This window comes from Prenolepis imparis, unplaced genomic scaffold (genome assembly GCF_030444845.1).
Source record: "Prenolepis imparis isolate NDT839.2.m4 unplaced genomic scaffold, iyPreImpa1.0 SCAF_16, whole genome shotgun sequence".
In the NCBI taxonomy this organism is placed as follows: Eukaryota; Metazoa; Arthropoda; class Insecta; order Hymenoptera; family Formicidae; genus Prenolepis; species Prenolepis imparis.
The window spans coordinates 1-72089 of NW_028141174.1; the positions used below are offsets into that span (position 1 = coordinate 1).

Consider the following 72089-nt stretch of genomic DNA (forward strand, 5'->3'; position numbering starts at 1 on the left):
AATTATGCCTCCTAACTATATATGCTTAATTAATTTTTATTAATTATAAATAAAATAATTATTTTTTAAACTATAAGACTATATTCCTAAACTTGCCTAAATAAGTTTTTAATGATTGCAATATTAAAAGTTTGTTAATTATGTCTGCTAACTATACGTTAATTTTTTTAATTATAAATAAAATAATTATTTCTTAAACTATGAGACTATTACTACGTTTACGCGAGTGTTACTTCTGTAGTAACTTACTCAAATTATCGTAACTTGTATTTGAGTAAGTTACTACAGAAGTAACACTCGCGTAAACGTAGTATATATTCGTTCGTACTACGTTTACGCGAGTGTTACTTCTGTAGTAACTTACTCAAATACAAGTTACGATAATTTGAGTAAGTTACTACAGAAGTAACACTCGCGTAAACGTAGTATATATTCCTAAACTTGCCCAAATAAATTTTTAACAATTGCAATATTTAAATTTTTTAAATTATATCTGCTAACTATACGCTCAATTAATTTAAATTAATTATAAATAAAATAATTATTTCTTAACCTATATGAGACTATATTCCTAAACTTGCCCAAACAATTTTTTAACGATTGCATAATAAATAAAAATAAGAAATATTAAATTTGTGTGCTAAGTATACATATATACAGAGATCACCTACGGATACCAATCCATAGAAAATAAAATAATGGTAACAAATGTAAAAATGTTGATAGCTATGGAGCGACGACACAGTCGTACACAGCATTTTAGCTGTGTACGCTTGTGTCGACTTGTGTCGTAGTTGGAAAGCACCGAGTCGTACACTGTGTTACACAGGGCATGTTCCGATATACACTGCCAGTACTGAAAAGCTATAGTTTACGTTACGTATATTATATATTTTCAGTACTAGCAGTAATATCGGAAAATGGGGACAGTGTCGCCTGTGTACATAGCTGGAAAGCACCCACTGTCTCATCCTGCTTTCCCCTTCTCTCACCGACTCCGTTTTTCCTTTCTCCCACCAGTTCCAAGCAGGCATATGGGGTGTTTGGTTCGAACTGGATTCGAACCCGGGACCCACCGCATGTCAGCCAGATACTGAACATGCGGGGCCACTTTTCACCCCTTATAAATATTATAATAAATATTATAATTAATTTGAATTATTTGTTTTATCTGAATTTTCTCTTTCTTTACGACCTCCGCATCGATCTACTGCTCCCGAAAACCATACTCATAGAAGAATTAATTTCTTTTTCTTCTTTTGTCCCAAATTTACTTATGAGAATATCTATATCATTTGATAGAAAATAAATAATTAAATAAATATTTAAAAGTGTTAATGTGTATATATATATATATATGTGTGTGTATACACACACACACACATATTTAATTAAAGTTTAAGTTAATATTATTTTAATATAATGAATTCATGCGTACCCATAAGCAAGCTATAAATTTTCGTTTTGCTGAAATTCAATTTTTTACTTTCATTTTTTTGTCTACCAAAAGCTGTGAATAATATTTGAACATCTTTAGCCATTACGGCTGACAAAGTATTATGTATCGCCTTTTTATGTGTTGGTGTTACGTCAACATATTTCTCAAATAATGTACGCTGTAAAAATAACAAATTTATTAAGTATTATTAAATATTTTATTTATTAAATAAAATTGTAAAGTAATATAAATTTTGAAAAATTAATTACCAAAGCATTTTTTTTTCGTCAAAATCTATTGAGGCATCCAAAGCTTTAAACTCATCTAATGTACATACCGGTAATTTAATTTCAATAAATTACAAATTCAGAAGGAGGCTATATGGAGCCACGCGTGGGGTGTAGGTACGCAAATACTAAACACAAACTTGTTGAAATAACAAATTTATTAAATTTAAACGTTTCGGTCCTTTCTTTGGACCTTCTTCAGTAACTTTAATACAATAAATTATAATGGGGAATCTACATACTGACGCACGCAGCGCTAAAAGCCGTGAGCCCCCCGATCGATAACCCACTAAATAGACAAAGTGAAATAATATGTCATGAGGTACTCAAATGTGGACTCTAATGAAGAGTATAGTGAGGAATTTCCGAAAGTGGGCTCACTCTTCCTCACACATTCATCCATCACCCGTTCACACGACCGTACGCGGACGCGTCCGACGCACGAGTGAAGAAGGTTTGATGCTATTTATAAGGCGCCATACAATGGCTCATAGCCTGTTATCGATGTCAATGTCAAACACAATGTGTGGAATTTATTTCTCTCCCTCTCTCTCCCTCTTGTTTTCCTCCTTCCCCCCCTTTTATTCCTTTTTTTCCCTCTCCCCCCCTCCGTCGCTCTCCCCCTATCACTGTCCCCCTTTCCTCTCGCTTCCCCCCCTTTCCCTATCTCCCTCTCTCCAACATACAATGTATGGAATTAATGTTACGAATGATTTATGGCTCTATAAAGGAATTCGATAACAACTAAACGAAGACCATCTTTCAGGAAATTTGTGGCATATTTGTCACAACAGATATATATGCTTGACTTAGACACTCTGTGTCTTCTTGTCGGTTTAGGCCATTTATCTGGCGCCTGATAAACAGCATCTCCGATACAAGTCTCTTTCTTAGAAACGGTTCCTCATCCAAGATCTCAACGTTATCCTAATCAAATTCGTGGTTATTCAGCCTGTGGTCCGTGATCACGGACTTTTGCTGTTTCTTTTTATGTGATTTCTATGCTCTCTAATGCGTGTTCTCAACTGTCTGCTGGTCTGACCGACATAAGAGGCATTACAATTTTGACATGAGATTTGGTATACAACGTTATTATGCCAGTCTTTCTGCAGTGTGTCTTTATGCACGCGGATAAACGAGCGTAACTTATTCAAACCTGTGTAGGACATTTTTACATCTAGATCACGGACCACATGGCTAAACCGCTCGGAAAATTTAGGTATGTATGGGACATTAAAATATGCAACGCGGGCCGAATTAGTATCAGGTGTTCTGTTAGCGTCACCTGAATTATTATTTTTATTTCTCGCAAACAAAGTCCTAAGCCTTTCGTGAAGTGTTTCAAAAATCAGTTGCAATGGATACCCATTATCACGTAACACCCCAATGACCAATTCGAAGTTCTTTTGGTGATATCTTGGGTGTGATAACCAGAAAGCCCTATCTATTAGGCCAAGTATTGTGCCTCTCTTGTGGCAGAGAGGGTGACAGGAGTAATAATTCAAATATCTTCCCGAAAATGTTGGTTTATGGTACCAGTCGAATTCAACATATCCCCGGTTTAGAATGAATGTAACATCCAAAAAATCGAGTCTATTACCCCCCCCCCCTTTCCAAAGTGAACTGTAATCTATTATGACACGCGTTAAACTGTCTTAATATCTCCTGGCTCGTCCCGGGAGGGACGGCCAACGCGATATCATCAACATAGCGTACGTAGATCGGGAGTTCAAAAGGAAGGTCTCCTATCACCCTGCTCTCCAAATCGCGCATGGTTAAATCGGCTACTATGGGAGACAGCGGAGAGCCCATGGGCGCTCCGAAGGTTTGTTGATAGATTATGCCATCAAAGATGAAAAAAGTTGAGTGAAGAACAAGCCGGATTGCCCCCAAAAATTCCACGCGCGGTATCATACAGTTATTCTCTATGAAATTCCACCTCGCGGCTATGCCGTCGACTGCCAAATCCAATGGGATGTTAGTGAATAGAGAGACCACATCCAGTGAAATAAGTTCACAATTGTCACCAATGTAAGTTCCATCGAGTTTGTTGACCAGTCGAAAGCTATTCTCCACATGACTGTCCGCCGCCGGGACCGACTTGTATATGATTTTGTGGAGGAACGTCGCAAGACGGTGCAGCGGCGTGTTCAGTGAGGAGACGATGATTCGCAGGGGGCAGCCCGACTTGTGAATCTTATGGAGCCCATAGGCTCTCGGCAGTACCCCCTCCGAACAATTCAACGACCTGTATGTCGTATCGGATATGTAATCTAATTTTTTCCACCTTGTAAGCAATTCATGCAAACTGTTGATAATTCTTCTGGTGGGATCCTTCTTTACTCTAATGTAAGTATTTGTATCACCAAGGAGTACCTTCATTTTTTCCAAATAAGATGTCTTTTCTAAGGCGACCGTTATATTGCCCTTATCGGCGTACCTATACCCCACGCGTGGCTCCATATAGCCTCCTTCTGAATTTGTAATTTATCAATGCAGGGAGCCTACACTGTTGACTTATTAATTTCAATAGTCTGTTTTAAAGCAGAAATTGGATTTATTTCCTCTTTGGGCAATAAATTTTATAAAAAATTATTTTGCAATTCTTCAAATCATTTTCTTATGTCATATAAAATACTTCTTTTTATATTATTCATTTTTTTTGTATAAGAATCTTGCTCATAACAAGCATTAGCAATTACTTGAGTTAATTCTGAAAAATCATAAGAAAATCTGAATTATATTATTGTAAATTTTTTATAAATAAGCATAAAAAAATTAATCTTAAAAAGTACATATAATACCATTATTTTTTGTATCACTATTATGTGATTTTTTATTTTTTTTTACTATGTTTGAAGTTTCGGCTTCGTCAGAGAGAGAGAGAGAGAGAGAGAGAGAATCGCTTTACGTTTATTATTTTTTTTAGTTATTGAGTCTTGCGTTCCAATTAATTTTTTGGGGGAATTCGATGAAACAATAATTGATTCCAATGAACTGATTGGAAAATTGTCTATGAAATAAAAATATTAACAATAAATTTTTTAATTTATAAACAAAAATACCTATTAAATTATTGATTATTATATAAAAAAATAATTTAAAAAAATAATATTTTAATATAATTTTAATGTAGTTTTATTTTTTAATGTATTTTTTAATGTAATTTTTTATTTACGAATAATAAATACCTTCATCTGATTCTATAATTCTTCTTCTTACAATTTTTTGATTTGAAAACGTTTCAAATTCTAAATCACTGATTTTACTTGATTTTTCTGATTCTGTATCTGATAATTCTTCGGCTACATCTGATATTTCACTTGAAAGTAAAATAGTATCTTCAGAAATGCGTGCTATACGACGTTGTCATTGATCGAAATTATCTATAATATAGATAATTTTCAATGTATTTTTAATATTTCTAATACATCTCTAATATTTTTACTTTTTTTGTACTTACTGGCATCTTTTATTATTTTAACAGGATATTTTTTTCATGTTAATTCTGAAGCTTTACTCTCTTTACTCCATTCTTGGATTTTATTATAATCGGATTTAAGTGGATATTTGCAAAACCATGTGCGTTTAGGTTTTTCTAACCAATCTTTTGGTACGAGATCTATGTATATTTTTTTATCTTTACGTTGGATATTATTGAACCAGACGATTACATGCGTAATATTATCACTAAATTCGGTTCTATACAATTAATACAAATAATAAAAATTACTTTATTGTCAAAAAATGCTTTTAAAGCAATAAATATATCATCAAGAGACACGGTAGTGCCCTAGTTTGGGCGAAGCCGACCCCTCAGAAGCGAGGCACCGTGTATCTTTACGCGAATCGGACAGTTTGAGATATCATAGTCGGATATTACTCATAACGGCTGAAGCTATCGAGTTCTTACTACGTTTAATCGATAGATTGAGGTCGAATTATATAATGAAAGTGTCTTTATTTTTGCTCTACATGCTTTGTAAGCGGAAATATCATAATGCAAAGTCTAAATGTGAAAAATTTCTTGTAAAAAACGTCCACGTCGTCATCATTATCATCGTCGTTCATGCATACATAGTATATAGTATCTATACGTGTAACACACGTATACAACACATGCATACACGTATATCACACGTAAACAACGCATTCAATAGATGCATGTAGTGGTAATCTTGTACAGTTCTCACGTTTGACACAGGCGGCGTTAGTGACACGACGCGATATTAGCAGCGTGCGAGGTTATGTACACATCGATACGTGTCTTTTGATTAATATATATGGGTTAAATGTGCGATTAGCTCGCTTTTATTTATAATCAGGTAATTATTTCATCATGTCATATATTTTATAACAATTATTAGATTTTATTATTTATTCACTTCTTTATTTTATATTAACAATTATATTCTTATGAAAAAATAATAGGATGGTTGCGTAACAAAAAAATAGTTATATTATTATGAAAAAAATTTAGTATATCACATACATGTAGTATAATATGCAAAATGTATCTTGTTATTTATAATTGTTAATATAAAATAAGAAAGTGAATAAATAATATTTATAAATAATTTATATACATTTTTTATTGCGCATGCATTCATAGCACTATTATGAGTGCTATGAGCTATCAAAAATACATCTTTACGTTATTTATTATTATTAGCTTTTATTATTCGCTTCCTTATTTTATATCAATAATTATATACTTATGAAAGAAATAGTAGGATGATAGCGTAGCATGAAAGTAGTTATTATTATGAAAGAAATAGTAAAATGGTAACGTAACAAGAAAGTCATTGCAAATATCATTATATAAATATGTATTCAAGAAAGAAATAGAAGGATCTACATTTTGCAATGTATACTACATACATGTGATATGCAATACTACTTATATGTGATGTTCTATATTTCTTTCACAATAATAACTACTTTCTTGTTACGCTGCCATCCTATGCTACTATTTCTTTCATAAGTATATAATTGTTAATATAAAATAAAGAAACAGTATATTTTGCATATATGTCCGTATTCTAATGATTTAAATATGTTTTACATTACAGATACAGAATGAGGATATTGTAATCTTTTGAAATAGTACTAGAGTTGCTCAAAAATAATGCCCTACATTATTTTTTCAGAATATTTATTCAACAATTTATACACAATATACATGGTAATCTCAATCAACTTCTATTGCTTTATGCCAGTACGATACATTATATGTATTTACTTGCCTTTACTGTACCAACTTTTGTTCTTTCCACGTAACCATGTTTTCACATTTGAATCACGCCCTCTTCATCTTCCAAACCGTATTTCGCGAAGTGCATTTAATTAAGTAATTCAAAAAGTTAAATATTGGAAGCTATCGCTAAACTGTGTTAAACATATAATTTAAAGATCTCTGCGAAACAAGATTGGGAAGATGATGAGGGGATGATTGAAGCTGTGATGACATGGTTATGTAGAAAAAACAAGAGTTGATACAGTAAAGGGATACATATACTTGTATAAGGTTGCTGGTATAAGGTTATAGAAGTTGATTGAGATTATATTAAAAAATAATATATATTTAAAAAGAAGAAATATCCACGTATGTTTGAAAACATTTCAAACCTGTTTAATAAATAGTTTCTGAAAAAAATGGCATTATTTGACCACCCGGAACCAATTTAGCAGTGCCTAGTTTTTTAATTAAATTTTTTTTTTTTATTTGTATTAATTTTAATAATTTTTTTAATTTTTATACTATTCTACATGGGTTTGCAACTTAAATTTTTCACTGGTTCATTATACGACTCTATAGGTTTGCAATTTAAATTTTCCACTGGTCCAAAAGTTTCTACTTTCACTTGGCGCGCAATTTTTTTTTATATTATTACTTTTGCAGTACGATTCTACATGGGTTTGCAATGGATAATTTTTCATATGATTCTACATAGGTTTGCAATAGGTAATTTTTTATACTACAATTCTACATGGGTTTGCAGTGAGTAATTTTTCATACGATTTTACACATGGGTTTGCAATGGGTAATTTTTCACTACTGGCGTGCCCATATTAGGCGCCTTTTTTTACCTTTTTTTTAAAGGTAAGTTTTTATAGGGATATCATTCATTTTTGTATATGATTTAAATTTACTAGGGTTGCTCAAATAATGCCATTTTTTTCAGAAACTATTTATTAAACAGGTTTGAAATGTTTTTAAACATACATGGATATTTCTTCTTTTTAAATATATATTATTTTTTAATATAATCTCAATCAACTTCTATAACCTTATACCAGCACGATACAAGTATATGTATCCCTTTACTGTATCAACTCTTGTTTTTTCTACGTAACCATGTCATCACAGCTTCAATCATCCCCTCATCATCTTCCCAATCTTGTTTCGCAGAGATCTTTAAATTATATGTTTAACACAGTTTAGCGATAGCTTCCAATATTTAACTTTTTGAACCACTTAATTAAATGCACTTCGCGAAATACGGTTTGGAAGATGAAGAGAGCGTGATTCAAATGTGAAAACATGGTTACGTGGAAAGAACAAAAGTTGGTACAGTAAAGGCAAGTAAATACATATAATGTATCGTACTGGCATAAAGCAATAGAAGTTGATTGAGATTACCATGTATATTGTGTATAAATTATTGAATAAATATTCTGAAAAAATAATGTAGGGCATTACTTTTGAGCAACTCTAGTACTATTTCAAAAGATTACAATGTCCTCATTCTGTATCCGTAATGTAAAACATATTTAAATCATTAGAATACGGACATATATGCAAAATATACTGTTTCTTTATTTTATATTAACAATTATATACTTATGAAAGAAATAGTAGCATAGGATGGCAGCGTAACAAGAAAGTAGTTATTATTGTGAAAGAAATATAGAACATCACATATAAGTAGTATTGCATATCACATGTATGTAGTATACATTGCAAAATGTAGATCCTTCTATTTCTTTCTTGAATACATATTTATATAATGATATTTGCAATGACTTTCTTGTTACGTTACCATTTTACTATTTCTTTCATAATAATAACTACTTTCATGCTACTGTTACGGACTCAAGGAAGGAAGAGTCGAAAGGAAGGACGTAACCAAATTTATCTCGAACGACGGCAGACAATCCGTCTGTTCGACCTGAACGAACGTCTGGGCCCAAATAGGTCAACGACCGCAAGGTTCGCTCTTACTCTATTTAAAGGGCCGTTCGCTCGGCGGTCCCTTTTCGGCAAGAGAATTTAATCTCTTTTGCGCAGGATGGGACCTTGTACGATCTTGGTTTACGGGAATGTGTGGGAACGGGTTATAAATTAAAGAGTATTAGGCCTCATATTAAAACAATTAATTTATTTTACTCTTAAAGAACGAGAAAAGAAGAATTAAATTCATAAGAATCATATTATACTTATACATTATTATTATTATTATTATTTATTCTAATTGTGTACTTCTCTTAGTCGAGAAAAAAGAAAAGAAATAGATGCTCGTGTGTATGAGTGAGTGAATGTGTATAAATCGCAGGTGATAGATACGGAGGTCTTTAATCGGGGCAGAAAGGAGAAAGAGTTATTGTTTAAATTTTAGGGTCCCGATTGGTGGTTACAATAATTTAAACGATAATAGATATATAAAAATAGTGTCCATGTGTGTGCGTGTGAGAGAGAATGCTAGATAGGGCCGTAGCCCGAGCCACTTCTTGGCTCAGGCGTCGATTCCGACGATTTCGCGCATGCTTTGCTCCAGCTCTCGAAGTCCGCTTTCTTAAGTCGTCCACTAAGAATGACGAACGATAAGAAAAATCGATCGAGGCGATGGAGTGCAATTTCGAAATAATTCTTGGAATACTATTCTCTTTCCATTCTGTCGTTATTAATTCTATTTCTTATTCCTTGCGCTTGTAGGATTCTAGAGAGAGAGGGAGAGAGAGAGAGGGAGAGAGAGAGAGGAGAGAGAGAGAGAGAGAGAGAGAGAGAGAGAGAGAGAGAGAGAGAGAGAGACTGGATAATGTTGAGTAGGGGAAAGGTATGGGAAACGGTATCACGAATCTCGCCGTTATCACGGGAGATCCTGAGTGATTTTTGGAACGGGTGAAATCACGGATCTCGCCGTTATCACGGGAAATCCTGAGTGATTTTTCGGGATGGATGAAATCACGGATCTCGCCGTTATCACGGGAAATCTTGAGTGATTTTTGGAGATGGATGAAATCACGGATCTCGCCGTTATCACGGGAAATCCTGAGTGATTTTTCGAACGGGTGAAATCACGGATCTCACCGTTATCACGGGAAATCCTGAGTGATTTTTGGAGCGGGTGAAATCACGGATCTCGCCGTTATCACGGGAAATCCTGAGTGATTTTTGGAACGGGTGAAATCACGGATCTCACCGTTATCACGGGAAATCCTGAGTGATTTTTGGAGATGGATGAAATCACGGATCTCGCCGTTATCACGGGAAATCCTGAGTGATTTTCGGGGCAGAAGAGAGAGGGAGAAGAAGGTTTAGGGTTGGATATGATAGGACTTGCGCAAAAGGAGATAAAGAAGATGGCTTTATCTTAAATCCAAGAATTATTTTGATACGGGGTGAAAATTGTACTTTATGTTTTTCCCTTTTTATATACATATATGTGTGTCTTGACTTACTGTTAATAGAGTGCGTTGTTAATAATGGCTGCAGGGTTCTAGTCTGGTTGTGTGGTCTTCCGGACTTCCACTATGTTTTTTCACTTGCACTCTAACGAACGTCGGAATTTGAGTTGAAAGCGGATTTCGAAATTGAAAGTATATAAAAGTCCGAAGAGTCTAGATACGAGCTCGGATAGCTTATACACGGCAAACTGCGCTCGAAAGTTCGGATTAAAAAATCTACTCTCTCGAGGGATATCGCGTGTATATAAACCTTCTTGCTCCTCCTCTCCATTGGTTTATTAACATTTCCTGACGAATAGGAAATTTTTCAATGACGCCCTTTAGATCCCGGAGGCGTCTCTTTTAATTTTACAATTACTACGATTGGTTAGGGCTTTTGTTTAGAGCTCTAGGTTTCGACCAATGGAGAATTTGTTGTAGTCAAGTGAGGTTGATATTTTTATTACCCTCTCGAATTTATCTCAGGCAGATATCGCGTAACGACGATCTGTCAGGCGAGAATTGTTTAGGTTCGGTTATCGTTGTTAGTCTTTCTTCTAAATTTTTATTAGTTTCCGAGTGTTGGTTTCGTTTAGAGAACTGTCGACTATAGTTTAACTTCTTAGAATATAATGAGTTATAGTTTGAATTTTATGAGTTGATCTGTTTGCTTCTCAAGTTCTGTATTTACTCTTTACTTTTACGATGGAACTGTCTCGGAATATGTTTGTCTCGCCTGTCAGATTGTCGGTTTATCTGTGCGTCTGCGATATTTAAAATATCGCCTTGCGTTCTCCGAAAGAAAAGAATCGTGGAGTCCACAGGGCGTAACAATTTTTTACTATTATTATTAAACTATCTCTGTGTATGTTTTTCTCGCTTATCAGATCACAGTTTATTAGTGCAGCTGCAATATTTCAAATATCGCCTTGCATTCTCCGAAAGAAAAGAATCGTGGAGTCCACAGGACGTAACACTACGCTACCATCCTATTATTTCTTTCATAAGTATATAATTATTGATATAAAAAAGGAAGCGAATAATAAAAGCTAATAATAATAAATAACGTAAAGATGTATTTTTGATAGCTCATAGCACTCATAATAGTGCTATGAATGCATGCGCAATAAAAAATGTATATAAATTATTTATAAATATTATTTATTCACTTTCTTATTTTATATTAACAATTATAAATAACAAGATACATTTTGCAATATTATACTACATGAATGTGATATACTAAATTTTTTTCATAATAATATAACTATTTTTGTTACTCAATCATCCTATTATTTTTTCATAAGAATATAATTGTTAATATAAAATAAAGAAGTGAATAAATAATAAAATCTAATAATTGTTATAAAATATATGACATGATGAAATAATTACCTGATTATAAATAAAAGCGAGCTAATCGCACACTTAACCCATATATTTATCAAAAGACACGTATCGATATGTGCATAACCTCGCACGCTGCTAATATCGCGGAGTTTATTATACATAATTCCGCACGCTGCTAATATCGCGTCGTGTCACTAACGCCGCCTGTGTCAAACGTGAGAACTGTACAAGATTACCACTACATGCATCTATTGCATGCGTTGTTTACGTGTGATATACGTGTATGCATGTGTTGTATACGTGTGTTACACGTATAGATACTATATACTATGTATGCGTGAACGATGATGATAATGACGACATGGACGTTTCTTACAAGAAATTTTTCATATTTAGACTTTGCATTATGATATTTCCGCTTACAAAGCATGTAGAGCAAAAATAAAGACACTTTCATCGAATTATATAATTCGACCTCAATCTATCGATTAAACGTAGTAAGAACTCGATAGCTTCAGCCGTTATATGAGTAATATCCGACTATGATATCTCAAACTGTCCGATTCGCGTAAAGATACACGGTGCCTCGCTTCTGAGGGATCGGCTTCGCCCAAACTAGGCGCGAGACACTATCGTGTCTCTTGATACATACTTACATATAGCAGCAAATAAAAAAAGTAATTGTAATATGACATTAAGAATTTTAAAGGCTTTCGATATTAAATATATATTTGAAAATAAACTGGCTATGAGAGCCATCCGCGGATGTTGGTACGTCAGTTATAGCGAAAATTAATTTTTCATTATAACTGGATAATTGTATATGGAGCACGAATTTTTGCTTGATATGATGCCAAGACTTAATTCGGAATTATATTTCAATTCGAGATTACTAATTCCTATCTTCCCCTCTGACCCCTCTAAAGAGATGTAGGCGAGGAAAATATCAAAAAATAAAATAATAAAAAATATAATTGTAATATAAATTTACTTACAAAGAATAGGTCAAAAAAGAAAGAAGACAATTTGATCCTACTACAAAAAATGTAATGAGACATCCTGTTAATCCAAAAAAGTTATTTTATCATCTCTGCATATTAAGTTAGATTTAATTTTGTGAAAATATTGGATTAAATTAAACATATAAATGTATTTCGAAAATTGAGCATTGCAAAAAATCAAGTAAGCATATTCGCAAGCATATTTGCCTTTCTTGTACTGTAGATTATACGAAAAATCTAAAATACTCAAACAGCCACAACTTAATGAAAAAAAGTCATACGATCATAAATTCATTTGAAAGTTCTCGAATTATACTTTCAGATGTCATTGAGTTTATTTACAAAACAGTTTTCTTTTTGCCGTAAAAAAATTAAAAGTAATCAAAAACGCCCCTTTTATTCCAATTCACTCAAAATCCTGACGTGCTATGTAAATTCTGACAACACCGTGTTCAGCGCGAAAAAAATCTTCGATAAACGTACTATCGTACTTCGGAGAGAAAAAGTGGTTTTTTTATCCTACTGTGAACTTAAAACTGAATACAAAAAACAAATAAAAAATATAAAAATTATAATCGTGAAAAAAATTGCATAAATTATCATTTTTTGAGAGAAATATTCGAGAATTTTTCAAAGCGTCAACTTTATAAAAGCCTTGTAAAAATAATATTTTTTAATTTTAGGAATTTTTTAAAATTTAAATGTGGCAGTAAAACAATTCAAAAAAATTTCTTGTAAAGAAAAAACATTTTTTTCTTATTAATATATTTTTTATATCAAGAATTCATAAGCATAAAACATGTCAAAAAAATAAAATTAAAAAACGTGCTTTTTTTGCTGTGTAGATTAAAAAGGAGAGGGAGGAGGTTGGAAGTTATAAAAAACTTTTTTATTTATTTAGAAGTATTATGCAAATACTTTTCGCGCGAGAGCACTTTTTACTATTTTATTCGGCTATAACTTTTATAGTTTTGAAGACGGAAAGTCAATTTTGCGATTCTAGGATTGAGATGTGCCTTATTTACAGCATAGATCAAAGCATAATAGTCAATAATAACTGTAAAATCTGAATCATAAAGAGAAATATGAAATCGTTCATCGATTTAATCAGCAGCATCTCTAACTAGCATTTCAAGTTCAAAGCTGTGATAGTTGGCCTCAGCCTTATTAGTTGATTGATTAAAATAAGCGAGTCGAGCCCAACCATCTAAACTTTGCTTTTGTAATAGATAGATAGATAGATAGATAGATAGATAATGGGTTTATTGTACCCCTTGGGGTTTCAATTTTACATACATCCAAATAGATAGATAGATAGATAGATCTTTATTGTTTCTCCTCAGAGTTACAAAAATTTTACACTTATACTTCCTCTTCCTCTTCCTAGCGTCTATGCTTTACATATATACAGCAAAAAAAAAAAATATAAAAAAGAAAAAAAAATACAGTAAAACAAACATAAAATAAACCTAACATACAAAACAAAAAGAATTTGACACTTGTTCTACAAAAAATAAAGAAATTAAGTAATTAACAAAATTCGCCATCGCATATTTCTATTTACAGAGAAAAAATTACAAAAAACAAGAAAAAAAAAAAAAAAAAAAATTATTAAAATTATACTTTTAAGAGAGAGAAAGATATCGCTCGCTCGTTCGCTCGTTATTATTGATATCGTATACGCATACGCACGCTATTTCCCCCCTTCCCTTCCTGGACTCCCGTTTCCTTTTCTTTGCATCTTCTCACTAACCCCTCTCTTACCCCTCTCTTCCTCATCGCCTCTATCAGTTTTCCCCTATCTACCGAGTCGAAGGCCGCCTTCATATCCACAAATAGAATCATCATTTTCCCTCCCTTCCTGTTTACCTGCCTATTGATCAAATAATTCAATATGTAAATATTATCTATAGTCCCCATCCCTCTCCTGAAACCTGTCTGACTCGGTCCTTCACTTCTTCCCTCCCTATCTTCCCTTCCTTTTTTAGATCTTTGATCTCCTTCAAAATCAATCCTACTATATCCTTCTGTGCTTTTTTAGTTGTCCCTCCTTCATCCCCTTCCACCCCTAACTCCTCTCTCGATCTCTTAAGCCACCCATCTATCGCTCCTGTTGCTACCACACTACCTTTTCTCCTTGTTACTATCTGTCCTACTTTCCCTTTCGGAGTTACACTTCCCATCTCCTCCACTTTCTCTACTACCTTGCTTGTCTCCATCTCTCTTCTCCGTATACTTAATTTCCCTTATCCTTTATTAATGTCTCTCAATTTTCCCTAGCTGTTTCGTCTTCGCCTAGTTCCCATCAGATTTCGCTCCCTCCTTTCTCACTTCACACGCGCCTCTACTCTCTTCTTATTTCGTGCCGTTACCTTGCCTACCTCTCTACTTTCACTCTCTTTTTCCCTCTTACCTTTTCTCTCCTTACCCCACCCTTATTTCTTTCACTCCACACTCATCTCCACTCTCAAATCACACACCTCTTTATCTCACACACCCTCTCCAACTCTCAGATCGCCTCTCAAAACTCGCAGCTCACACACACGTGTCACTCTCCTAACCTACCGGAAACGGAAGTCTACATACATCCAAATACAATACCATATTCTTACAATCCAATACAAAATAAAAATAAAGAATATAATACAAAAACAAAAAAAAACAAAAAAAAAATAAAAAATAAAAATAGAAATAGAAATACAATATTGTCATCGCATACAAAAAGAGCTCTTAAAACTTAAACATCGCATTACAAATCTCCGCCTTACGCATCTAATCTATCTGCCTAATACACACACACACGCGCGCTATCCCTAACCTAATCTTACGCTTAACCTAAACTTAGCCTAAGTGGACCTCCGCTTCCGGTTGTATGCCTTAATGTCTGTCTCTCCTATACTCCTTCTCTCTCCCTCTCCCCCTTTCTCTTCCCTCCTCCCCCCATTTTCACCCACCCATACTTGTTCTTTTGCTCACTTTCTCTCATTCTCCCTCCCCCCTTTCGTCATGCCTTCCGCTTTCTTCCAAACTCTTTTCTTTTCCCCTATCTCCCCAACTTTCTTCCAGTTCTCTTAGCCAGTGCTCTCCCTCCCCCTCCTCCCCTAGGACTGTTCCTACCATCTCCTGCTAGCTCCCCTCTTCCCCCCAACCCATGCATTCTTCCCAGACGTGTTTCCATTTCTCCTCCTTCCCCCCGCATACTCTGCATAACTTCTTCTCCTCCTTCTCCCAATATCTACTCCCCCTCATCCCGTTCCCCAGCCTGAACCTCGCGATCCTCTGCCATCTCCCTTCCCCCCAACCCTTCTTCAAATATGCCGGAATTCTCTCTCGCTTAATCCATCTGTACCAATTATTAAATTTTGAGGACTCCATTTTTTCCCACCTCTCCTCTCTCTGTTTTTCCTTGTCTACTGTCACCGCTTCTTCCCACCTAAATTCTCCTTTTTCCCTACTTTCCTCCACTTCCCTTAGTATCATCCCTTTATCTTTAAAAAATTCTCTTCTTTCCTCCTTCCACTCAGATAAATCTATCCCTTTTTTCGCCCTACTCTTGATCTCTTCCAGGCATTTTCTCGCCAGCTGCCCACCTCTCCCCTCCTCCACCCTTCTTTCGTATCCCCACACTCTTTTACCCATTTTCGTCCTCAACTTATCTCTTTGCATTAGTGATGCATTTTGATACGAGAATCTCGAAATCTCGTCTCAGAATTTCTCGTCTCGTTAAGATAATATTTTCGAGATTATTATCTGTCATTTGTTTTTTCTCGTCTCGTCTCGTTCTCGTCTCTTCTCGGAAAAACGAGATAAATACTATTCTCGATATTAAATGTTAAGGCAAAAATTAATTAAAAAACATTTTAGAAATTAAGAAAATTAATTATGAAACAAATAATTATGAAACTAATATTTATTGTAGAACATATTATACTGTTTTGAAAATTAATACTGCACAGTAAATGTAATTCATTTTTCGATAATGTTTAACAAGCTTATCGCGAGCAGCAACAAGTGCTATTTGGATATTATATTCTATGTCTGATTGATCATGTTTTTGATTCATGTCTCCAATGGCTTGTTCAATTTTGTCAAGTAAAAGATTAAATGTCAGCACAGCTAGTGGTAGTGTCACATACTTTTCACCACTAAGAACGTCAGACAATTGTTTAAATATACGAAGGTATTTAAAAACTGCACATAATATCTGCCTATCATTTTCTGTAATAGAAAGATGTTGAATATTTGCATTATTTTCGCAAAGTAGATTAATAGCTTGTTTAATTTTTACTGCTGATTTTATCATTTCGAAAGTTGAGTTCCACCTCGTTGACACATCTAAAATCGGTGCCATAGGTTTGACATTCGTTGTCTCGCAGCAAGCATTGAGTTTATTTCGCAATTGTTCTGAATACTTTAATTTTTTAAAGAGAGTACGCAAATTCTGAAGTACACATTTCTCATTAATGCTATCATCATCGTTATCGTTATCCTCCTCAATTTCATCCTCATCAATCTCATTAAAGGAATCATTGTCTTTCTCAGTTTGCAAACCACTTTTTAACAAACGAAGCATGTCTTGAATTCCTAAGTTTGCTATGTGCGCCATACATCGAAAATGTTGGTTGATAGGATCGAACACTTCGCCATCTGCAGAATTCATTAAATGTGAGAGTTCTTCCATAAAAGTAGTATTAGCGGCAGCATTATCGACAGTTATGCCTTGAATTTTTTTACGCAATCCAAATTATTCTAGAACTCCATAAAAAAGTGTTGCTATATCTTGGCCAGTATGTTTTTCATTTGATGGGACAAAATCAATAACTAATGATCTCAAATTCCAATCATTATCAATAAAATGACCAGTTATGCCATAATAAGATTGATTAGCAATTGATGTCCATCCATCGATTGTGAATGAAACTTTCGATTGATCTTTTGATAAAATCGTAATAACTGCTTTTTGTTTTTTATAAAATTGGGATTGAACATTAGATTTAAGTTTATTTCTGCCAGGTAAAACTGTTTGTTTATTTAAAAATGTGAATAATCTCTGAGTTTCATCATCTTCAAAAAAACTTAATGGTAGATATTTTCTTGCAACCCAATCAACCAACATCTCAGAGAAGCGTTCTTGCGTGAATGGTACCTATACGTATAATATATTACATTTACTTATTTATTTATTTATATATTTAATTATTTATTTATTTATTTAATTATTTATTTATTTATTATTTTTTACTAAAAATAAGTTACTTCATTTATCGTTTAGCTTTATAATATGATCTCTGAATTTATTGCGATGGTTATAAAAGTAAAGAAAGCAAAATAAGTGTGCAAATTAGAAATTCGCACATTCCTTTCTCATCATTTTTTTAATCTCAAAAAGATTCCTCTATGAGGAAGCCAAACTATTATATGTAATAACTATGCTTTAATACAGAGCTGTCCACGTTTTGCACTTTTCGGCCGATTTCCGAGACTCACCGCCTAGCGGCCCCCACTTACGCTCGAGACCTTAGCAACGCGTGGCCCGATAACCGTAGTTGCTAAGGTCTCGAGCGTAAGTGGGGGCCGCTAGGCGGTGAGCCTCGGAAATCGGCCAAAAGTCCAAAACGTGGACAGCTCTGGTTTAATATAATAAAAATTAGTTTTCTCAGAAGAGAAAGAATATCTTACCGATGTAAGTTTTGATTTTGATCCATTATTAGCATATATAAGTTCATAAATTTGCGAATGAGCATTTAAAAGATGTTTTCTTATTCCACTTGTATTACCGTCTTTCATTTTCACTTCTTTTTTCTCTGATGTACATAATTTAGACTGCGATTTTACCTTGATTTTCTCGTTTTTCAAATAAAAATGCTTTTTCTAATAATACTTTTTTATCGCCAGTCCAATAATCTGTGGATTTGCTTTGATCAGGCGTACAGTCTCTGTCATCCTTGTCATTTTGAATTTTATTTTCCATATTTGTCATCTTTTCTATAAGCGAGTTGAAAATAATAATATTAATAATAATGATGATGTAATAATAACAGATGTTAATGTTGGCAATATTGTTATGAGTATAATAATGTAATATATAATTGATAAAGATGTTAATTATGTCTTACGTGATATTTCAGCGAGTCGTTGCTTTTTATAATAAGAATTATTATTTGTTTCATTATTACTTCTCTTCATATCCATGTTATTGTCATAAATAACGTGAAATGAACTATCTCTTTATAAAAGAACAGATGAAACGAGATAGTCGATAATCTCGAACATCTCGACATAAAATTCGAGAATATCGAGAAACGAGAATCTCGGTTCGTCGAGTCAAGAAAATTTTTTCAATCATTTGTGTTTTTCCCTCTCCTTCCATCCCCAAACCTCCACTCCATAACCTAGCACGGCCCATACCAACGCATCGAATAACCATACCCTCCTTCCCCAATCCCCTTCGAAACGTCTTTTCCCTATTCCCCAAACTTGTCCTAATATAGCCGCCCCCCTTCGCCACTCTGTCCGCGACCTGTCTGTCCTGTCTTACATTCCTCTGTATTACGTACCCTAAATACTTATACTCCTTGACCACTTCCAACACTTTCCCCTTCCATCTCCAGCTAACCTTTTTAAATCTACCTCACCCCTTCCTACATCTCATTATTTTCGACTTCGCGTTTAATTCCAATCCCTTTCCCTCCAGGTATCTTCCCAGCCTCTCCAGCATGCACCTCATTCCTCCTTCATCCTCCGCCATCAACGCCACATCGTCCGCGTATGATAAGGAGTATACCTTATCCCCTCCCAGTTTTACCCCCCCAACACCCCTTCCTCATCTCGTCCTCCAAGTCCGCCACCAATAAGTTGAAGAGTAATGGACTCAAGGGGCACCCCTGTCTCACCCCACGGCCCGTCCAGAATCTTTCCCCTATCTCTTCCTCTAGCCTCACCCTGAAACATACCTCCCTTAACACTTCCTCGCATCTCCTCACCAAACCCTCTCTCACCCCCCTTCCCCTCATTGTCGCCAATAACTTTGTCCTATCCACCGAATCAAACGCGGCCTTCAAGTCTACAAAAAATAACACTAATAACCCCCCTTTCCTGCTGATTTGCCTGTTTAAAAGATAATTTAACACGAACACATTATCCATTGTTCCCATCCCTTTCCTAAACCCCGTTTGATTCGGTGGAATTAGAGTTCTCCCTTCTATGTCTTACCTCATTCTCTCCGCCAACACTTTGGCGTATACCTTATACAGCGACGACGCCAGTGTAACCCCTCTAAATTCTGATACCTCCCTCCCTTCCCCCTTCTTTAAAATCGGTACCACCAATCCCTCGCACCACTCCCTGATCCACCCCTCTCCCATCCATATCCTGTTGCATGTGTTCCAAATCCACTCTAACTCCCCCCCCGTATTTCCAGACCTCCCCTGGTATCCCATCCACGCCTACCGCCTTATTATCTCTTATCTTCGTTATCGCCTTCTTTACCTTTTTTTTTTATGTATTCGCTGGGGAAACCTTTTATAGGTATTCATGCCTCCGGGATGAGGACATGGGTTATGTGGGACTCATTCTGCTTATCCCAGGGAGAACCGAAGTTTTCCCCGTGATAAGCCACAAAATATTACCGCACTAAAACCCCAGCGGGTGTCCTTCTCGGGCGTTGGTTGGGGGGGCGCCCGGGATGCTGGTATCCCATGCCGTCCGGACGCCCCCCCCCTAGCCTTCTCCGGGGAGATGCCGGGTCGGGGCTTGAGTGTTCCCGCTCGAGCCCCGGCCCCCCGCCCTCCGGCTGTGGCCCCCTCCGCCCCTCAAAGGGGCAGCGAATCCGACCGTCAGCCGGAGGGCTCTCCTCGAGGTTCGAGCAGCTCCCGAGGGCTTATGCCGTGGGAGTCCGCCCTTATCCCTCCCTCGAGGTCTCCAGGGGCAGAGCGCCGGACTTAAGTGTCCAGCGCTCCCTCCCACCCCAGTATCATCTGGGACAGGACAGGGTCCGACCCTCCCCCGGCCCCCACCACAGCGGCCTCTTCGCCTGGGCAGCCAGGAGGGGTGGTCCCTCTCCTCCCGGGATTCAGGGGAGAGAGCAGATCTCCCCCTTCTCCCCAGTCTCTCACGCTCCCTCTCTGCCTCCTCCTTCTGGGACATAACTCGCTCGCAGAAGGAGACCGCCTTCCACACATTCTCTTCCTCCACCATCTTTCCAACTAGTGCTGGCAGGGATAAGTCCCTGCCAGTAACCGCCATCATTTCTTCCCTTTCGCCCGCCCAAGCGGGACATTCCTTCAGGGTGTGCTGGGTCGTGTCATGTTCATAACCACAGAACCAACACACCCCGGAGCTTTCCTTTCCTATACGACCCAGGTATTCACCGAAGCAGCCGTGGCCGGTGAACACTTGGGTCATCCGGTAGGACATCCCTCCCCGTGATCTCTCCAGCCAATGGACCAAATGAGGCCTTACGGCTTCCACGGTCCTCTGGCCGGGCAGGCTGGGATCTCCCAGCAGGCCCAGCCACCTATCTACGAGGACACGCTTGGCCTGCCCCCTTCTTTACCTCCTCCTTACTTAAAGCCTCTTCCTCATTCTCCCTCATGCCGCTGCTCGTCCCCATCACCACTCTCGATTCCATACCCTCTAGCAGGTCTCTGAAGTATCTCTCCCAATCCTTCATTTCTATTCTTTCCCCCGCTACCCTTCTTCCCCCCATCCTTTCTCTTCTGACCTTCCATACCTGACCGTCTTCGCCTCTTTTGCCCTCTTTATCCACTCCTCGTTCTCCTCTTCCTTTTTCTTCTTGCACAGTTTCCCATATTCCCTTTTCAGTTCCCTATATTCCTTTCCTTCTCCCCCCTCCCTTTTCCATTTTCTCATGTCCCTCCTCACTCTTCTTTTCTCTTCCCTGCACTCCTCGTCGAATCACTCTCCCTTCTTTCCCCTTCTTTCCCTCCCATCTTTGTTGCCCTTCTTCAAGATCTCCAACAACTTTCCCTTTATCTTAGTCCAATCCTCTTCCAGACTCCTTCCTTCTTTTTCCCCTTGTATCTCACCAAGCTCCTCCCTAAATTCCTTCCTCCCTTCCTCAGACCAATCCCATCTCTTTATACTTCTCCTTCCCTTCCTCTTCTTACACACACCTTCTCCTTTTATCCTTACCATTACCAGCATATGGTCCGATTCGATCCTGCACCCCACCTCAAGGCTCCCTTACCTCCTCGTTCCCAATCACGTAATCGATTACTGACTTCTCGTTCAGCCCCATGTACGTCCAACTCCCTTCTTCATCTCCCTCCATTCCCCCATTTACTATCTCCCACCTTACCTCCTCCAATTCATTCACGAGCAATCTCCCCTCCCTATTTACTTTCGTATCCTTTGACCTCCTGCCCTACTTCTCCGCGCCTGTCCCGTTCTCCCACACCTTACCCTCTAAATTCCCTGTTCTAGCGTTAAAGTCTCCTCCCAATAATGTCTTAATATTCTTCCCCCTTCCTCCAACAATTCCCTTAACCCTATCAACTTTTCCTCCATATCCCCATTTATATAGACTCCCACGAACCTCCATCTCTCCTTCCCTAGCCTTACCAAACTTTCCATTACCCCCTCCTTCTTTGACGTGCCCTCTATTACTATCCCTTTTCTAATCCCTACCACAATCCCTTCCATTGCTCTCCCCTTTCTACTCTTTTTTTTTGCATATCGCACCTCCCAACAAAATCCCTTCGAAAGCCTCCCCCTTATCTTTTTCCAACCCCTCGAATCCACCCACGTCTCTAATAAATATACTATGTCTCCTTCCCTTACTGCTTCCCAAAAGTCTGCATCCTTGTTATTTAGCCCTGCCACATTCCAAAACATCACCTTCCAACCCCTTCCCTTTTCTCTGTCATCCTACTTTAACTCCGCTCCCATCCTCCTCCCCTCCCCCGAAGCCCTATTCTTACTCTCTTCCGCATGCTCTCCTCTTATGTTCCCCCTCCCCCTGCCCCGGTCCCCCTTTCTCTTCTCCCCCCAAAACACCCCTTCCATCCTCTCTCCATCCTCTCTCCTTCTGTATTCACCACTCAGCTCCCTGAATCCTCCTCCTTCCTTCACTACAATTTCCCTCTCCTCATCCCATTTCCACCAGCTTTCTTCCACCCAGATCCTTCCGTATTTCACCCCTACTCTCTTACCCTCATTTTCCTCTCTCCTCGCAATTTCCCCTATCCTCCACATCATCCTTCTCTCCTTCCATGTACGATCTTCTTCTATCCTTTCCTCTCTACCCCCTTGTTTCCTTTTTCTTTTCCATAATTTCCCTTTTCATCTCTATGCTTCCTAACTTCACCACCGCCATATCCGCTCTATCTTTAATCTTCACCCCTACTCTCCTGACCTCCTCTATCTGTCCTTCTACTCCTATTTCACTTAGCAGCTTCTCTATCTCTTCCTTAATTTTCCCCTTTCCCTTTTTAATTCCCTTTATTACTATATTCCTTTTCCTCTCATCCCTTTCCTTTCTCTCTAACCTCCATTCTAGAGAGCTCAACTTTCCTATTAACTCCTCTATTACTGTTCCCTTCCCTCCCCCACTCCCCGTCTCCTCGTTACTCCCCTCCCCACCTTCCATCTTCCTCTCACTCTCCGCTTTTCCAATCTTCTCGCCATTTCCTCCAGTCGTTTCGTCATTCCTTCCGTTTCCTTCTCCCCTAATTCTTTATTCAATTCCCTCAACTCGTTTCTTATTTCAACCAGCCCTCTACTACCTTCCTTTATTTCCTCCTTATTTTCCCTTTTCATTTCCGCCAGCCCCGCTAAAATCTCTTCTTTAAATTCCTTATTCATTTCCCTCATACTATCCCTCCACTCCCCCGGTCCGTCCCACCTTTCTTCTTCTGGCGATCTAACTACCTTCTTACTTTTCCTGAAAGCCCACCCCCCTTCTCCCTCACTACCACCCGTTCTTCCCAGAACCGTCTCCTCCGTCTCTTCTCTTTTCCTTTTTAGCATTTCTTCTACCGTTCCCATACTGCCTCTTCTTTCCTTTGCTATACTACCCGCTAGTTTCGCCACCTCATCCATGTTCCCTTCTCTATGCCCCTTACTCTATGCCTGATAGTTCTCTTACCAACTACCTATTGCTGCTTCCTCGCCCGATTGCTAGCTCCCTCTCGCCGTCCCCACGCTGTCTAAATTTCCTAGCTCCTCCTCTACTCCCGTTGCCTCCCTCGCCTATCACGCCTTTTCTCCCTAAATGCTGACTCACTCAGCTACCACCAACTCTACTCCTTTTCTATGTCTCTCTCTCACACTCTCTCGCCTCTCCTGCACTCACTCCACTTGCATCCACGCTGCACTATCCCGATTCGTACTCTCTCACATCCTTCTTACTCTTAGATCTCTCTTTATTCACCTCAAATAACCACACCACTTTCACATCGACTGTCACTGCCCTAACCGGAAACGGAAGTCCTGCTTTTGTAATAAGATAGCAGTTAAAGCTAATGAACTCGCGTCAGTATGAAGCTCTGTCTCAGAATGCGGATTATATAGCCATAAATCTGGAAATAAAGATGTTAATTTTTTTAATCACTCGAAAGCATGGTTATAACGCATCATCAAAATTAAAATCAACCGATTTCCGTAAAAGATTTTGTAAAGGTTTTACCTCAACTGTCGAAATGAAATACCGGGCGACCATCGCGGTAACGACTCGAGTAAACAATCATTTTCAAGTGTTTAAAAAATTGGCAACTCGCGTTTGCTGCACTGCCCAGCCGATGTTCGCCGGGCTCAGAGCCTTCTGGCAGTGTTCGGCCGAGAGGCTTCGGACAGAAAGCATCATTACAAACGTATTGCTACGTTCAGCAGAATAACTGCTGAGCTGCTGTCTTGTCAACAATCAATATTAACTTACTGGATGTAAAGTAAGAGCCAATTACGTTCGATTGTCACCAAGCGGGTTATACCATTTTTACGATATTTATAAGATGTTAGACTGCTAGGCTTCTTATACATATAGTTACTAGATTTTGTGTATTCGAAACCTATGAACTTATTGACGCATACACTGAGAGACTCATTTTGTTGAATGAAGTAAAATTTAATTGAATCAACTAAATCACTCGTTTGGATATGGGTAAATTCTTTAGTTAATACAAAAAAAAATTTATTTCGGGTTATATTAACACAAATTTAGTTCAGTGAATAAAATTATTAATTTCATAAAATTAATTTTTTTGTTATTTATTTAAATTTCGTTTACTGAATCACATTTGTGTGTTAATATCACCAAATTTTCAAATAACAGTTAACATTTTTTTGTTACATTAAATGTCCATGTTCAACAAGACTTGATTTAACGAAATTTTTTTTAATTAAACGGATTTCTTAGTAAGCTTTTAGAAATAATAAGATTAATTGTAGGATTATTTTTATAATAAAAGGTAATAGAACGATAGCCGAATCAATTCTATACGATCGTTTAGCCTTTAATTAATAAAATAAGGTATAAAAGAAGATAACAGATAAACTCTCGAAACGCGACACTTCGATTCTTGCCTCTCACACACTCGCTCCTTTCTCGACAACTCGCTCTCGCTTCTTCCTCGACAACTCGCTCTCGCTTCTCGTGCGCAACTCACTCTCTCACACGTCTCACACACACACGTCTCTTCTCGCGCAACTCGCTCACGCACGCGAATCGCGTGTTATGCCGATATTGGCTAATCGATGCCGTACGTGCGATAAGGACCCGTGAAATTTGACACCTTACACTCGGCCATTCTGAAATCAAGGTCGCCTCAACCGCTCGCCGTCTTCATTGTCCTCCGATACATCGTAGTCGTCATCCTGTATCCAGGACTTCATATAATCAGTTGCGGATGACGTCTGGACTGGACCTTCGCTTTCGCCGACTTTGCGCAAAAGATAATGGTGGTTGCACAAGACTCTTATAATTTCGTACGGCATGAGGTACTTATGCGCCAATTTAAGATGAGGACTGCTGCGTACACGCTTAATCGAAACGATGTCTCCTTCGCGATAGCTCAGAGATTTTTTCCTTTTTTTGTCGTAAGTCTTCTTATTCTCTTGTTAAACCTTTTCGATGTTCGATTCATTCGATTGAAAGACATAACGATCTCGTCCTCGAGTAGCTCCCTGACATCAGAGCTATCCTTGATGCGTGGATGGACGCCCAGCAACACCTGGAAAGATGTCATTTTGATACTCCTCTGCACCGCATTTAGGCACATCTGCACAGCTTTTAGATATCTGTACCATTCACTTGGCTTAGGGGCCGACAACTTCGTTAACAAGGGTATAAGCTTGCGTTTTACACGCTCAACCTGTTCGTTCTTGGTACTCCCGTGGTCGTCAACTGATGCTCTATGTTCTCCGACTGGCAATATTCTTCGAATTCTCTCGACGTAAATGCAGCGCCTCTGTCCGATATGATTCTTCTTGGATTACCAAACGTACATAACTGTCTTCGTAGCCGCTCGATAGCCGCCGCTGTGCTCGTTGATCTGGTTGTATACAGCCACATGAATTTCGAGAACGCATTCACGACAACGAAAATATGCGCATAACTTTTTTTAGTTGATTGCAAGGGACCTAATTAATCAATATGGAAAGATCTAATGGCGTGTCTCCTTTGTTAATCGGACTCAAAAAACATTCTGCTCTTCCATGCTTTCGCTCCGCTAAAATACATGGAACGCAGTTTTGCAGAACATTTTCGACCTTAGGGCGTAAATTAGGGATCCAGTAGTCCTTCCTCACGAGTGCCTCCATTTTTGCAATCCCGAAGTGTCCCTGCTCGTGCACTCTCCTGATCATCTGCAGCTGCATGGTCCTAAGAACGACCAACATCGTCGTCATCCTCCTTGTACAGCACTCCGCCTCGAATCAAGTAGCCCTCCGATCGACCTTGCTCGATCGCCTCGAATATTCCTTTTAAGTCGTCATCTGCGCTCTGGGCTCTCTTCAATCGCGCAAGCAGCCCCTTCTCGCATTCGCTCGCTATTAAGCACATCGGCAATGGGTTTCGGCTGAGAGCGTCAACATGCGCCATGTTTTTGCTTGGCCTATGCTCTATTACATATTGAAATTTTTCTAACGACAACGCCCATCTAGCTACTCGCACGCAAAGGTCTTTCTTTGACATTGTTTGTGTGAATGCTCGACAATCAGTTACAATTTTAAATTCTATTCCTAGCAAGTATGTGCGAAACCGCTAAGCGCTCTAACAATTGTCAGAATCTCCAATTCATAACTCGGATATTTCTCTTCCGCCGGGGTGGTTTTACCACTCGCATAATACACTGGATGTAATGATCACAGACTTCTATATATTATCTAGACTGCTAATACAGGCTTTGCAAATGAAGCCAATTGAAATGACACGCATTATAGCATTTTGCGAAAATATATTTTACAAAATGTCATGTATCACTTACACATGGCTTCATGTACATTATCGATCACTTATACATTGACAGGATATATGTACATGAGGTACTTTCAAAGATGGCGGATTGTTATTTACTGACTTCAATGCAACCTGTACTAAACTATAGCAATTCAGCAGTCTAGATAATATATAGAAGTCTGTGGTAATGATTGGTCCTCGCTACCTTTTTGGAGAAGTATTGCTCCAAACCCGTACATGGACGCGTCAGTATGCAATTCGGTCTCCGCGCCTATCCGAAACAAATTCAGTACTGGCCTCTCGCTCAGCATAAGTTTTAATTGCTCGAAGGCATTCCTCTCGGTTGCACCAAACTGAAATCTCGCATTCATTTTTAACAAGTTCGACAGCGCAATCGCTCTATATCTCGGAACAAATTTACAAAAGTAGCCATTCAAGCCTAAAAATGACTGTATCTGTCGCATGTTCTTGGGCTCCGGAAAACATACAAACGCTTCAGTTCTTTGTTCCAACGGTCGTATCGTACTGTTTTCGACAACGTGTCCAAGGAATTCTACCGCGCGACGCAAAAAACAGCACTTTTCCCAATTTATTGTTAGGCCGGCTCGACTCGCAGTGTCTAAAACAATCTTCAGATTTTTTAATCCTTCGTCTTCATTAGCCGAAAGTACAATTAAATCATCCATATAAACTAACACAATTTTTTGCTTTATTAGATCTCTAAAGACCGCGTTAATAATCTTTGAAAGACGGAAGGAGAATTACATAAACCGAAAAGAACTCTTAAAAATTCGTGCTGTCCATCCGGTACAATAAAAGATGTATATTTTATACTCGCTTCGTCCATCCGCACATGGAAAAATTCATTTTTTAAATCGATAGTGCTAAAAATCCTCGCATCCTACAAACGATTCAATTGATCCTCGATGAGGGGAAGAGAGTAGCGGTCTTTGATTATTTTCTTGTTAAGCATTCTATATTTTATACACAATCTATGAAAGCCATTCTTTTTCTTTACGAGAACGACGGGACTCGCGAAATCAGAAACGGATTCTCGAACTATGCCTTCCTCCTTCCACTCATCGATCTGAGCATTAACGATATCTCTCTCAAAGCGAAAGTAGTCTCGCCTTCTGATAAAACGGCTCGGCATCTTTTAAAATAATAGTCATTTTGATATCTGTTTCCTGCGTCTTAACCGGCTTGTATTTAGTTACTAACAAGGGAAGTTAGGCAAGCTGGAAATTCAAAAAATTTTGAAACTTGGTGTACAAGTATAGTAGTTTATCTACAACAGAAACCTATTTTTTTTTGTGCTGAATTTCGGTGAGGGGGTGAACCACCCCTCATAAGTAGAATGGCTTTCTGCTTTTCTCGATATATCTCGAAAATTATTCAAGATATAAAAAAATGTTTTTTAGACAAAAGTTTTATGCTAAAAACACCTCTATTTAACCACATTAATAAAACTTTGAAAAAATAATTTTGGGGAAAAATTTTTTCGAAAATTGTTGGAAAAAAATTTTTTTTTTAAATTTTATTAATGTGGTTACATAGAGGTGCTTTTACCATAAAACTTTTGTCTAAAACATTTTTTTATATTTCGAATAATTTTCGAGATATATCGAGAAAAGCGAAAAGCTCCTCTACATATGAGGGCAGTTTTTCCTTTTAATTTATTTACTTACTTCCCTACAGGTGTGCGTAAAGTTTCTCATTATAAAAACAGCTCCATTTAATTACATTAATATAATTTTTCAAAGATAATGTTTCTACCAAAGGAAGTTAGGCAACCCGAAAAATCAGAAAATTGTGAAACATGAAAAATAAAACTAATTAATCTTACGAGTAATCTAATTAATTAAAATTAATCAATGACGTATATGAATCATAACAACAACATATATATATATATATATTGTTACGTCCCTGGTCTTTCTTCCCCTGAATATCATCCCTTGAGTGTCATCGTGGAGCTTCATCGTAAAGGGGGTTGTTTATTGACAACCGCCCTGTCATTGTTTTTCGGCTCCATGACAGATTTGGTCTGGCTGACGCATCGAGCGGACGCATGTGGATCAAACAAGCTTTCTTTCATTGTACATGCAAATAATATTGTATCTCGTCGCTTTCGCGTATTGGGTCGTTATATTAAAGGTCATTGCTTCCTTACGAGAGTGGATTCATTTCGCGCGCGAGTGAGTGCGTGTGACATTTTTGCGAGAACCGTAAAAGCCGTCCCGAGGACGTAACAATATATATATATATATATATATATATATATATATATACCCAGATAGCCAAATCTGTCAAGAGCATGTATTAAAACTGTGCTATATATTTTTGCCAGCAAAAAAACTGCAGATTTTATACAAAACTTGTTATATCAGATAATGATAGCAGAACGTTGGCAAAAATGTTATAAAATCTGCTGACATAATTTGGCAGCAAGTCAGTAGCAGAAATCAAGCAGGATTTGTATAGAATTATCATAGCAGATTGGTAGTAGAAACCGAGCAGGATTTGCGCAACGCAGTTTGGTGTCAGATTGACGGCAGAAATCGAGCAAGATTTGCGCGCGCACAATCTGATGGCAAATTGACAGGATCTGCATTTTGCAGTTATTTAATAGTTCCTTCACCTACCGCTATGTGATGTATTTTCTCGCAATCAAATTTCTGTTAAAAATAGATATAAAGTCTGCAAGTTGTGGCTATTAATAAAAGATCAAAAGTATATTTTTCTATCAGTTTAATTTTTGATATCTGACAAGTCTAACATGAGAATATTAAACTTATTAGAATCAATAGGATATACATGAAAAATTATCCATTTACTTTCTATTTAAAGCATAAAGCAAAATTTAATTCTCATATAAATTATATCTTAAATTTTATAAATTATATAAATTTAATTATTTTTACAATTTATTTTATTAATTTAATTAATAGATTAAATTGAACATTTAATTGCTATGTGAGATATAACTACATACAATATAATATGTTATACATTAAATATCATATTTATGAAAAAAAAAAATTATAAGTAGCGGATAACACGTCTTATGCATCTGTTATATTCATCGAAAAATATTGAATTTTATTATCCTTATATATTCAAATGGCAAGGAACTGTGCAGATCCTGCTCGATTTCTGCCGCCAATCTGCTATTAGATTGCGTTTGACAGATCTGTTCGGTTTCTGCCGCCAATCTGCCATCAAACTATATGTGCAGATCTGCTCGGTTTCTGCCGCCAATCTGCTGTCAGATTTTGCTTACTAACTATGCTAGCAGAATATCATCAATTGCAGACACAGTGAATAGGAATCTGCTGTAAAGTCATGATTAGATCTGCTGTTATACTGCCGACATGCTGCTAATATTTTGCTATCTGGGTATATATATACTGTGACGTTGCCGTCACGACGCGCGTCCCTCCAGCCGAAATCGCGGGGCAAGGGCCGAGCGGCCGCGCCACGCGAAAGAGAGAGAGAGAGAGCACGAGAGCCACCGATTTTCCTCGGAGAGACGGCTTGCGATACCGAAATTATATTATTAATTCGCGTTTATTTTTATTTTTTTTTATCGTACACGGAGCGTTGTTGAGAGGACAGAGTCGAACAACAACGGCAACGTAGAGAGCATCAAAAGCATAGTCGGCAACCTTGGAGAGACATAAAAACCGTTCGGAGCCACCGTATTTACAAAAATTGGGGAATCGGCCGATTCAAGGATGCGGCCGTTACAGCGCAGATCGCGCAAGCCCTCCCGACCGGGCAGTGACGTATATTGAAAAGGCGAGGAAGTCACCCCGAATTCACGAGGGCGGACCGCATCGAACTGCAGTTCGACGGAACTGAAAAACGATCCCGGCCACACCGCGAGATACCATGAGGCTCCAAGAATAGTCGAGGCTCTCGAAAGCGTAACGCTATTACCGCCCATTATGATTATTACGAACTACCGATAAGGACACTGTCGCCCTAAGTACGGCCGTGCGTAAGCCGCGCGACGGCGATAAGAACGATCGAGACTCGGACTTACGCGAACGTAATTCTAGTCTTACGGCACGGGTAGCCTCACCGGTAAGATTCCTCTCTCCCTTTGGTGCTCGATTCTCCCTCGATAGCTCAGCTTGTCCTTCGTCCCTCGGTATCAGCTGATTCTCGGGACCGGGCACGCGACCAACACGACAGGCAGTACGAGAGTGTCGGATCTACCGCCCCGAATCGATATCGGGACTCAATCCTGCGCGAAAGGGGTTGCGCGGACGCCCACCCAATTACCGCGTCGCACGACTTCTCGTTGTCGCGCGGTCTTCGCACGGCCGTACTTAGGGCCACACCGCCCTTATCGATAACCCGCGCTAATTAGGCTACTTTTTCGGTAGCCTCGCCGGTCCTTTGACCTCGTGGTGTTTGGGGTTGCGGCTGATCTGGTTTTTCTCGGCTCCGCTGGATGACGGCCGAATGCTTTTTCGTCTCGGCGGTGCGGGTGGGTTATTCGCCCCCGTTGAATGCGTCCCTGCGTCGCCTTGAGGATGTGCGCGCTTCGCGCGGTTACGGTTGCGTCCTCGTGTTTGCCGAAATTTTTCCGCTGGATAAACAAGGCTGTTTTTGTGGTTCCGTCAAGGTTGTCGTTCGTGTTTTTGAACTCGCCATTTGGTCCGTGTTATTATTGTACGTCTTCGGCAAGGCTCCCAGTATTATATAAAAAAAATTAAAAATAAAACGCGAATTAAAATCTCTAATATTCTCGCTATCGCAAACCGTCTCTCCGGGGATAATCGGTATGGCTCTCGTACTCTCTCTCGCGTGGCGCTCTGCCCCTTGCCCCGCGATTTCGGCCGGAGGGATGCGCGTCGTGACGGCAACGTCACAGTATACCGGGTGTCCCATTTTAAAGGACCCACTCAAATATCTCAGAAACACTGCGTTAAATCGAAAAATGTTTCCTACAAAAGTTGTAGGGTTTCGAGGGGGACATAACATAGTAATATTCATATGACCTTGGGCGGCGTCTCCAAGGTCAAGTGAAGATGAGAATGAATTATTTTTGGAAACTCATATTTTTTATTATAACATCTTTTTCTACTAATTAATTTGAACAACTTTTATCTGAAGCATTTTTTTATTTTCCCAATATTTTTTAAGATATTCAAGAAAAACTTGGTAACTCTTTCAACATGTTTTTCTATGTAAAAATTCCGTCTTTTTTATTTAGAGATTTATTAATAAAATTATTTTTCTGAATCTTTTCCTTCTGTCATTTGACTTTCCATCGTAGGATTTCGAGGGGGACATCCGATGGTGACCTTGACTTTGACCTTGAGGTCAAATTTGAAGGTCATTTGAAGGTTAACTTTAAAATCTTAAATGGAAACCCCCATTTTTTATTTGACATTCTTGTAGCTGACATCGAAAGCTTTCCAAAATACTATAATTAAATGTTTTTTCATTAAGTACTTTTTGAGTTATAAGGCTTGAAAGTTACAGTACCGCCGGCATTAGCATTACCCAAAGTGTACCGCGCGAAGGTTGCCCAGTCGGATTTACACCTCTTTTGTGTTTGGAGAACGATCCAGCCAATGAAGGCAAGATCAGTGGTTGATCCAGCCAATGAAGGCAAGATCGGTGGTTGATCCAGCCAATGAAGGCAAGATCGGTGGTTGATCCAGCCAATGAAGGCAAGATCGGTGATTGATCCAGCCAATGAAGGCAAAATCGGTGGTTGATCCATAGTAATAATTCAATTAATTAAATGTTCGAAGGTCGTACCGTTGACTTGTTGGCAGTACTGAATACGGCGTTCAAAATGTCTAACAGTACGCAAGAGTACATTACGTGGAATATTGCACGCAGCTCGGATTCTTTCCTTCATGTCATCTCTTGTGATCGGTGCATTCCGGTAAACTACATCTTTGAGGTAGCCCCACAAATAAAAATCAAGCGATGTTAAATCGGGCGATCTTGCTGGCCATCTTACTGGACCGCCTCTGCCAATCCATCGATTACGAAAGGTATTATTGAGGAAAGCTTTGACCGTATTGGCATAATGAGGACCATCTTGTTGCAACCACATTCTCCTCCTTGTATCAAGGTCAACATTTTCAAGTAAACCCGGAAGATCGTCTCTCAGCAACTGTAAATAATTTGCACCATTAACCATGGCATCAAAAAAATAAGGACCAATTAAATAGCCATTAACAATTCCACACCAGACAGTTAGGTTTCAACGATGCTGGTTATCAATCTGCCCCATCCAATGAGGATTAACTGAACTCCAATAGTGACAATTATGTCTATTCATTATCCCAGTATTGTGAAAAGTAGCTTCATCACTGAAAAGTACGTAATTAAAAAATTCGTTGTCGTTTCGAATTTTTTGTAATGCCCACTGACAAAACAATAACCGATCTCTGTGATCCTGCTCAATTAAGACTTGGTTAAGAGTTATGTGGTAAGGATGATATCTCATGGCTTTTAGATGTCTATCAGCAGTCGATTTCGGAATGCCCAGCGTATGTTGAATTTCACGCAAACTTACATGTGGGTTAAAATGCACCATCGCCACAACTGCTATAAAGTAAGGATTCATTACGTGATCATTGTTGTCGTATCTTCTTCGTTGACGACGAAGATTTCCTCTCCGAATCCTAATTTTAATTTTGCGTATCCTAGAATGATCCAGGTGTTGGCGTCGATGGAATCGTCTACGATACAATGCTGCTGCTATTCTGTAATTGCGTCGACATTCTCCTAAGATCAGAAAAATATCGACAATCTCGTTAGGCGAGTAATCAGGCATTTTTTTCCGAATTCCGATTTTACGGTCGAAAAAATCCAGGAATGTCTGAGAATGTCTCGAGATTGGGAACAAGTGAGAGATAAGTTACTTAAGATGAGATTCCGTATCTGCAACTACTTGAATAGGATTATTGGTTCAGGACACGTGACGTCTTTCATGCGAATGCCGAAGAAATTGTCTAAGAGTCAGTATGTCAATTGCTATTGAGCTCCAGTTAATCCTCCTTGGATGAGGCAGATTGATAACTAACTTCTGAAAAATATCTCACCATTCGGCATTTTTACGTCAAAATGGAAATAAGAAAAACTTCCAATGGCCTTGATCTTAACAAATGTTATCAAGATTATGATCTTGAACAATGTTCAAGAGGTTTTAGCCTTTGGTCGGTCGATCATCTTGGGTAATGCTAATGCCGGCGCTACTGTAACTTTCAAGCCTTATAACTCAAAAAGTACTTAATGAAAAAACATTTAATTATAGTTTTAAGAAAATATTTTTAATCGGCTCTCTATATTAATAAATAAATAAGATGTTTTCATAATCGGCCAATAGAGCCAAGCGCGAAAATTAATTTTAATTTTTGGCAACAGTATCTCTTGGTTTTGAGATTACTGAGTTCCATTGATTAAGTAACCTCGAAACTTACAATGGAAAAATAGGCGAGAAAAATCTTTTCGGACCTATATTTTTCACACATCCTATCATCGCGTACTCGCTCGCCCGCATTATCGATATGTCACTTCCGGTATTTATCAGTGCCGTAATAACTCGACCGCCCAACATTACTTCTTGCGTATATCTCTTATAAGGCGCTCGCGAGATTGACGCGACAACAGATTTTTCCGCACTGTTATTTTTTTCGGGCATTTAGCTGATATATGACTGCGCGCATCACATTCAAAGCACTTAGCTCCTAAAGCCTTCGTCGGGCAGTTTGCGCTGATGTGTTCACATTCACCACAATTAAAACAGCACTTAGCGTCCGTTGGATTTTTTTCTTTTCATCAGTCATGCCCTTGCTGCTGCCATGCCGACTTGAACTCGTCACACCACGATCACGCAACGTTATTTTTTCGAATGCTTTTAACAAACCGTCTACGAACGAAAATCCTTGTATGCGCGTCTGGTCGCGCATCGCGATATCCGGTATATCCTCGATGACGTACTCCAACAATTCGTCCTTCTCGATTGGCACTCGGTTGCCCATGATGGTCTTATCATGGAAGTACTCTTGGAATGTCTCTTCCTTCTTCCACACACGACTTTCGAACTGTCTCTGTAACTGTAATTTGCTCTCGCGATGTCAAAACATGGCTCCCAATTCTTCGAGAAGCCTCTCGAAGGACATCTCTATGTGCTCCGGCCTCGAATGGAACCACTCAAATGCTCTCTTTTTCAATCGCATCCCGATTAGAAGCTTCGCGCAATCGTTGTCCAGTCGATATGTCGCTTTTAAAAATCTGAGCTGCTTCTCCCATGTATCGAAATTGCTGGAAGTACCATCGAAGTCACTCAATAAATCGGCCACCGTCAAGCTCGCCCGTGGGCGCGCGCGAGACATCTCTCCGTCATCGAACATCGCCGCCCTTGTCGCTCCACCGGCAGGATTTTCTCTCCTCGTCAGCTGTCCACGCAACAGCAAAATCGGCAAGCTCCTTTTCTTGCTTATACATCTCGATCTCTCGCCGCGACATATTCTCTCGCGACACATTCTCCTACGACACATCCTCCAGAACGCATCCTCCTGCGCCCCGCTCCGCCCATCTTCGACATCCTCGACGCCGCCAGACTCGCCGTTCTCCACCCAAGAATTCGACGGGTCAGCTTCACATAGCCGCAAAATAAGCTCCGCTTTCGAACCCGATATGGATGATCTATGCGCCTTCAGCTTCTCTTCTAACTCCGTAACGGTCAAGGCACTCAAGTCACACGGCATCTTCACAAATTATTTCCGACACGTGTCGCACTTCCGGAACGATCAAACTTTCTCGATCTGCACTGTTTGCTCTATCCCGACTGAGCCCCCCAAAGATATAAGATTTTTATAATGAAAGGTAATAGAGCGATAGCCGAATCAATTCTGTACGATTGTTTGGTCTTTAATTAATAAAATAAGGTACAAAAGAAGATAGCAGATAAACTCTCGGAACACGACATTCGACACCTCGATTCTTATCTCTCACACACTCGCTCCTTTCTCGACAACTCGCTTTCGCTTCTTCCTCGACAATTCGCTCTCGCTCCTCGTGCGCGACTCATTCTCTCACGCGTCTCACACACACACGTCTCTCCTCGCGCAACTCGCTCACGCACGCGAATCGTGTGTCATGCCGATATTGGCTAATCGATGCCGCACGCGCTATAAGGACCCGCGAAATTTGACACTCTACATAATAAACATTAAATTGTTTAAGTTTTCTTTTTTATTTATCATATAGTTTTACAAAAATTAGATACATTAATATAGATATATTAATAAATTAGAAAGGAATAATAAGAGTAAATTAACACAAAAAAAACCAAATTATATAAAAATTATATAAAAAATTATATAAAATTTAAAAAAACAAAATTAAATTAAATTAAAGAGTATATTAACGAAAAACATACAAAACTATCATTGGTATTGCCGTAACGTAAAACACCCGAAGTAGGGAAAATGTCCATTAAAGAACTAAAATTTATGTCAAAACTGTCGTATACTGAACACTTCCTGTGACTTGATAAGCATCAATGTATAAATGGTATCAAATGGTAAATATCTTTTTTAAAGTAAATATAACTTTTGTATTCTCTCATAACAATAAATAAACGATATAAAACCGAATTTCGGTAAAGGTTCATCAACAGAAATAAGAAAAATTGTGTAATTAGTTAAATATTTTTTCCATTAATTTCTATCCAAAGGTAATGTACATGAGAAAGTATCGTAAAGTATTGTCTCTAAAGGATCAAAAATAAATGTCTCAAAGAAACCCCTTTTACTGACCTCTTTTACTGAAATAAGATCAAAATCTTTCGCAAAGCTGTAATTGATTCTTTTTGTTAACGTTAACGTTATGTTTATGCGGGAATTAACTACAGTTGCATTTTTTTTCAAGTTTCGATGTTTTGCCTCGAATTGGATTGATGAAAGGTTAATTAAGGATCTATTTAGTAGATTTTTGAGGTTCAAAATTATTACCATAAGAGAGAACTGATCTATAGTCAGAATCCGATGCTTTTGAATTAAGTTCTGCTTAAAACCACAAAAACTCAAATTTTCTACGACAAAATCTATCTTGTTTAGATTGAATTACGTCTTCGACTGTAAGATGAGAAATTTTAAAATAAAGTAAAATAGCTTATAATGTTAAATTCTTTTGAGCATGTAATCGGATTAGTCATTATTATTATTATTTTTATTAGTCATAAGTCAATATTGATATAAATTACAACAAAACTTAAAAAAAAATGAGAAGAACACATATAATAACAGCAACTTTTTTTATAGAAAACTATTTTATAAAATTTAAATCATAAATCTGAACTTTAACGTAAAGTTAAACCTATGAGCTACCTGGAAAAACATATGAACTATGTACCTTATAAGTAGAATTTACTTAAGATATCCATAAGTACTAGTAATATTTCAAGAGAGAGTTGAATATAAAACAAACTACATTATGAAGAAGTATAATTCAGGAAGCTATTTATATGACAATTTAACCAATGTGTTTTAAAAAGATAAATAAAAATCTGAAAATTCAGTAAGATAGATAATAATAATAATATCAGTTTTTTTCTGCGCTTGAACTTTCAAAGAACTTAAAATAGTCAAAACTATAGGACTCTTACAATCAAACTCAGTTTCAAATCCATATATTCCTTGTTGTAAGAAATACTTTTTCGCACTCAGCAGGGGCTCGATTCTTGAATTTATTTGCAAGAGAAACGTATGTGCAAATTCGGCTCTTACAGAAAAATTGCAATGCCATGCAATAGCCAATCAATTTGGAACTTTTCTATAAGAGCCGAATACGTTTTGCGCATACGTTTCTCTTGCGAATGAATTAAAAAATCAAGCCCCAGGATATTTTACATTACGAGGGTTGTCTGAAAAGTTTCCGACCTCAACATGAAGATGGCAGCACTCGTAAACAAAAGTTGGGGAATGTGTTTGCGCATGCTTTGAAAGGTACTCACCAAAATTTCAGCCATTTTGGACGCGCAGTTGTTGTTTGACAATCATTTGAGTGAGTCGATGTGAGTGTTTTTGTGAAAATGGAAAAAATCGAGTATCGAGCTGTCATTAAATATTTGTTTTTGAAAGGCAATACGCCTACGCAAATCAAAGACGAGTTGGACGCTGTGTACGGGGACTCTGCACCATCATTTACCACCGTGAAATTTTGGGCTGCTGAATTTAAACGTGGCCGTACCAGCTTGGGTGACGATGAACGTTCAGGACGTCCAAAAACTGCAACCACTGACGATAATATCGCTCAAGTTCACCAAATGGTGCTAGACAACCGTCGAATTAAAGTTAGAGAGATAGCAGAGGCTATGAACATGTCCAAAGAACGTGTTTGTCACATATTAAATCAAGATTTAGGCATGAGAAAGCTGTTCGCGCGTTGGGTGCCGCGTTTGCTCACTTTGGACCAAAAACGTGTTCGAATGAACATTTCCAACGCTCTGTTGGCGCAGTTTAGGCGCAATAAATCAGAGTTTTGGCGCCGATTAATTACTGTAGATGAAACTAGGATACACCATTATACTCCAGAAACAAAAACACAGTCAAAACAGTGGACTGCGAAGGGGGAATCGGCTCCAAAAAAAGCAAAGGTTGTTCCTTCGGCTGGGAAAGTAATGGCAACTGTTTTCTGGGATAGTCATGGAGTTATCTTAATCGATTATCTTCAAAAAGGAAAAACCATTACAGGAGCATACTACGCATCAGTACTTGACAAGCTGAAGGCAGAAATTGCGGAAAAACGGCCACATTTGCAGAAAAAAAATTTTGTTTCACCAAGACAATGCGCCGTCTCACACCTCAGCGGTTGCCATGGCGAAAATCCACGAATTACGGTTTGAACTGCTTGACCACCCTCCTTACTCACCAGATCTAGCCCCAAGCGACTTTTTTTTGTTCCCTAAGCTAAAAGTTGCGCTCGGAGGACAGAGATTTTCGTCGAATGAAGAGGCCATCACCTTCGTAAACAACTATTTTGCAGAGAAAGACGCCGAGTACTATTTGGACGGGTTGAAGAGATGGGAGCATCGCTGGGAGAAGTGTATAGACTTACAAGGAGACTATGTAGAAAAATAAAAATTAATTTGAAGAAAAAATGTCTTGTATCTTTGTTAGGTCGGAAACTTTTCAGACAACCCTCGTAAAGATGTGAAAACTTTTGAAGCATATATCCACTGCTTTACGTATGGTTGGAAGTTTATATTTCAAATGATCAATAATAACGTAAGAAATAAGGTCGATATCGTTTGAAACTACAAGTACGAATGGTTGAAGTGTTATTTCTTTATTTTGCAAACATTTTTTCGTTCTTCAATTAAGTTTTCAATTTCTCCAGGAATTTACAACAAAAGATACAGAAACAAAAAAATAAATACACTCGGTCAAAAAAAGCGATATACTTAAAAAGTAGTTAAAAATTGTGAAAATTTAAAAATGTATAACTCAGCTAATAATTATGATATCGAGGTGTTAAAAAAACGAAAACGAAGCTTTAAGTCTGTAGTTTGAGAAAATTTTAGTGCCGATTACATGGAATGATCAGTTTTGTAATGACAAATGACAGAGTGAGAACCTGCAAAACTGATAAACAGAAGGTCTACTTTTCTGAATTGCACGGCGTGAATCAGTTGACGTAGCTCAATGGGATAAAAAGCACGTGAAAATTCAAATTTTTTGATAAAGATAGCAGATACACGTTTTAAATCATAATTTGTCGTTAAAAAACCGATTTTTTTCAAATTGAGATAACTCAGCGAAAAATTATCGTATCGATTTCCGCCAAAGCGCATTTTAAAGAGAAAAGTTTGAGTTTTTACATGCTTTTTATCCCATTGAGCGACATCAACTGATTCACGCCGTGCAATTCAGAAAAGTAGACCTTCTATTTATCAATTTTGCAGGTTCTCACTCTGTCATTTGTCATTGCAAAACTGGTTATTTCATGTAATCGGCACTAGAATTTTCTCAAACTATAGACTTCAAGCTTTATTTTCGTTTTTTAAACGAATCGATATCATAATTATTAGCTGAGTTATAAATTCTTGAACTTTTACAATTTTTTACTACTTTTTAGGTGTACCGTTTCTTTTTTGGCCGATGTAGAATAAAATATGAAAAAATAACATTAAAAGCTATTATAATATAAGTTCTTCACATTATGCTTAACAAGATACTATTAAATGTTCTTGTTCTGTAGCATAATTTTAGAAAGTATTTGTATAAGATTATTGACTTTATCAATTTTAGTAGTCAAAGTAATTAAAAGATTAAAGTAAGTAAAAAAAAAGAAAATAAGGTTGCCCTTTACATAATCTTAAGAAATGACCATAGTTAAAATTCAACGTTATCAACTTTTCTCTTCTTCAAAAGTCTATAAATTTTGTCCGAAACATTTTTGCCTGTCGAACTCAGTTTTTTAAATTTTCGGCTAAATAGTTTAAAATAAAATATCTTCTGTATAAGGATAGAAGTATAAAAAATAAAATTAGTAAAACAAGAAATTTGTTACATGAATAGGTGATGCACATGACTGGAAATATGTCGATGATCTTTGAAACAATGGATTTGATGCACGCATCGCCCGCTACGGTTTCTCGCTGCGGTATGATCTATGTGGAACCAGTCGTTCTTGGTTGGCGACCTATTTTTGAATCATGGATTTGTGGATTGAATCCTATTTGGGCGGCAAATCAAGAGAAAATGATAAACGAGCTATTTCATTGGCTGATGGATCTCTGTTTAGAATTTATTAGAAAGGAATGCCGGACAACTATAAGCGCTGGAGAAATTCATCGCGCTGTATCAACCATGTCGATTTTCCAGCTGCTGATAGAAAATGCCATCGATGAGAATCCAAAGACATTCAACCAGTATTTGACAATTTGGTTTCAGGCAGCCATGATTGTCTCAATGGTATGGGGTGCGGCCGGTACTTTAGATCTTGAATCTCGACTTAAATTCGATGCGTTTTACCTCAGTATATGGAGAGGTGAGAAATCACCTTTACCCATTATCGTGACTTCCGACCCTATCTCCCTGCCAAGTGAAGAACCGATTCACAATCAATATTACAGGTCAGAATCAATTAAAAATAATATTATTATGAAATTTTAATCCCAATATATATCTTTTCTATAGCAAGGGACGCAGTCTCGTTAATTTTGACACTCACAAGTAAACCTACGGAAGTGTCACTCACCGATTTTAATGAAACTTTGCACATTTGCAGAACTATGAAAAATATTCGATACGTATTTTTTTTTATCGGCCAAGGTTCGCTCTGAAGGGTTGAAACGACAAGGGTTGGATTTTATGCACCAGGTGGAATAAGTTGAATATTTCAAGACATTAAATAAGTATAGGGGTTTTTTGGGGTCGCCGAAACTGAATCTGATGTTAATATTATGGAAATCAAAATGGCCGACCCAATATGGCCTCCAGGTACATAAAAAAAGTGTTCAGTTCGGCCTTGTAGGGTATGGAAATATTGTAAAAAATGTTGAATTTCGGTGTTTCTCAAGGTTTTTGATATCGCTAATCACAATTCTGATTTCGAAATTTTACGCAGGAACAATGTTACCAACGTAAGCTGCACTATGAATATTAGCAGTTACATTCATGCATAAAACTTTCCTTTGGCGTAACCCAGAGCTAACGGCGGGGACGTAGAAAGTTATGTAGCTCCTCTTTTTTTTATATTTTGTTTGTTTTATTTTTAATTTGTATTTTTTGTATTTTTTTTGTATTTTTGTATTTTATTATTTTTTACAGGAGTCGAGGCCGTACTCTTTGTTATGTCTTTTGACAATCGGTTTATTATGCGTTGTGTCCTTACAAATGAAAAGAAGAATGAAAAAAAAATAAAAAAAACATTATAACGGCTCTTAAAAGGTCAAAGTGAGGCCCCTTGCCTCTCACTTTTCGGGGTGCTTTATTCAAGTGAGTTTCCTTGCCTCTCACTTCGGGATGCTTTATCACAGCGAATCCCCTTGCCTCTCATCTTTATCACTGTTGTCTTGAAAAATTACGCAGATGTGGTAATCTGTAAAAAAATGGGTCATACATAAAGATTTTGTGCACCATGCACATCTGACTACTGCTGAAGCACTACACAAATTACAGATTGCCGCGCATTTCTTAAAACAGTAATCAACTGGATTGTCGAATTCAGGAGGTTTTTCCGTTGCGTAACCACTTTTATACCAGGAATATTTAATAAGATTTTTAAATCGAGGTGAAGAGAACTGGTTATGGATTAGAGATCGATTTTTCTATTTTTGAAAATGATTCAAATGTTTTTGAATTTTGACCACTCCATGAGTCTAACAGCAATACACTATTATCACCAGATGATGACAGAAACACTTCCTGGAACCATGTTTTTACAAGCGCAGATGTCAACTTACCTGAATTTGAAGCGAATACAAGTACATTTTCTGCCTTGAATAGATTTTGTTGTACTCGCGGTCCAAACTTCCCATCTTTCTCTTGCAGCACAATTAGTAAGGGCGATACTAAAACACCACTTGCCGAAATGATGGGCTGAATTGTGTAACTGTGGGTCATCGAATTTACGGATTGAGTCAGTGCTTCAACTTTTAATTCTCCTTTAAACGATAAAGTACGTCCGGTATGCATTTCTAAATTGAATCCTGATTGATCAGAACTCCAGATATTGTTTTCTCCAACTGTTGAAATTTCTTCTTTTATATCTTGTACAAATTCCAAGGCTTGTTCTTCAAGTTTAGTTTTATCAGATAATGTTTTTTGTGTAATAAACTTATTTACTTTTCGAGAAACAATTCTATGATTTTGCTTAAATCCATGAATCCATTTTGTAGACGCCATAAATAGATCTGACGATAAAGAAACATCATCTCGTGCCTTTAAAGCCCACCTGCGAATGTCTAGATCATGAACTGGTAAAGATTTTTCTACAGCTTCTCGAAATTGATTCAAAACATATTCCGAAATTTTTTTTAATTTATCGAGTCGAGTGCCATTGTTCATGGTTTGTGCTTCCCATCTATACAATTGTCGCTTGGATTTCAACCGTTTAAAACATCGTTGCACTGATTTAAATTTCAATTTATTTTTTCTCCCTGACTTCCAGTAGGTAACAGGTTTTCTCTTGTACTCTACGTCGATTTTTTCAACTGCAGTTGCATCAAAATCAACATTTTCCTCGATCGTAAAGTCATCGCCTTCATCTTCAATTGACACAGGTTCCGGAATCGCGTTTTTGTTGTCAAAAGTAAGTGTGTTGTATGTTTCTACGAGGAGAGAATCTTGAATTGCATCTTTGATAAGAGTTTCTATTTGAAAGCTAAAAGCCTTTTCATCTTCACTTATAACAGATTCTAAATCATATTGAGGTTGATCAAAGGCTGTTATTAAAAGCTTTAAAATTTTCGGATTCATGGTCATGTTGCAGAAAAAAAAATTAGAAATTAGAAAACGCAAATCATTTGGATGATAAACTAGTGAATTAGTATTAAAATTACTGGTGAGTGTCAGCGATCCGACATATACGCAAAGACAATAATTGTGGTATTATTGGAGAATAAAAAAAAACTAACCAAAACACGAATTAGGAAATAATTGCCGTGAAATGCGCCTCCCACACTGAAGAGTGTCAGCAACTAAATGTTGAATCCCCTTGCCTCTAACCTTTTAGGGTGCTTTATTAAAGTTAGTCCACTGGACTTTCACTTTTCGGGGTGCTTTATTAAAGCAAGTCCCCTTGCCTCTGGCGGCGTGTTTTATATTCGTGTTTTGGTTGTCAATGTTTGGTACAACATACCCTACAAGGCCGAACTGAACACTTTTTTTATGTACCTGGAGGCCATATTGGGTCGGCCATTTTGATTTCCATAATTTTAACATCAGATTTAATTTCGGCGACCCCAAAAAAACCCCTATACTTATTTAATGTCTTGAAATATTCAACTTATTCCACCTGGTGCATAAAATCCAACCCTTGTCGTTTCAACCCTTCAGAGCGAACCTTGGCCGATAAAAAAAAATACGTATCGAATATTTTTCATAGTTCTACAAATGTGCAAAGTTTCATTAAAATCGGTGAGTGACACTTCCGTAGGTTTACTTGTCAGAGTAAATGAATTGGAAAATTTTTGGAAAAGAAAAATTAAAGGATACCTTTATTACAGCGCGAAGGTGGCCAATCGCGAGATGCGCGCACGAAATTGTTACACTATGTACAGATGTGTGCGCCATCATTTAATAGAACTGTATGATATGGAAGGAGCCGCGACATAATTGTTTGTTTTGTAACGGGTCGTTTTTCCCGATACGGCCGGACTTCGCTCAGTCGGCATCACAAGGTTCGGGGAAAACGGTTGAGGCGAAAACACAAGACGGTGGTTTAATATTTAAATAAATAAACAGTTTATTCAGTAAAACAAAAGAAAATAATGTTTCGTACGCTTTGGGTACATATAATAATTCGCGAGATACTAAACTAACGAAAAGAGCGCATTCATTGCTTCGGATAAATACCACGAAATTATTCGCGATATAATATCAGTACTGTTAAAGGAACAATGCCTAAATCGTTTCGGATAATGCGCGAAATAATATCAATCCAATTAAAGAAACAATGCGGTAAACGCTTCGGCTAAATACATCAAAATAATCCGCGAGATAATAGTAATACAATTAAAGAAACAATGCGTGAAACGCTTCGGATAGATACATCAAAATAATCCGCGATATAATAGAAATACAGTTAACAAAACAATGCGTTAAACGTTTCGGGTAGATACATCAAAATAATCCGCGATATAATAGAAATACAATTAAAGAACAATGCGTTAAACGCTTCGGCTAAATACATCAAAATAATCCGTGATATAATAGTAATACAATTAAAGAAACAATGCATTAAACGTTTCGGACAAATATATCAAAATAATCCGCGATATAATAGAAATACAATTAAAGAAACCATGCGTTAAACGTTTCGGACACATATATCAAAATAATCCGCGATATAATAGAAATACAATTAAAGAGATTCGTGATCATATGTTTCGGCCGCGAGGTTATTGCCCCAGGCTCGTGTTTAGAGACAATTTAAAGGGCCGGGCCTTTGCACTGTCTCGGTCGCGTGTTGATGTCGCGCGAGCGTCGACGACACGGGAAGCGGGGCGCGGCGGGGCCGAGTGCGTGGCTTCGGAATGCGGGTTTTTCTTCACGCTCTCTCTTCGTGCCCGAGAGAGCGTTCGATATATCGAATTATACGCATTCTTTCGCGCGCTTCGGTCCTTCGTGCGTGTCCGCGGATTTCCTCGCGTTGTCCCACGGGATTTTATGGTGCCTCGGGATGGCTACTGGTGACGGGAACTCCCGTCCAAAGCAGGGAACTCCCTACCTTGAGGTGATGTCCAGCGCCGGAGTATGGAGGGATACGAGCGTTTCCGCGAATCGAGAACTCTCGATAGAGACCGGGCATCCCCGACCCCTGGGGTCGTTTACTCGTGGTCAAATTAATTAGGCCGGAATGCTTTCCGAGCGGCATAGGTGGGAACTCCCACCGGAGGCAGAGTACGCCCGACCCCCTGGCTTAGCCGTCTTTGAGCGTATCGGAATCGGTATCGGAGCTGGAGATGTGTTTGAGAGCGGAGCGGGAACCGGAGTGATCTCTTCCCGTCTGAGATCGCTCTTTTTAAGCGGCCCGGTTGTCGCGTTCGGGATTTTCCGCGCGTCTTCGGGAACTCTCTTCGGGAATCGTTGGTTGTCGGTGCGGTGTGCAGGACGGGATTTAAACAAACGGTCGGTATAACGGCCCGATTGTTTACGCGCCGAGTATAATAATAAAATGTGGCGCATTGCGCCTGCTGCATCGCCCGGCCGGTGTTCGCCGGGCGCAGCCTTCCGCCGGTGTTCGGGCGGGCATCGGGGGTCTCGTTACAGTTTAAATAAGTGTAGAGAGGTACCAAAATTAACGAGACTAAATTTAAAGAGATTCTACTTTATATATTATAAAACATAATTACACTTTCAACGTTACTGTATGTATTATTTACTATTTTTTCGATCATACTTTGGGAATAATTAATTATTAACTTTTAATTAAAGTAATTTAAAAAAATTATTTTATTAGAAAAATATGTAGTTGCTTTTTTTATAAATATTGATACTAAGATGACAATTGATACATCTATTCTAGAGATATGCATTTTTCTGCCTGATTTATATTAATTCAGATGTCTTGGTAGTCATCTTTGTCTTTGCAAGATCTCTTGGGATTGAAGAAAGCGTGGGTTGATTACAATATCGTTTAACTATATCAGATATTTTATTTTTTGTATGCCAATTAATATTAAGTTTATCAACCGCTGAAATGTGGCAGGTACAGTTTTTAATCCAAAGGATATTCTATTGTACTCGTAATGTTCATAAGGTCTGAAGAAAGCAGTTTCTCAAAGATAAGAATATTTAATCAAATTACGATTACTACTTCGTTTTTCATTCATCTATTTTCAGTTTATTTGCCACTTAATGTAAAACTCACGTTTGAATATTTTATTCTCAAGCGTTACGTTATAGCCCTCCTAGACGATGAATAATATTGTAAAATATTGTTTAGAAACTGTAGTAATAATTCAATAAATTTCAAAAAATCAATATCAAATGTTGTGTCAATAATATTGATTGTCTAAGGAACCATATTGTGGAGCCATATTAGTCTCGCGACGCGTTGCGCCATCTCTGCCTGCCCGTTGTATCGGACTCATAATTCGCTAACTTTTTTCAATTATAATTCAAAAACTAAGCTTCAAATAAAATTTTGCAAAAGGAAAAATCGTCTCAGAATTAATTCAAGAATGACATTTCAAGAACATCAGGTTGTTTTGAATCACCCTGTATATCTGCGGTACATTCTTTAAGTGTGAAATTTGATATTCATTGCACAGGTCGTCATATATTTCTTCCTTATCTTTTCGTCATTACTTGCGTAGAGTTATAATTCTTTTTTCGCGAGGCTGTAGCCTTGTGTTGATTATCTTTCTTATTTTCTCGTAAATATTTTGTTTGGCTTAATTCGCTTGTTCCTTATTTGGTTGTTAATTTGACAATAACCAGCATTCTGCGCGTGTATATCTTGATTTTTTGCAGTATTTGCAATATTTATTTATGTAGGATTGTCTATCTGGCTTCGGCAACGAAAATCGATTCACATATAACTCATACAATAATCATAACTGTGATGTCAGTTCTTTCTATATTTTTGATATTGCAGAAATATTTTATTATCGCGTGTTTGCAGTAAATGTGCGTAATTGTTTTTAAGCCGCTGAAATAAGTTTTCCCTTGATTTGTTAATTATTTCTTCATTTGCTTCTGTCATTACTTTTTATAACATCGCATAGTATTGGGATTGAATAAGTAATTTAATATCATTGCGTAATTCTACACTGTATCCAAACAGAAAACGTGCAGCTTTCTGCGCACAAGCGGTAAAGTGAGGAGAGTATGGCGTGATATTCAGTAACGTATATATAAATACGGCACATAAAATGTGTGTGAAGTGCGGAAACGTTTAATTTTCAAGATATCCAAATTTTAATTATCTAGCTAAATAAATTTTTAATATTTCTATAAAATATTCTGCAATTTTTAATATTTCTATAAAAATATTTAAAAATTAAAATTTTTAAATATACTAGGCCAAAAAAAGCGGTACACTTAAAAAGTAGTAAAAAATTGTAATTCAAGAATTTACAACTCAGCTAATAATTATGATATCGAGGTGTTTAAAAAACGAAAATGAAGCTTGAAGTCTGTAGTTTGAGAAAATTCTAGTGCCGATTACATGAAATGATCAGTTTTGCAATGACAAATGACAGAGTGAGAACCTGCAAAATTGAAGGTCTACTTTTCTGAATTGCACGGCGTAAATCAGTTGATGTAGTTCAATGGGATAAAAAGCACGTAAAAATTCAAATTTAAAATGCGCTTTGGCGGAACTCGATACGATAATTTTTCGCTGAGTTATTTCAATTTGAAGAAAATCGGTTTTCTACCGACAAATTATGATTTAAATTGTGTACCTGCCATCTTTATCAATTCGAAGCGTTGCAATTCTATTCAAAAATGTTGTATTGAATGCGAGATGTTCGAAAGCGATACAAATCGTGCCGGGCATCTCGCGCAAACAAAGTCCGAATAGGATATTCGCGAGGTTTTCGCCGATACGAGTTCGGTACTACTTCTTCGGAGATCGGAGGGTATCCATGAGGATTTGCGCGAGATGCCCGGCACGAGTTGCATCGTTTCCGAACATCCCGCATTCAATGCAACATTCTTGAACAGAATTGCAACGGTTTGAATTGATAAAGATAGCAGATACACATTTTAAATCATAATTTGTCGTTAAAAAACAGATTTTTTTCAAATTTAGATAACTCAGCGAAAAATTATCGTTTTGAATTCCGCCAAAGCGCATTTTAAAGAGAAAAGTTTGAATTTTTACTCCATTAAGTTACGTCAACTGATTTACGCCGTGCAATTCAAAAAGTGGACCTTCTATTTATCAGTTTTGCAGGTTCTTACTTTGTCATTTGTCATTGCAAAACTGATCATTTCACGTAATCGGCAAAAAAATTTTTTCAAACTACAGACTTTAAGCTTTATTTTTGTGTTTTAAACATCTCGATATCATAATTATTAGCTGAGTTATAAATTCTTGAAATTTTACAATTTTTTACTACTTTCTAAGTGTACGTTTTTTTTTGGTTGAGTGTATTTCGCTGAAATATTTTATTTTATTAATATATTATAAGACTGTAAACATCAACGTGTAAAAAACATTATCAAGAAAAAAAACAAAAAATAAAGAAAGCTGTAAATATTAGATTTACTGACTTCACCGATTTCAACGACTTTGACATATGTTGTTGTTAAGAGATCGATGGAGAAAATCGGGGTTAGTTTGAAAAAAAAATTCTTGAGTTAATTTTTTGAACTATTGCACATTTATTCAGAATCAATGCCCGCTTTCCGCTTATTGCTCCAAGAGTTCGCAGAAGACTGACGAGGAAACGGTGAGATAATTCCTCGAAGGTACGGTGATAAAAACGCGGAGTTACCGTGTGTCTATATTTGGCTTTATTTTGACGCGCGAACAGGACGACAACAATGCGAGAGTCGAATGAAGAGGCTTAAAGTGCGATAGGTTAATGTGATTTTTCGGAACATTCCGCCCGCCTCGGTATTGAGGGATCAATGCTGACTTTAATTTAACTAGAACAAAATGCAGAGATTTTGAGTCGCATAAATTTAATTATGGCGAGGGTTAGCATTGAGGGTAAGAATGGGTATAATTATTCTTATTTTTGATACATTGAGATAGCGCGAATCATAGAGTCATTTAAACGAGTGTGTATCGCAAGCGGAGATTCAAAAATAATCAAGGCATCAAAGTTGTTTAAGTACAAAAGGCAAAAGAAAAACAAAACAAACAAAAATTTTTAGTGACGCGAGTATACATAAATACATTGAATTTTTTTTTTTTTTTTTTAATATAAACAGAAACATTTGTAATTAGGCAAGAGTTGAAAGACTATTTATGAGATGTTAAGTTGCGATCGGAAACGGGCATAATTTTACAATCGGTCGCTTGAACATAGAATTTGCGGTACGGACGGTTACGACTCGGATGAGTCCGTCATGACCGGCGTGTGTTTCGGTGACGCGTCCTAGAAGCCATTTGGAGGGTGGATATCTCTCATCGATTAACAAGACGAGCGATCCGACGGTAATTTGTTTCATCGGATGTTTCCATTTAAAAATGTCTTGGAGTCTCTGTAAATACTTTCGACACTATCTATACCAGAACTGCTGAATGATTTGTTGTAGAAGTTGCCAGCAGGAGAGTCGCGTCGTGTTTTCTTCTTTGAGCGAAGGTTCCGGGACCGTGGAAAGAGCGCTACCTGTTTAAAAATGTGCAGGAGTGAAGGCTTCGAGATCTGCCAGATCGTCTGATAAAGGACAGAGCGGACGGGAGTTGAGGATGGCTTCGATTTGAATAAGGAGGATGGTAAACTCCTCGTAGGTCAGAAGCGAATCGCTTATTAACCGTCGAAGGTAAAACTTCACCGATTTGACAGCGGCCTCTCATTTTTCCGTCAAAGTAAGGCGCGACAGAAAGATTGAACCGCCACTCGGTTCCGGAAGATGCGAGCTCGTTGGTGATGTCGGATAGTTCCTGCGAGGCGGCATTGAACATCCGGCGTAGCTCAGCGTCGGCACCGACAAAATTAGTGCCGCAGTCACTATTGAGTGATGAACAGATGCCGCGTCGACCTGCAAATCTTCGATAAGCAGCGATAAAACCTTCAGCGGAGTAATTGGTGGCGAGTTCGAGATGCATGGCGGAGGTGGAGAAGCAAACGAACAGAATGAGGAATCCCTTGTACGTACGGCCTCTCCGTCCGCGCCAGGTTTGGAGCAAGAACGGGCCAGCGTAATCCACCCCTGAGTTCGAAAATGGCCTTGATGGAATGACTCGGGGTTGAGTTCTTCCATGAGCTCTTTACCGGCGGTGGCGCGGAATGGTGTACAGCAAATACAACGTCGCACGAAAGATTTGACCGGAGATCGACCCCTCAGAATCCAAAAGCGCTGTCTTAACACTGACAGCATAAGCTGAACGCCGCCGTGGAGCGTTTTTGTGTGTGTCTCGTTGAGGATGAGGCGAGTGAACGCGGATTCTCGCGGAACCAAAATTGGATGCTTCGCGTCAGGTTCGAGATGAGAATTCCGAAGCTATCCACCGACGCGTAAGATACCGCATTCGTCCACGAACGGCACGAGACGTAAAAGAGGGTGAGATTTCGCGAGACTTCTATTGTTAGTGATGATCGCAATTTCTTCCGAGAAGTATTCGGTTTGAGTTTGTTTGACCCAAAATATTTCAGCGTTGCGAATTTCTGACGGTGTTAAAGATCGAGAGTAGATGGGAATTCGAAGCTTTCTGAAACACGAAGTAGCGCGAGTAAGCCATGCCGTAATTCGAGTTAATCGTAATAGTGTTGAATAGCGATGAACGAGGTCCCACGATGCTGGTCGTTGAGTCGCGAGAGTTACTCGGGACGATCGCTCTTCCAAGTCATCGTCAGAGTTGAGTAGCATTGTCGTTGAAAGCCAATTCATCGACGGTTGAGAAAGCCAGTGAGGTCCGGTCCACCAAAGCTTATGGTTTTGAAGATCCTTTGGCGGTAGGCCGCGGGATGCGCAGTCGGCGGAATTCTAAATGCCCGCGACGTGATGCTAGCAAGCTGACGGAATGAGTTCGTGAATAAGCGCGACGCGATTAGCGACGAAGTCCTTCCATCGAGAGAAGTGTCCTTTGATCCATGTAAGCGCAACTGTTGAATCGATCCATAAGTGTATCGGCGCGTTCTTCAAAGTGAGTGCGGTTCGAATAAGGGAGGCGAGGCGAACGAGCAGAACGGCGGCGGACAATTCGAGTCGCGGAATAGTCACTCTTTTAAGCGGTGCTACTTTGCTTTTTGCGGCGATTAACGAGACCTGCGCGTGATGAGATTCGTCGAGAACACGTGCGTAAATGACGGTATCGAGCGCGGTTTGAGACGAGTCCGAAAATCCATGCAGCTCCACTGTGATTGAAGCCAACGAAGTTCCGAGCCACCTCGAAATCGGAACAGAGGTTGACTCGAGTGCTTCCTCGAATTCCCGCCATCGTTGAGCGTCAGTTTCTGATAATGGATCGTCCCAGTCAAGCTTGAATTTCCAGAGATCTTGCAGGAACATCTTGGGCACGATGGTGATCGGTGTGATCCATTCGAGTGGATCGAAGATTTGAGCAACTCGTGATCGTGAGATGACACTGCGTTTCGTGATGGTCGTAGTGAGTGAAGAGGAAAACCGTGGACGTATCAAGAAGATGTCGGATGACGGATTCCACGATAGCCCGAGGGCGCGAGTGAACGATTCAGAGTAAAAATCTCTGGTCGTTGCTTTCGCGTGACGATGAGCGTTGATGTCGGCAATAATTGCGGGTTCATTGGTTGTCCATTTGTGTAACGAGAAGCCGCCCGTCATGAGGAGTTGATCGACCTGCGCGGCCTTGGCTTGAGCAAGAGAAATGGTGTCTGCTCCTGAGAGCACGTCGTCGACGTACATTTCGTGCAGGATGACGTCAGAGGCGAGGGGAAAACGCAGGTTCTCGTCGTGTGCGAGTTGGCGAAGCACTCGAATCGCGAGATACGGAGCACAAGCTAGGCCATACGTCACCGTATTAAGCTGATATTCTGCTGGCGGTCCCGATACGCTCCAGAGAATTTTTTGATAACGCCGGTCGTCCGGATGCACGGTAATCTGGCGATACATTTTGGCAATGTCGGCGCAAAAGACGTACCGGTAAGATCGCCAGCGGAGCAGAACTTCAAAAATGTCTCGTTGTAATTTGGGACCGATAAGTAGGCAGTCATTAAGCGAGCCATTTGAAGTGCGGCACGAACCATTGAAGACGACACGTAATTTCGTTGTGGAGCTGCTCTCGCGAAAGACGCCGTGATGCGGCAGGAAGTAATCCTGTGTGGAAGTTGACCGTGCGGATGATACACGTGACATATGGTCGAGGTCCTCATATTCAAGTAAGAAGTCCGAATGAAGACGAGAAAAAGTGTGATCGGATGCGAGACGTCGCTGTAGTCGAAGCACCATGCGATGCGCAGAGAGGAAGGACGACCCGATGTTCGGCGGCGTTAAGCGAAACGGTAATCGGACTACGTACCGGCCTGATGGGCTGCGAGTATGCGTAGCGAGAAAATGTTTGCATTTCTCCTCGGCGCTGAGTCGAGCGTTCTTAGCCGAAGGAACCTCTTCTTGAGCCCAGAATTTGCACAGGAAATCATTGAGCTCATGATCTGGAACTCCGGCGAAGGCGTGATTGACGGGCGCAATCCTCATTTCGTTTGGACCCGTGGAATCAAAGAGAATCCATTCTAGAGCTGTGTCCTGAGCAATTGGTTGATCGACGGCGTCCCGAATGATAGCAGGACGCAAGAGATGTCCGATAACTTCGGCGCCGAGAACGAGATCAACTTTGTTTGGAGTAGAAAACGTTGGATCATCGAGCGAAAGACCTTGTATGTGGTTCTAGGAATCCGTGATGAGAGGCGTGGACGGGATACATTCTGTGAGCGCAAGCAGGATATGCGCGAGAACCTCGAACTCGATTGACGGATGAGCTTAAGCGCAGAGACAGAGCTTCCCGAGTTGATCCAGCTGAGCGAGAACCAATGCCGAGAATCGGAATGTTGGAGTGACATCGAGGAAGTCGAAGGAATTGCGCTAATGATTCGCGTACAAACGACAGCTCCGATCCTTGGTCGAGCAATGCGCAAGCGAAAATGCGTTGTCCTGAATCCAACATGATGTATAGAAGAGCGGTGGCGAGTAACGTCAGCGAACGAATTGAGCAGTGATTTGTAGCAGCATGTACAGAATTCGTCGCTTGCACCGTTGATGCCGCCGGCTGAGAGGCGGCGGATGTTGCACCGCCCGATGAGGGTGCCGCGGACGCGAAAGTTGAGGAGGCGAGGTGAATGAGCGTGTGATGATGTCCATTGCAAACGCGGCATCGTTTGCTTGTACGACACTCATTTAATTTATGTGAACCGAGACAATTACAACAAAGTCATTTCGAGTTAACGAATTCTCGGCGTTCAATCACCGGTTTTGCGCTAAATTCGGAGCATCGAGATATAATAGAGAATTGCGGTGATTGTTTATCAGAGCGGAGCGGAACCACTATTTCAAGAGCTCGCGTGCGTCCATCCAGAAATTCTTCGAGGTCAGAGAAAGTAGCGGGTTCCGTCGTATTTTCTTGGAGCAACTCCCACGCTTCGCGAGAGTCAGAATCTAGTCGTTTTGTGACGAAATATACGGAGAAATAATTTCACGATTCAACAGGAGCACCGAGTGACAATAATCCGCTAAGAGGTTTCTTAACGGTCGCTATTAAGTCCTTGAGATCGTCAACTGATGTATTGGTTGTATACCAAACAGCTGATCTAAATACGTGCCCACAAGGACGCGTTTGTTATCATATCGAGCGACTAAGGTGTCCCACGCACGCAAAAAGTTGTCGGCTGTAACGGTTAAATTTGAAATACGCCGAGCTGCTTCTCCAGAGACATGACCTTTTAGGTAGTGCATCTTTTTGACTGGTGGAATGTCATCATTGGAAACGATCATTGAATCGAATAAATCGCGAAAGGATGGCCACGAGTTGTAGTCACCGGAGAATTTAGGAAGCGCGATTTTTGGCAGCGCGCGAGTAGTGGAAATACGTTGAGAATCGAGCGTGGCATTCGCGTCCGAATCGTCTAGAGCTTTACGGAGAGCCAAAAGTTCATCTTTGTTTCCGAAATAGACAGCTTCACATTTGCCATAAAGATCCTTAGTGAAATAATCGTTTAATTTTAATTCCTCGTTTTGAGCAACGATTAACGCGGCGTGTGATAATTGGAATGCTTTCCAATGATTTTCCAGTGACTCGAGGCGCGTAGTGACGAAAACAAACGTAATTTTAGCCTTACCGAGTTTCGTAAGATTTTCGACGATTTTGCTGATGCGGTGATGCGTTTTGCGTTGCACTCGAATTGTGGCGTCGACAGTAGCCATGTTGATAGTTTGCCAAAATGACACTGCACGAAGAAAACGTGAGAAATTACACACTGAGCGAGCGAGTCACTGTTCGAGTTCTTCCGCAATCATTAATATCGTTATTTGAGAGTCACTGCGGCGCACTGTTCGAGAGATTTTGCACGAGAATCACTTTCCGTATAGAGAAAAAAAGAGAAATCCAGCTCGAAGGACCAAATGTTAAGAGATCGATGGAGAGAATCGGTTAGTTTGAAAAAGATTCTTGAGTTAATTTCTTGAACTACTGCACATTTATTCAGAATCAATGCCCGCTTTCCGCTTATTGCTCCGAGAGTTCGCAGAAGACTGATGAAGAAACGGTGAGATAATTCCTCGAAGGTACGGTGATAAAAACGCGGAGTCACCGTGTGTATTTAGGCTTTATTTTGACGCGCGAACAGGACGACTTCTTGCTTAACGACAATAATGCGAGAGTCGAACGAAGAGGCTTAAAGTGCGATAGGTTAATGTGATTTTTCGGAACAGTTGTCAAAGACATTAATCTGAGTAATTTCCAAAAGATTCTAATGGTCGCTCTTTGTGTTTATTACAAAATTATTAGCAATTAAATAATACAAGAACACGTATTAAATGCAATCTTCAAGCATCAGCCTTTTTATATTTAAGTAGTTAGTTGTATAGGTCAAAATATTTTTGGATTGGGAGAGCCTCTCCTCCACCCACCTTTATTCCTCCGCTTACTTTGCAATAACTACACAGACAATAATTTAATACTTATAACCAAATTTATAATCCTACTTACAAGGACAACGAGCAAATAAAACTAGTATAGGTAGCGCGTGCGTCTTTATTTTATTTTTCAATAATTAGTTTTCATAACATAACTTTATCATACATAGTCGAATTTGACGCAATATAAGCTGTAATATGAAAATTTTTTTCAAAATATTAAAAAGAAATAATAAGAGGTAAGGGTATTTTGAAAAATTTTACCATTTTTTCAAAATCCAGATACGCCATTATAAAGTACATTTAAAACCATAAAACTTTTGTTTAAACAATTTTTTCATATTTCTTTTGGTTTCGATGATATTCGCTTTGCAATGTAAAAACCGATTTTCTTTAAGGGATTGTTTTCACCTCTAAAACTGTTTTTTAGCACCAACAAAATCGTTTCGTTATTAGGACCTACTACTCTATAATTACGCAGTTTCAGATTTTTTTTAATTATCGAGTTGCCGTATGTCCCTTATTAGTTTATATTGCAGCTGTATCCTTTTCTTTCCATTTCTTAATATAAAGTTAGTAATTCATATGGAAATATATGTAGTTTTATATTCTATACAACTATAAGTTACTATCTTTAATTGCTACTTTATAATAAACGAGCGACAATCAAAACTTTTTATAAGTTACTCAAAGCCATGTCTTCGACAACATACACATGTCAAGATTATTGAAATCAGCGATTATTGAGATCGGCGTTTTTATATCAACATTTATATAGAAAAAACTCATTTTCTTACTTTTTCGATTTCTTGTTTTTTTTCTTCATAATGATATTCTCATATATTGATGTTTACAGTGTTTACAATCTAGTAACACATTAGTGAAATAAAATCTTTTAAAAAAATATTTTTAACTTTAAGTTTTTTTATATAGAAATATTAAAAATAGTTTATTTAGTCAGATTAACATTTGAATGTCTTAAAAACTAGAAGTTTCCGCATATTTGCACTTGTAGCATTCGATTACATTTAGTAAGTGCTACGTGTTTGTTAAATTTCATCAAAATTGAGCCTGAGTCGGATATAGAAGTCTTATTCAATTGTATAATGTCCGTATCCAAATTAGTATCCAATAATTTTGTGTTTAATCGAGTCAATGTCCAGTCTCAATGTATTCAACAGTATTATATCTGACCGAGTAATTTTCAATTGTTACGTGATCAAATAGACGTGAGTTAATATTGTTACATCTGTTAATATTATAAATCGGGAATAGATAGGCTATTCGAGCCGTACGCGGATGTCGGTGCGTCGATTCCAATGGAAATTAATTTTTCATTGGAATTAACTAATTGTGCACGGGGCACACATTTTGCTTGGTACACCGCCAAGACTTTATTAAGGAACAATCTCAATTCGAGATTTTTAATTCCAAAGATCCCCTCTAACCCCCCTACAGAATTATAGGCGAGAAAAATATAGATCCGAAAGTCGTTGAATCGGGAATATATTCTTAGTGTTAATATTATTATTATACATACATTTAAACCTGTATTGTAAATTTAAATTAGGAATGTAAAATATTGTAGAATTGAACTTTTAACGCTGCATTGGTCACGCATAAATGCCAGTGTTAAGATTTGGTTTCTATGCTTAAATGGTATTGAAACTCTATTTCCCGTCAAGACTAGAATCAATAATATTAATTTTTCTTTTATTATATAGTTTTCGCGGCAAAGGATCCTGGAAACGCTATTTTGACGCTGCAAAGGCTGATCCTATTCTGGACACAGAAAGTATTGCACGCACTATTATTCCAACGATTGATACAATCAAATATCAAAATATGATGTCTATGCATATCAAGAATCAACGATGTTTTCTACTTTATGGTGATACCGGCACTGGCAAAAGTCTTTATTTGAAAGATTTATTAACTAATAAGCTTAACGAAGATGAGTATCTGCCCAATCTTATCACTTTTGCACCAAGAATCACAGCAGCACAAACACAAGAATTGGTGCTACTAAAACTGCATAAGAAACGAGGAAATCAATTTACACCGCCGATTGGCAAGCGCTGCGTTGTTTTTATTGATGAAATAAACATGCCAGCAAAAGAAGTTTATGGTGCTCAACCGCCAATCGAGCTATTACGTCAGTTTTTGGATTATGGCATTTGGTTTGATCTGAAGAAACCAGAAATGATCACCATTTTGGATACTATGTTCATATGCGCGATGGCGCTGCCTGGCGGCAGCAGACAGGAGATCTATCAGCGGTTTTTGCGTCATTTCAACCTGTTTAATGTATGCAAATTTTCAAGTGATAGTTTATTTAGAATTTTTACAAACCTCACATTTATTGGATTAAAACGAAATGGTTTTACCGCTGGTGTATTACCGATTGTCAATGACTTAATAAATGCCACCTTGCACGTTTTTGACAACGTAATCCAACATTTGCGACCGACACCACTCAAGCCTCACTATCTCTTTAATGTGCGCGACTTTGTACGAGTGATAACTGGTTGCACATTATTGAAAAAAGAGTCTGCAGATAGCAGCAGAACAGTCTTTAGTAAACTATGGGTGCATGAAGTGCTTCGTGTTTTTGGCGATCGTTTGATTGACCAGTCCGACCAAAACTGGTTATTTTATACGATCAAGAATACAGTGGAGACTATATTGAAAGAACGTTTCGACATTATGTTTGATTATCTACCCAAATTCCAAGACGAAATCACGGAGTCGAGTTTGGATAATCTAATATTCAGCTTCATGGACGTTGAAGTTATACCAGAAGATCGGCGATATGAAGAGATTTCTTCAATAGAAGAATACCAACAAGTAGTTTCTTCGTTTCTGGTGGAATACAATGATACACATCGCGATAAGATTGACATCGTACTCTTTCGTTATGCGCTTAAGCATCTCACCAGAATTTGCCGTGTTTTGACAATTCCATGCGGAAATATGCTACTGATCGGTACTGGCGGATCAGGAAGACAGAGTTTAACAAAACTCTCTGCCGCAATGAACAAATATGATCTTTGTCAGCCGGAGATTACTAGTATATATGGCATGCAAGAATGGCGAGAGGAAATTAAGAATGTCCTCAGGTTAGATGTGATTTATACACATAACTATTATACTGAAATATTAATTGCAATAAATAATTAAAAAGAATTATTATTTTTTGCAATATTTATGATATCACAAAATTATTATTGATTTTATACAGATATTAAATTTTTTATTTTTTACTCAATATTTATACACATATGTATGTATATACGCGCGTGCGTGTGTGTGTGTGTGTGTGCGCGCGCGCGCGTGTGTGTGTGCAAAAAGTGTAGAAACTCCTTAATTTTATGAAAACTACATTTTTCGAGAAAAATGTTTCATACAAAAGTTATAGGATTTAAAAACATATATTTATTAGCCTTATCAGTTTGACTTTGAATGACGTAATTTAAGGTCATTTTAAGGTCAACTCGACTTTTTTTAATGGAACTACTCTAAGTGTATTATGTATATAATAAATTTTTTGTAACATTCTGCATAAAAAACATAAAGGTAAAATAGCCATAAATTAAACTATGAAATTAAATTATTAAAATTAAATTATGAGATATTTTATATTTTAATCTGACATATTTTATATAAAAAAAAATAGTAAGTAAATTAAATATTTTATAGAAAAATGTTTCAAATAAAAGTTGTAAAGTTTTAAATGACGCATTAAGTAATGTTATTGTGACTATAAATAGCATTGTTAAGGCCACGTAAAATTTACTTTGAATTTTTTAAATGAATCCTTATTTGTGATTGCATATTTTTGTAGCTTATTTTAAGAACTTTTCAAAACACTATAAAAAAGTTTTTTTCATTTTTAAGCATTTTTCGAATTATGAGGCTTGAATGAAAGATACAGTTCCGCACGTGCGCGCGCATGTGTGTGTGTATGTGTGTGTGCGTGTGTGTGTATGTTGTGAGAGTATATTTTGATTGATTGATCTATATTAGCTTTCTCAGCTATTTGTATACAAGTCTAGTTTACATTAATAATAACATACTTTTTTAACATTTTCTTAAACAACTCACTTCTTTCGCATTACCTTATCTTTACTGGTAAGGCATTATACATTTTCACTTTTTCATAAAACATACTCTTCTGCGTACTTGTAGTCCTACGAAATTGTATTACAATGTTCTTAGTCTGTCCTTAGTCATGTTTGTCTTTCACTCATATTTTATACTATTTGTAACCTATTTCTTATTGCTCGAGTAACATTTATCTTAAAATTTTAAAAATAAATATGCATACATTATAATATAGCCTCTGTTTTACAAACATAAACTACAGCACTTGCAGCATATGTTCCACTTTGGTACGCCTATCATATTACAATATGACTCTCATGGCCCGATTTTGCGCTATTTGCAATTTACTCAGCTATGTTTCTCCCATATCAATTAACATTGTCGCACAGTACTCAAAGTGTGATGCAATGATTGTCTTATATACAAGGTGTATCAGACCACACGTCCACCCCTTTTATTTTGGAAACGGCTCAAAATTATGAAAAACGACGAAATACATGTTTCATTATTTCGAGAGACTACTCTTTTAAGGGGGTTTCGATGATTGTCCCCCCAAGAGAGTGCCCCAGGAGGATCCCAACTTAAAAATTTTAAGTGGAACCACTCATATTGTAGTATATCGTTTATAAGGGCATAAAAAAAGAAAATTTTTGGCGCAAACTGGAGGTTGATACGTTGACCCGTTCAGAAGTTATTTAGAATCAAATTTCGAAAAAGGCCAATTAAAAAAAATCATAACTACCATTTGGAAAATCCTCAAAAAACGTTTGAGGTATGAAAGTGTTCATCTTTTTAAGTCTTTTCCATAAAAAATTCAGATTTGACCTTGATGTTATTTTCAGTTCAAAAAGAAATTCAAGCAAGACGTGAATTTAATAAGTTGCTTGAATTTCTTTTTTGAACTGAAAATAACATCAAGGTCAAATCTGAATTTTTTATGGAAAAGACTTAAAAAGATGAACACTTTCATACCTCAAACGTTTTTTTAGGATTTTCCAAATGGTAGTTATGATTTTTTTTAATTGGCCTTTTTCGAAATTTGATTCTAAATAACTTCTGAACGGGTCAACGTATCAACCTCCAGTTTGCGCCAAAAATTTTCTTTGTTTATGCCCTTTTAAACGATATACTACAATATGGGTAGTTCAATTAAAAATTTTTGAGTTGGGATCCCCCTGGAGCAATGCTGCATATTTGCAGACGCGACAACCACTTTGCAGTCAGTAGAGGGGGGGGGGGTAGTCAGGAAGCGCAAAGCGCACTGAAAAAATGAGGACACTCGCATGTATAATTAAACGCTCAGCGGGTGGCGGCTTCGAACATACAAGAGGACAGATATATATATTTTGCTCTTTATTAAAGTTAAGAATTTCGAGCGAATTTGGAATATTGGCGATGGCTAGTCGGATGCGATGCATTATGTGAAAAAAAGAAAATATAAAATATAAGAAATATATTTAATATTATAAAATATTAATAAAAGAAAAAATATATTTTAAATATATATAATATAAATAATTCACTTATAATTTAAAATTTTAATTAAAAACAATTATTAATTAATAATAATTATAATTAATAATTATAATTAATAATTATATTTTAGATTTAAAAATCCACTCTTGGCCAATATATACGCCTTTTTATTAAAAAAGATTTCTGATCTTTAAAGTAATAATTGTAATAAAATAATATTTTAATTTATAAATATTGTTAAATATTGTTATATAGTATAAATATTGTTAAGATTTCATTTTTTTATTTTCTATTTTGTATCATATAATATACGACGTACATATTGTTGCTCAACGCAACAATAACACAAGGGATCAGCTATGTCGGCAACATTTGCGTCTGCAGCATGTAGCTTTAAAATATTTTTATTTTTGTTTTACATTAGTAGTATATAATTTGTTGGTCGACATAAGAAACAAATGCTTTTCATTAATTTGCATGTTTATAGCTGTTTCTCCCGTCGTCTTTAATGCAGATTTAAATACGCAAATAGCATTAACAGAAACCGACGAAAATGCATTGCGTTTTTTCGTTTTTACATTATTTAAAAGAGAAAACATTTTCTCCGGATCGACATTAGAATTTGGAAGCGATCTAATAGTATTTATAACATTTTTTTAATTAGGATATTTAGCATTATTATTGATGTCTCGACGTTGTAAAATTTCTTTCCAAGCATTATCAAAATTTAATTTAGTGAGGTTTTGTTTTTCTTTCATTGTAAAATCTGATGCTAATGTAATACATTCTTTTTCTTAAAGCATCTTCATCAAAACCGCTAATAGTTTTAATCACAAAAGAAACATTATGGAATGTTGTTTCTCTATTATGAAAATGTGCCGACATAGCTGATCCCTCGTTTTATTAATGATGCATTTTATCTGAAAGACGTCATACTTATAAAGGATAAGCATGTAAGAATATTGTGTGTATACGTATATACACATACACACACACACACACACACACACACACACACACACACACACACATATATATATATTAATATACAGGGTGTCCCATTTTAATCTCCTCAGGCAAACATCTCGAAAAATATGGAAGATACGGAAGAATGTTTCAGACAAAAGTTGTAGGACTTGAAGGGGGACAGATGATGAAAATATGGACTTGACTTTGAGTGATCTATTGAAGGTCAGGTCAAGGTCATCGATGTTTTTTTAAATGGAACCTCCTATTTTTATTGCATATTCTTGTAGCCCTTGTCGAGACGTTTTCAAAACACTACCTATTGATGTCTGTTACATAAGCCGTTCCCAAGATACGAAGCTTCAAAGTTGACATATCATCGGCATTCGCATTATCCAATGTACACCGCGGGGAGGTTGTTCAGTCAAATTTGTACATCAAGTGGCCCTAAAAAGGGCAGACTTTGTGTGTGTATGTGTGTGTGTGTGTGCTTTTTTAGTAAAACTTTTCTCTAATCATTTTTCTTCTGGTTATTTTAATGTAAGGGAAAGAATAAGAAAATGGTAGAGAAAGAGAGATAAAAGTTTTACTAAAGAAGCACACACACACACACACACACATACACACACACACAATTTGACTGAATAACCTCCCCGCGGTGTACATTGGATAATGCAAATGCCGATGATATATCAACTTTGAAGCTTCGTATCTTGGGAACGGCTTGTGTAAGAGACATCAATAGGTAGTGTTTTGAAAACGTCTCGGCAAAAGCTACAAGAATATGCAATAAAAAATAGGGAGTTCAATTTAAAAAAACATCGATGACCTTGATCTGACCTTCAATAGGTCACTCAAAGTCAAGTCCATATTTTCATCATCTGTCCCCCTTCAAGTCCTACAACTTTTGTCTGAAACATTTTTTCGTATCTTCCATATTTTTCGAGATGTTTGTTTGGGGAGATTAAAATGGGACACCCTGTATATATATATTATATATTATATACATACATATATGCATATAATTGTATATATTGCGACGACTTTTTCTTCCAACTCGGCGCAAAGTCGAAAAAACGGAGCGGGGCCGTCGACAAAAAGTAAAAATTAAGGTTTACACGCCGCGGAAGCTAGGGTCTTGGTCGCTCCGCGCGTGCCGCAGCGGAACGCCAACCTGAATATTTGCGAGACACTAAAGAATTGGGCGCCAGACGCGGTCTTACACGCGTCAATCCGCGAGACACTAAAAATCCAACGCAAAACCCTTGGCCGAAATCCCGCTACGGGCCGATTAGCTCACCTAACGGTAGAGGGGCAGGGTGGTATTGCCGCGAAACCATTACGTCGCAAGATATCAAAATCGCGAAAGAAATCGTACGCCGTGCCTACAATTTGACGGGACGAGACGAGACGAGTCACGAAGAAAAATGACGACTCGAGATAATTAACAATAATAACAATGAAACTTTATTGTACAGAAATAAAGACAAAAAAATAGGACAGTAACAAGTGAATATGAAATAGCGAAAGTATTCTTTCGATTACGAATAGTAATAATAAAGTTGAGTTATCAAAAAAAGATATAAGACAATAACGGAACTAATCTTACTAATCACAATAAGAATAATAACGAAAGTACGCAATACAAAAAAAGAAAACCGAAGAATGATCACTGTTATTGCCGGATAATCTTTCGTGGCGCGATCGGATAGATTCCCGACGGTACGTGGCCGGAATCTCACTCGCTATCTCTCTCGCTCTCGCAATCTCTCGCGTTCGCGCTCTCGCGCCGGTGGTCGAGAATAAGACGCGTCTTCGCTACGATATATAAACTTCACGCGAGCTCTATTCCCGACCGCTCATCCATCCGATCGAATATAAGTTCCGCGACAAGATTCTCACGCCGGCCACAACCGGTCACGACGACGACACTCGCTTGACAACGAGACGCAATGACATGCAATTACAACCACGCGAATGTACACGATACGCAATACCCGACCGAATCCCGGAGAGACGATAATGCCGCGTACTCGAACTCACGGACTGACGGTCTCGGAGGCTCTCGCCGCTTAATGCCGGTCGCTCGCAAACGCTAAATCACGAAATCTCGGGCAAAGCCCTCGCGAAAGTAGATATACTATGAGAGTTCTAACCCAGGTCCTCTGAGGGGGGTGCGGGGCGCGGGGGGTTCTCCGAGGCGAGGGGTATGACGTCACGCGGGGTGGGGGTATCTCGATGGTGCGGGGGCTGACGTCACGCGCGTGGAGGGGATGTTTCGACAAAGGAGGGGGAGTTTTCTGAGTGCAATATTTGTAGATGGTATCTTTACGACTTTTTTATGAGGGTTCTTAGACATTTTCCCAAAAAAGTATAGAACAAGCGCCGATGATTGACAATTTTGTACCCTCGTTAGTATAATTTTATTACGGAAGCGCCGATGTCCGGCTGCTCGAACTTGTCAACAGAGCGTTCTAGAATTCATAAAACAATGTTTTTTTTCCATTTTATGGACAAAATGTCCATTAAATGTCCATAAAATCATTAGGATATTATGGAAAGGAATGAAGATTTTAGGGCCAACGCTGCGACGAACATGTTGAAACGTGATTTAATAGGCCTCTACCTATTTGCGTTGACGTTCAGCAGCTTTGTACCCTCGCGGAAAATCTCCCATAAACGAGAGCGAAACATTTTTCTTAATATTTTTTTAAGGAAGAATGCAACGTATCGGGGCCAACGTTCGGCAGCTTGTGTCCTTACTCCTCTATCCATAAAACCGATATCTCGGGAAACTATCTTTTGAGATACGCCAAATGTTAGAAAAGGAGATAGAATTAGGTGAAATATATAAGGAGGATGAGAGCGCGTCAAACCATAGTACGATTTGAAAGCGCATAGATGCAGCGGTGAAAAAAGTTTAGTGGCTACTTTTCTTGTGTCAGAAGTGTTTGTGGCATAGTAGTGAGAAAAAAAATGGAAAACATTGAGCAGACTGAACGCGACCTGTTGGAGCGGTCCCATCAAGTCACCACCTTGGGTGAATATTTTGCATGGGCGCTGCGCTGTGAGGAATTTATCAAATTGCTCGAAGAAAACAGCCGTAATAAACGTCCGCGACTCTCGATTGGATATAGACAATCTTTGGTTGCTAGAATCGCGCGACTCGAGGGTGCAAAGACTCGATTGCAGAGACAGTTTATACCCAGTGGTGGTAATTACAGTGGTGGTAATTACAGTGGCGATAATAACACGGGAAGACTCGTTTGGCGAGAGATCGATACCGCGTTCGAAAATCGGATACTGACAGGTGCGGTGATTAACGCAGACTATATCGAACCGCGACAATTTTTGGAAGACGCTAGTAGTGTAGTACTCGAGTGCAAGATGTTATAAAAATACACAACTGTGCAAAAGTAAATATCGTGTTCAACGGTGAGTTTGTGACAGGTGATAAGCGCGCCAACAAAAGCATTAACACGCGAAATTATGAACTCTTTCGCACATCTGATTTACGCGAGTGGTATGAGCGGCACGTCATCGAATCCACTTTGGCGTCTCTTGAAGAGTTCCAGGAACATGATAGCGGATGGGCATTGTCACGAATCCTTGATCTTACGGTCAACATCAACAAGTGCAATCCTATGCGTGCTGGGTGTTATTTAAACTTGCCGCGAGAAATTGTGACGAAGAGAGCAGTGGTGAACGTGCGATCAACGGACAATGCATGTTTCGCATGGTCAGTGGTGGCCGCTCTGTACCCCGCAGAAAGACATGTGGAACGAGAATTTTCATATCCCCATTACACGACAGAGTTAAATCTTCAGGACATTGAGTTTCCGATGACGTTAAACCAAATTAAAAAGTTTGAACTGGCAAATAACATCTCAATCAACGTCTACAGCATTGAGAGAAAGAAGGAATTATCTATTCTTCCGATACAGCTCACCGACCGGAAGAGAGAAAAACATGTAAATATGCTGTATGTGGAGGAGGATGATAACATTGGGCATTTCGCGTATATCAAAAATCTGTCTCGCCACGTAAGCTCGCAAGTGAGCAAACACAATGGTCAAAAATATATCTGCGATCGGTACGTATATTTATTGCAAACTATATAATAATTGTAAATAAAATTGTAAATAAAATTGTAATTTTCATTTTACAGATGCTTGCACTTCTTTAATTTGAGCGAAAAATTGGAGGCTCACATTGCGGACTGTCGAGAAATGAACGACTGCGCTATCCGATTACCAAGTGATAAAGACAAGTGGCTCGACTTTGACAACTACAACAGAAAGGAGCGACTTCCCTTCGTGGTGTACGCCGACTTGGAGTGTGTGCTGAAGAAGACGCCGGAACATGCGTCATACTCCCAACATCACGAGGTATTCAGCATCACTTATTATATACATTGTTCGTACGACAACTCGTTATCCGCGTATAATTCTCGCCGTAGTGTCGATTGCGTTTCATGGTTCGCCGAAGAACTTAAAAATTTAACGCATCGCGTAAAGGGTATTTTGTCTGATAATGTCCACATGACAAAATTAACGCAAGATGAACGGGAAAAATTTCATAGCGCCACGCAATGTCACATTTGCGAAAAACCGTTTGTACAAGACGATACACGCGTACGCGATCATTGTCATCTGACCGGGCGATACAGGGGTCCCGCGCACTCAAACTGTAATATAAATTACAAAGAATCTTATGTCATTCCTGTAGTTTTCCATAATCTATTCGGCTATGACGCACATTTTATCATAAAAGAAATAGCTACCGCGTATAAAGGACGCGTAGATGTGCTTCCAATAACAAAAGAAAAATACATTTCATTTGTGAAGACTGTCAATAGTACCGACGACGACAAAGATTGGAAAACTTTCGTGAAATTACGATTCATCGATTCATACAAATTTCTCAGCGCTAGTCTTGACAAATTGGCATCCTTCCTCGATAAGGATAAATTAAAAATTTTACGTTCCAATTTTTCCGCATTATCCGCTAACAATTTTGAATTATTAACGCGAAAAGGTGTCTTTCCGTACGAGTACATTGACTGCGTGGACAAGCTGCAGGACACGCGTTTACCACCACGCGAATCGTTTTACAGTTCTTTAACCGGTGACACTGTATCCGAGAGCGACTACGCACACGCCGTCAACGTGTGGCAGCAGTTCTCCATTCAAATCTTGGGTGAATACAGCAATCTGTACTTAAAAACTGATGTCTTGTTGTTGGCAGATATATTTGAAAACTTTCGCGACACTTGCATCGCGAGTTATGGACTCGACCCTGCGTATTATTATACTCTTCCCGGGTATACATGGGACGCGATGCTAAAACATACACGCGTAAATTTCGAACTGCTTACCGATATCGATATGGTCATGTTTATTGAACGGGGTATACGCGGCGGTCTAAGTCAATGTTCAGGAAGATATGCGCATGCTAATAACAAGTACATGCAGTCATATGATCCATCGAAACCATCATCATATTTAATGTATTTAGATGTAAATAATTTGTACGGATGGGCAATGTGCCAACCATTGCCATATGCCGATTTTCGATGGGTCGACGATGTATCTAACTTTGACATCTCGTCAATAGCGCTCGATTCACCTACAGGCTATATCCTCGAAGTAGATTTAGAGTATCCACAACATCTTCACGACACGCACACTGACCTACCGTTTTGCCCGACACGTGACAAACCGCCCGGCAAGCGGGAAGATATGCTTCTCGCAACGCTATATGATAAGAAGCGTTACGTCATACACTACCGCAACCTGCAGCAGTGCACGCGTCACGGTCTTCATATCGTAAAGATACATCGCGTATTACAATTTACTCAATCCGCATGGCTCCACGATTACATTGAACTAAATACAAAATTTAGAACACAAGCGAAAAATGATTTTGAGAAAAATTTGTACAAATTAATGAACAATGCAGTATTTGGCAAAACTATGGAAAATGTGCGTAATCATGTAGATGTAAAACTCATCACACATTGGGACGGACGATACGGAGCAGAGGCGATGATTGCTAAACCAAATTTTCACAGTAGAAGCATCTTTTCGGAAAATTTAATTGCCGTAGAATTACGTAAACTAGAAGTAAAATTTAACAAATCAATCTATGTTGGTATGTGTATACTCGACATATCGAAAGTGTGTCTGTACGAATTTCACTACGAGTATATGTCACCGCTCTATCGTGAAAGATGCCGGATAATGTACACTGACACCGACAGTTTAATATACCATATTAAATGCGAAGACGTGTATGAAAATATGAAACGCGATATCGCTAGATTCGATACGAGCGATTATCCAATTGACAACGCGTACAGTATAGCGCATGCAAACAAAAAGGTGCCAGGCTTGATGAAAGACGAGAATAACGGAGCCATAATGACCGAATTCGTCGGGCTCAGAGCAAAAATGTACGCTTTGCCAGTGGATGGCAAAAAGGACACTAAAAAAGCAAAAGATGTCAAAAGTAACGTTGTCGCGAGAACGATAACATTCGACGATTATACGCGGTGCCTGAATGACGTGATTGAAATGACACGTCAGCAGTCATGTATAAGATCGAAATTGCATGAAGTGTATACCATCTGCGAGACAAAAATTGCTCTAAGTCCGTACGACGATAAGCGGTATATCATACCTGATTCGACTGACACATTACCATGGGGACATTACCAGATACCTTTATAAAATATAATGTAATATAATGTAACATATGTGTATGTATTTCATATATTGTAACGGAAAGGATGTATTAATAAAGATTTTGTATTTCACATATTTCATGTATATTTTAATATTTCAAATATTTTTTATATGTTGTACACATTATATATTTCTAATATTGAGGAATTAATAAACAGTTTGAATTAAATCACATTGTCCTTATTTATCCAAGAATTGTGCGAATTGTCAAATCCCAGCCATTTCACGTAAACCTCGTCACCCCTCCTGCGCAGTACTTTCACCACGAGATATACGTCCGGATAATACGCGCTATGCAACTCATGCTCGTAAAACGCTCCAGCGACAGATGTTTTGCGATGGTCCTCGAGTAGATAGGTTACGGGATTAGTACGCTGCACTTTAACAATTTTAAATACTTCGGTTGTCCAATTTGGTGTGTAACCCTTCTCAAAAAGTTTCTTGTACTTGCTAACGCGTACCGGGTCACCTACTTTGAATTTCGCCGGAGCGGCAATCTTTATGTTACTATATACCGTTTTTAAAAGTTTATCAGCGATCGCGGGGGTGACGTCGGCGGGTCGCATGCCGATCGTTCGATGCTTGCGCGCGTTGTAATCCGATACGAGTTCCGACAACGCGTCGATCCACTTGTAAGTTCCGTTCAGCGTAAACATCTTCCACATGTCGTTCTTCAGCGTACGATTGAATCGCTCAACGACCGATGCCTTCATTACCGAATATGTAGAATAATGATTGATGTCATGTTTCCGCATAAGCCGTTGCACGTCGGCGTTGTAAAATTCCTTCCCCATATCGGTTTGCATGTTTCTCGGGCATCTCTTGCTATCTCGAATTATCTCGGCGATAGCGTCAGCCGTCTCGCTTCCACCTTTACTCTTGAGTGGTATGGCCCACGCGTATTTGCTCAACACATCGATGACGGTGAGTATGTAGTGATAACCTTTGTTGAAACGAGAATACGGACGCATCTCGACGATGTCGGCTTGCCAGAGATCATCGTATCCCCGCACTATAACATGTCTTCGGGGAAAATTTTTCCTTGCCGGCGCGTACAGTTCGTTCACCAACTGCCGTCTCTCCAAACTATGTTGTTTCTTCGCTTCGTCAGTTTTTCTCGATCGCCGTTTGTCGCTCGTTTTATGATTCATTTTCGTTTGCCGTTCTTCAATAGCCGTTCTTGAGCCGTTCCTGAGCCGTTCGTAGCCGTTCTTGACCCGTTCGTAGCCGTTCCTGACCCGTTCGCAGCCGTTCCTGACCCGTTCGTAGCCGTTCTTGAGCCGTTCGTAGTCGTTTCTGACCCGTTCAAAGCCGTTTCTGAGCCGTTCGTAGTCGTTCGTAGTCGTTCGTAGCCGTTCTTGAGCCGTTCTTGCGTTGTTTATTTCCGTTCTTGACCCATTCGAAAATCGTTCTTGATTCGTTCGCTGCCTTGTTCACAGTCGTTTCTAACCCGTTCGTAACCTTTCCTGACCCGTTCGCAACCGTTACTGACCCGTTCGCAGCCCTGCTTGAGTTGTTTATAGCCTTGCATGTAGCCGTTAATGACTTGTTCATAGCCTCGTTCGCAGCCCTGCTTGAGTTGTTGGTAGCCTCGTTCGCTGTTGCTAGGCCGTTCATAGCCTCGTTCGCAGCCCTGCTTGAGTTGTTGGTAGCCTTGTTCGCAGCTGTTGCTAGGCCGTTCACTACCACTACCACTCATTGTAGTTAGATAGTAGTTCGATAATCCTTCGTAGCTGTTCGATAATTGTTCGTAGCCGTTCGATAACCCTTCGTAGATGTTCGATAACCGTTCGAGCCGCTCCTAACCCGTTCACTGCTGCTCATTCAGGTTGATAGTCGTTTCTGAGTTAGCGTTAGCCGCGCGTTGAAGTTCGTTTATCACAATCTGTATTGCCCGCACATCCTTCTCGAACGAAGTCAGCTTCTCATCTGATTCTTTCTGTTGATTCATCAATCTTTTAACGCAGGATTCCACATACAGTTTGTTGACGGCATCGGTGTCAGCCTCAGGTTGCGCTACACGACGAATCTTCCGCGACCTTGCGTCCGTAACGACGCGACACAGAGCGTTTTCGTGCACATAACTTTTCACCAATCTATCCCAAGAACCGCTTGTGCCGGTTGCATCATTTCTTGGTTCGAATAATCCAAATTTGTTGATAGGCATTTTTTTTTTCGATACGAGTGACGCTGATCGACTGATTCGATTTGTCGAGACACCATTCAATTTATAATAATGCCTGCTTCGCGAAGTTCCTCAATGATCGACAGGATCTCATTGTCGTGAGCGTTGTGGCCAGCTCGGCGCGAAGCGTCCAGCAATCGTACCCGATCCACTAGCTCGTTGGGGTCATCCCAGTGTATGTAATCGATCTTATTGTCGGTTAGTGCCATCGCGTGAGGCATGAATACTCCCTTTCCAGAATTTTTCTTTTCAATCGATATCAATGGTGCGATTATATGTTTGTACTTGTATCCCCTGTTGCTTCGTAATTGGCCTTGTGTGTCATAATTGTGTTTATGCGCGTTCGTCGCCAATAATATGCTCTTGTATTTATGCATATCATCCTCCGTGTAAATGTCATCATCGGGAATTCTCTTGAAGATCAACTCGTATAATCCTGGTGTACCAATGTACCTCACTTTGTCTATAATTATAGAGTCATATTTGTCAATGTCGAATCGTTTGTTACCGAGCATTCATCCTTGCATCGACGCATTTCATCCTTGTCGAAATAGACACCGTACACGTGATCGATTTTCCTTTCTTTGTCGCCACCGAGGAGAGTGCTCATGTATTCTTGTCCCAGTGGTCCCAAGTGTTTTCGCAACATTTCTTGACCTTCCAGCGTTTGTAATGTGTTTCGAACAAACGATGTTTCGAGTGTGCTGCCCGAGGTTTCGAAAACATTTTCGTTTGCGAGTGTTTCGGGTATTATAGGTTGTACGATTCTCGTTGTCGCGAACGGTGTAGAGGTTATTATCGGTTCATCCAGTAAAGCATCCGATGTACGCGGTGTCGATGAGCGATTCGGGTTTGACCCTTTCCTCTTTTTCGGTGTCGCATCATCCTTCTCCTCTTCCTCCTCCTCCTCCTTGTACCGCTTGATGGGTAATATTTTAATCTTTGTGGTACTTTCCGGCTCGTTTTCCACCGCGATCGAGTTGTCGACAATCTTTTGTAGCGGCTCAATAATAGGTCTAA

At 38.6% G+C, this 72089-nt stretch overlaps 3 protein-coding genes and 2 pseudogenes across 3 annotated transcripts; 1 reads left to right on the plus strand and 4 right to left on the minus strand.

Annotated features, from left to right (window-relative positions):
• Positions 1 to 1148: 1148 nt before the first annotated feature.
• Positions 1149 to 21414, minus strand: LOC145946430 (uncharacterized; annotated as a pseudogene).
• Positions 21415 to 32908: 11494 nt separating this feature from the next.
• LOC145946431 (uncharacterized) lies at positions 32909 to 33967 on the minus strand (annotated as a pseudogene).
• Positions 33968 to 51497: 17530 nt separating this feature from the next.
• On the minus strand, positions 51498 to 53162 carry LOC145946432 (uncharacterized). Its single transcript, XM_083056047.1, has one exon. The coding sequence runs from the start codon at positions 53160 to 53162 to the stop codon at positions 51498 to 51500; it is 1665 nt and encodes a 554-aa protein (XP_082912173.1).
• Positions 53163 to 54215: 1053 nt separating this feature from the next.
• On the minus strand, positions 54216 to 54881 carry LOC145946433 (uncharacterized). The gene has a single exon (XM_083056048.1). It carries the CDS (start codon positions 54879 to 54881, stop codon positions 54216 to 54218), a length of 666 nt encoding a protein of 221 aa, XP_082912174.1.
• Positions 54882 to 68293: 13412 nt separating this feature from the next.
• Positions 68294 to 68869, plus strand: LOC145946497 (uncharacterized). The gene has a single exon (XM_083056106.1). It carries the CDS (start codon positions 68294 to 68296, stop codon positions 68867 to 68869), a length of 576 nt encoding a protein of 191 aa, XP_082912232.1.
• The last annotated feature ends 3220 nt before the right edge of the window (positions 68870 to 72089 follow it).

What these genes read in the sequence shown, in the direction of transcription:
- LOC145946497 (XM_083056106.1), top strand. Translation starts at nt 68,294, where the DNA reads ATGTGTATACTCGACATATCGAAAGTGTGTCTGTACGAATTTCACTAC.
- LOC145946433 (XM_083056048.1), bottom strand. Translation starts at nt 54,881, where the DNA reads ATGGCTACTGTCGACGCCACAATTCGAGTGCAACGCAAAACGCATCAC.
- LOC145946432 (XM_083056047.1), bottom strand. Translation starts at nt 53,162, where the DNA reads ATGAGGATTGCGCCCGTCAATCACGCCTTCGCCGGAGTTCCAGATCAT.